General features: G+C 44.3%; 3 protein-coding genes and 1 long non-coding RNA gene across 12 annotated transcripts in view; 2 read left to right on the top strand and 2 right to left on the bottom strand.

The window, feature by feature from the left end:
* Positions 1-1174: 1174 nt before the first annotated feature.
* On the bottom strand, positions 1175-4475 carry LOC127907457 (protein shisa-like-2A). Its single transcript, XM_052462683.1, has 2 exons — positions 4294-4475; positions 1175-1319 (listed from the first exon to the last, which is right to left on the bottom strand). The coding sequence occupies exons 1-2, from the start codon at positions 4473-4475 to the stop codon at positions 1175-1177; spliced, it is 327 nt and encodes a 108-aa protein (XP_052318643.1).
* Positions 4476-19794: 15319 nt separating this feature from the next.
* On the top strand, positions 19795-32020 carry LOC118376612 (CMRF35-like molecule 3). Its single transcript, XM_052463382.1, has 9 exons — positions 19795-19959; positions 23273-23496; positions 25550-25673; positions 26545-26626; positions 30379-30533; positions 31073-31144; positions 31369-31480; positions 31563-31654; positions 31871-32020. The coding sequence occupies exons 1-9, from the start codon at positions 19908-19910 to the stop codon at positions 31957-31959; spliced, it is 1002 nt and encodes a 333-aa protein (XP_052319342.1). The 5' UTR covers positions 19795-19907; the 3' UTR covers positions 31960-32020.
* A 1491-nt stretch (positions 32021-33511) lies between these two features.
* Positions 33512-35266, top strand: LOC127907576 (uncharacterized). Of its 8 annotated transcripts, none has more exons than XR_008064977.1 (2): positions 33512-33836; positions 34155-35266. It is a non-coding gene; the product is annotated as an uncharacterized LOC127907576 (long non-coding RNA). The 8 variants fall into 8 exon arrangements; XR_008064976.1 differs by having other exon boundaries at positions 33512-33889; XR_008064975.1 differs by having other exon boundaries at positions 33512-33942.
* Positions 35267-53820: 18554 nt separating this feature from the next.
* Positions 53821-72089, bottom strand: part of LOC118359968 (translocation protein SEC62-like) — a 20024-nt gene continuing 1755 nt past the window's right edge. The window contains exons 2-9 of one of the 2 annotated variants that reach the window (XM_052463381.1): positions 69720-69828; positions 62758-62863; positions 62308-62441; positions 62204-62256; positions 61949-62044; positions 61370-61430; positions 59586-59705; positions 53821-57784 (exon numbers count right to left, since the gene is read on the bottom strand). In XM_052463381.1, the coding sequence (XP_052319341.1) occupies positions 57294-57784; positions 59586-59705; positions 61370-61430; positions 61949-62044; positions 62204-62256; positions 62308-62441; positions 62758-62863; positions 69720-69828 (1170 nt within the window). In that variant the 3' untranslated portion in view covers positions 53821-57293. Of the gene's footprint in view, positions 57785-59585; positions 59706-61369; positions 61431-61948; positions 62045-62203; positions 62442-62757; positions 62864-69719; positions 69829-72089 lie in introns of both variants that reach the window. The other variant, XM_035738925.2, reaches the window with a different exon arrangement.

The raw sequence follows: 72089 nt of genomic DNA, 5'->3' as shown, positions 1-72089 counted from the left end.
ATGGCATGGCTCATTATATTATTGTGTGTTTGTGTACTGAGGAACATGTAACTTGGTTCCAGAAGAAAGACACTTTCAATTTCCTGATGTTGGGGGCTGTCATCAAGGTGCCTGGTGTGATAAGGGTCAACAGACTTGTATCCGCGATAGCACGATAGCGCTAAAATGAGTTTTATTTGGTATTTTCTATACAATATCCCATTTACAGTGCCTTCGGAAAGTATTCAGACCCCTTGACTTTTTCCACATTTTGTTACGTTACAGGTTTATTCTAAAATTGATTAAATCATTTTTCCCTCAGCAATCTACACACAATACCACATAATGACAAAGCAAAACAAGGTTTTTAGAAATGTTTGCTAGTTTACTCAAAATAAAAACTGAAATATCACATTTACATAAATATGGGGCGGCAGGGTAGCCTAGTGGTTAGGGCGTTGGACTAGTAACCGGAAGGTTGCGAGTTCAAACCCCCGAGCTGACAAGGTACAAATCTGTCGTTCTGCCCCTGAACAGGCAGTTAACCCACTGTTCCCAGGCCGTCATTGAAAATAAGAATATGTTCTTAACTGACTTGCCTGGTTAAATAAAGGTAAAATTAAAAAATTAAATTCAGACCCTTTACTCAGCATCTTTGGCAGCGATTACAGTATTGAGTCTTCTTGGGTATGACGCTACAAGTTTCTCGCATTCTTCTCTGCAGATCCTCTCAAGCTCTGTCAGGTTGGATGGGGAGCGTTGCTGCACAGCTATTTTCAGGTCTCTCCAGAGATGTTAGATCGGGTTCAAGTCCGGGCTCTGGCTGGGCCACTCAAGGACAGTAAGAGACTTGTCCTAAAGCCACTCCTGCATTGTCTTTGCTGGGTCGTTGTCCTGTTGGAAGGTGAACCTTCGCCCCAGTCTGAGGTCCTGAGCAGGTTTTTCATCAAGGATTTCTCTGTACTTTGTTTTTTATACATTTGCAAAAATGTGTCAAAACCTATTTTTGCTTTGTCATTACGGGGTATTGTGTGTAGACTGCTGAGAAAACATATTTAATCCATTTTAGAATAAGGCTGTAACATAACAAAATGTAGAAAAAGTCAAGGGGTCTAAATACTTTCCGAATGCACTGTATGTATCCTACCCAACATCTTTAGATGATGTGTCAAGACCTTAGCCCACCCCAGAAGTGTTACCCACCTGGTGTTCTGAGTGGCAGGCCGTTGTCAAGGCGACTGGGCTTGGTGGCGATGAAGAGGTAGCAGAGGACACAGACTGTGATGAGGAAGGCCAGCAGGACCACTGCTGCTATGGACAGACCTATCAGGGCCCCGACGCTAAGAGATGAAGGAATAAGGAGAAGAGAAAGAGGATGGCGAGTAGGGGGAAAGGGACGGGGAGGGACGGGGAGGGACAGGGAGGGACGGGGAGGGACGGGGATGGACAGGGAGGGACGGGGAGGGACGGGGAGGGACGGGGAGGGACGGGGAAGGACGGGGAGGGACGGGAGGGACGGGAGGGACGGGGAGGGACGGGGAGGGATGGGTAGGAACAGGGAGGGACGGGGAGGGACAGGGAGGGATGGGGAGAGACGGGGAGGGAAAGAGATGAAGAAAGAGACAGAGACAGATGGGGACAGGAGAGAAAGAGATGAAGAAAGAGAAAGAGACAGAGACAGATGGGGAAAGGAGAGGGAAAGAGATGAAGAAAGAGACAGAGATAGATGGGGAAAGGAGAGAAAGAGATGAAGAAAGAGACAGAGACAGATGGGGAAAGGAGAGAAAGAGATTAGGGGGAGGCCGGGAGAAAGCAATGGACAGAGAAGGTGAGAGAAAGGGGGAGCGAGGAAGAGAAGACGAGAGAATGTGATAAATGTGTGACAGAGTGGGAAAGGCAGGGGAGTGCAGAGAGAGAAGTGATGGGGAAGACAGGGAGGGAAAGGCAGGGGAGAGCAGAAAGAGAAGTGATGGGAGGGAAAGGCAGGGGAGAGCAGAGAGAGAAGTGATGGGGAAGACAGGGAGGGAAAGGCAGGGGAGAGCAGAGAGGTGATGGGGAAGACAGGGAGGGAACAGCAGGGGAGAGCAGAGAGAGAAGTGATGGGGAAGACAGGGAGGGAAAGGCAGGGGAGAGCAGAGAGAGGTGATGGGGAAGACAGGGAGGGAACAGCAGGGGAGAGCAGAGAGAGAAGTGATGGGGAAGACAGGGAGGGAAAGGCAAGGGAGAGCAGAGAGGTGATGGGGAAGACAGGGAGGGAAAGGCAAGGGAGAGCAGAGAAAGAAGTGATGGGGAAGACAGGGAGGGAAAGGCAAGGGAGAGCAGAGAGGTGATGGGGAAGACAGGGAGGGAAAGGCAGGGGAGAGCAGAGAGTTGATGAGGAAGACAGGGAGGGAAAGGCAGGGGAGAGCAGAGAGTTGATGGGGAAGACAGGGAGGGAACGGCAGGGGAGAGCAGAGAGAGGTGATGGGGAAGACAGGGAGGGAAAGGCAGGGGAGAGCAGAGAGAGAGAGGTGATGGAGAAGACAGGGAGGGAAAGGCAGGGGAGAGCAGAGAGAGAGGTGATGGGGAAGACAGGGAGGGAAAGGCAGGGGAGAGCAGAGAGAGGTGATGGGGAAGACAGGGAGGGAAAGGCAGGGGAGAGTAGAGAGTTGATGAGGAAGACAGGGAGGGAAAGGCAAGGGAGAGCAGAGAGAGGTGATGGGGAAGACAGGGAGGGAAAGGCAGGGGAGAGCAGAGAGAGGTGATGGGGAAGACAGGGAGGGAAAGGCAGGGGAGAGCAGAGAGAGGTGATGGGGAAGACAGGGAGGGAAAGGCAGGGGAGAGCAGAGAGAGGTGATGGGGAAGACAGGGAGGGAAAGGCAGGGGAGAGCAGAGAGAGGTGATGGGGAAGACAGGGAGGGAAAGGCAGGGGAGAGCAGAGAGAGGTGATGGGGAAGACAGGGAGGGAAAGGCAGGGGAGAGCAGAGAGTGATGAGGAAGACAGGGAGGGAAAGGCAGGGGAGAGCAGAGAGAGGTGATGGGGAAGACAGGGAGGGAAAGGCAGGGGAGAGCAGAGAGAGGTGATGGGGAAGACAGGGAGGGAAAGGCAGGGGAGAGCAGAGAGAGGTGATGGGGAAGACAGGGAGGGAAAGGCAAGGGAGAGCAGAGAGAGGTGATGGGGAAGACAGGGAGGGAAAGGCAAGGGAGAGCAGAGAGAGGTGATGGGGAAGACAGGGAGGGAACAGCAGGGGAGAGCAGAGAGAGGTGATGGGGAAGACAGGGAGGGAAAGGCAGGGGAGAGCAGAGAGAGGTGATGAGGAAGACAGGGAGGGAAAGGCAGGGGAGAGCAGAGAGAGGTGATGGGGAAGACAGGGAGGGAAAGGCAGGGGAGAGCAGAGAGGTGATGGGGAAGACAGATAATAGATTGCACTCTTTCTGAGAGTGATACATTTAGGGGCGGACTGGCCATCCAGCATTTCGGGCTAATGTCAGATGGGCTGGTCCATCTGAGTGGTGCAGTGTTCTAAGGCACTGCATCTCAGTGCAAGAGGCATCACTACAGTCCCTGGTTTGAATCCAGGCTGTATCACATCTGGCAGTGATTGGGAGTCCCATAGGGCGGCGCACAATTGGCCCAGCGTTGCCTGGGTTTGGCTGGGGTAGGCTGTCATTGTAAATAAGAATTTGTTGTTAACTGACTTGCCAAGTTAAAGAAAAGTTAAATAAAATATATATCATTTGGCTAATAATGGGGTTATCGAGGAAAAACATGGGCCAGTGTGTTAGAAATACCAGGGACAAATTCTGGTCCCCGTCTGCCCCTGGATACAGTATTGTACACTTTTTCAGTTTTTATTTTCAGTTTTAATTTAGGTTATTTTCTCCTTGCATCAGCTTCCCTCGTTATACAGTAGCCTACTGTAACCTATAATAGGTGTACATCATCACAATATCAAATATTATGCAAACTTAAAAGTCCAGCAGTGAACACTGTATAACACTGTATATATATATATATATATATATATATATATATATATATATATATATATATATATATGACATTTGTAATGTCTTTATTGTTTTGAAACTTCTCTATGTGTAATGTTTACTGTTAATTTTTATTGTTTATTTCACTTTATATATTCACTTTATATATTATCTACCTCACTTGCTTTGGCAATGTTAAGACATGTTTCCCATGCCAATAAAGCCCTTGAATTGAATTGAATTGAATTGAATGAGATTTCCCCAAGATAGGGTAAGGCTATATAGGAAAAACAAAACGGATGAATTGGTATAACATCAAATCAAAGATGTGTAAAAAGTCCTTACCTAAGCCACCACATGTATGCATACTCGTAGGGGAAAAAACTGTTGGGATCATCACAGCAATACTTGATATCGTTAAATCCGCAGCAGAATCCCGCTTGGGCACCGCTTCCCGCTTTCGGGCACAAAAAGCCATTCACAAAAGCATTTTCTGCGCTGTAGTAGCTTGTGCAATTCGCAGTCATGCTGGTAAGAAAAAAAGAAAGCTCTGTCGAGGATAATGAGGCAATTTCCTTAGCTGTGTAAGGGTTTTATTGCAATGTCGCGCACAATGTGTCCTTGCTGACCATAGTAGGCTTCACATTTCCGAGCATGACAGAGAAATGTGGAAAAACTGCATCCCGATGTACCATATTGAATTCTGGAGTCCCCCCACCACACCTCCTTCCATCCACATCTCTCTCTGTCTCTCTCTCTTTCTCTGAAACAACACCCTACAATGGGTATAAATGAATAAAACACTTTAATTAGACAGGGACATAAGAGACACTAATTGCTCTGCTTGATAGCCAGGTTGGATTGCTGGTCCTCTTGTGTAGGTTAGTCTATTGTAATAGACAGTAGCCATTTGTCTGAATCTATATTGAACAAAAATATGAACACAACATGCAACAATTTCACAGATTTTGCCAAGTTACTATTCATATAAGGAAATCAAACAATTTAAATACATTCATTAGGCCCTAATCTATGTTTTTCACAGGGCTGGGAAGAGGTCCAGCCATGGGTGGTCCAGACAATCAAAATGAGTTTTTCCCCACAAAAGGGCTTTATTACAGACAGAAATACTCCTCAGCACCTCCCCCGTCTGACGATCCCATAGGTGAAGAAGCCGGAGGTGGAGGTTCTGGATTGACGTCATGTACCGATGTGCACGACTCTTGGCTGCAGTAAGAAACCATCGCCATCTGCGCCCATTCAACATAGCCTAGATTTGCATTTTTATTACTTCTAAACAAAATAACTTTTTGGGGGGTTCTCATACACTTACAATGACGTTTTGATTTTTGCTTGAAAAATTCCCAAGGTTATATTTGGTAGTCTTTGCAATCTTTGCAATATAACTATTTTGGATGCAGCAATTGTTAGCTAGAATGCTAACGCTCATTAATATAGTCTGTAGCGAAAGCTAGCCAAAGAGCCATTTACTGGTTAAAGTTTAAATCTTTTCTATGTATAATGCAGTTGATTTACGATGATGACACAAACATTATAATAAGCAGGACATTCATATGAGTCTTTACAATCCAATGAAAATCCAAAGTAGTGTGAAATGCACTCATAAGCAACATTTAAATAGAGACACCCCATTGTTCTGTGACCAACTTGCTGGCATCGCCCTCATGCGGAAATGTTTGCAAACGCAGGAAGGCGTCTGTACAGATTTGTTAAAAGGTTTGTCAACACATGCTAAACATGATTGATGAAAAGATACTAAAATGGGTTCAAAGCAGCCTGCATTGAGGACCAGATAGAATATACTCCATGTTAGAAGACAATATATACTGTATTTTTATTTATCTATTTTATTTAACCTTTATTTAACGAGCCAAGTCAGTTAAGAACTCTTTCTTATTTACACTGACGGCCTACCAAAAGGCTAAAGGTCTCCTGCGGGGATGAGGGCCTGGGATTAAAAATATAAATACAATACAATGTAAATATTGGACAAAACACACATCACGACAAGAAAGACGACACAACACTACATAAAGAGAGACCTAAGACAACAACATAGCATGGCAGCAACACATGACAACACAGCATGGTAGCAACACAACATGACAACAACATGGTAGCAGCACACAACAGGGTACACACATTATTGGGCACAGTCAACAGCACAACGGTCAAGAAGGTAGAGACAACAATACATCACACAAAGCAGCCACAAATGTCAGTAGGACTGTCCATGAGTGAGTCTTTGAATGAAGAGATTGAGATAAAACTGTCCAGTTTGAGTGTTTGTTGCAGCTCGTTCCAGTCGCTAGCTGCAGCGACCTGAAAAGAGTAGCGACCCAGGGATGTGTGTGCCTTGGGGACCTTTAACAGAATGTGACTGGCAGAACGGGTGTTGTATGTGGAGGATGAGGGCTGCAGTAGATATCTCAGATAGGGGGGAGTGAGGCCTAAGAGGGTTTTATAAATAAGCATCAACCAGTGGGTCTTGCGAAGGGTATACAGAGATGACCAGTTTACAGAGGAGTATAGTGTGCAGTGATGTGTCCTATAAGGAGCATTGGTGGCAAATCTGATGGCCGAATGGTAAAGAACATCTAGCCACTTGAGAGCACCCTTACCTTTCTGATCTATAAATGATGTCTCCGTAATCTAGCATGGGTAGGATGGTCATCTGAATCAGGGTTAGTTTGGCAGCTGGGGTGAAAGAGGAGCGATTACGATAGAGGAAACCAAGTCTAGATTTAACTTTAGCCTGCAGCTTTGATATGTACTGAGAGAATGACAGTGTAACGTCGAGCTGGATGATTACATTCTTAATTAAACTATCATGAACAATAAAACCGACATTCCCATTTTTTCTTAATATTGGACATGATTTTTGTCCCTGCAGCTTCTGTGAAAGGTGTGGACTCATTAGGCCTATGTGCAAAGCCCATTGAATGAAAGGTGTCAGTGGCTGTAGGAAGTGAGAGAGTGTGTGGGCATGACCGTATTTACATTTCCATCCTACACTAAATACAACCAATGATAAATCAGTGTTAAGCATTAAAAACTGTATGTACTGTATGCAGGCGGATCAATTTGCTTGAATGGTTCAGATTGTCTCGTCAAAGCTCTATCCTGTAGATCAGAGGTGGGAGGTACAAAGTAACATTAAGTAACTTGGAACATTAGATTTCCTCCCTGTCGATCCATTAGGAGGTGTGTTCCAATGGATCTCTTCTCTTCTACTGCATAATGATGGCCTCACGTCATTTACTCTGGCAGTATGTATGCAAGTATACGTATATTCATCATGCATTCAACATATTCTGCCTCATTCAATGAATGGGTGGCTTTCCCAGTAATGCTTGCAAATGTCCTTAACTCTTACGTCAGGTTGAGAGTTAACCATGGATGAGTAGCAAAGAAATGCTGAAGAGATTGAAGACAAACGGATTTCAGATGTAAGATATCCATGGTGATTGCTATCTGACATCTACTATTCAGTGTCGACCTGTGAACATCAATAAAGACCATGGCATGAAGTTGGATAATTACACTATTAGAAACAAGGTGCTATCTAGAACCTAAAAGGGGTCTTCGGGTGTCCCCATAGGAGAGCCCTTTGAAGAACCCTTTTTGGTTCCAGGTAGAAACCTTTTGGTTCTAGGTAGAACGCTTTTGGTTCTAGGTAAAACTCTTTTGGTTCCAGGTAGAACTCTTTTGGTTCTAGATAGAACTCTTTTGAGTTCCAAGTACACAGAGAGTTCCTTTACACAGAGGGTTCTACCTGGAACCCTGGGGCCAGGGTTGGAAAATAGCAGAGTGCTGGCTTTTACAAATTGAAATAGCCAAAAAGCACTAGCACCTCAATGCCAGCCTTTGCATTTTGTTACACCAGAAGTAAATTCATTTCCAATGGAACGCTGCATTTGTCTTGCAGCATAGCATTGCGTTGCAGAGGCAGACAACGTGCTTTCTGTGTGGTGCATACATTTGATTTAACGGGGCGGCAGGGTAGCCTAGGGGTTAGCGTGTTAGGCTAGTAACCGGAAGGTTGCAAGTTCAAATCCCCGAGCTGACAAGGTACAAATCTGTCGTTCTGCCCCTGAACAGGCAGTTAACCCACTGTTCCTAGGCCATCATTGAAAATAAGAATTTGTTCTTAACTGACTTGCCTGGTTAAATAAAGGTTAAAACAAACAAATGTATGTGTTAAACTGTATGCAGATACGGCTTGACAGAAATTGAAGCAGAAGTTGAATGTTGTTGCACACATATGCAGATGATGTCCCAGCAGGATCATCAGGCTTTCACAACTCATCAGGATCTCACGTCCCAGCAGGATCATCAGGCTTGCACAACTCAACTGGATCGTCAGGTTCCCACGTCCTAGCGGGATCATCAGGCTTTCACAACTCAACCGAATCGTCAGGTTCCCACGTCCCAGCGGGATCATCAGGCTTTCACAACTCAACCGAATCGTCAGGTTCCCACGTCCCAGCGGGATCATCAGGCTTTCACAACTCAAACGGATCGTCAGGTTCCCACGTCACAGCGGGATCATCAGGCTTTCACAACTCAACCGGATCGTCAGGTTCCCACGTCCCAGCGGGATCATCAGGCTTTCACAACTCAACCGGATTGTCAGGTTCCCACGTCCCAGAGGGATCATCAGGCTTTCACAACTCAACCGAATCGTCAGGTTCCCACGTCCCAGCAGGATCATCAGGCTTTCACAACTCATCAGGATCCCACGTCCCAGCAGGATCATCAGGCTTTCACAACTCAACCGGATCGTCAGGTTCCCACGTCCCAGCGGGATCATCAGGCTTTCACAACTCAACCGGATCGTCAGGTTCCCACGTCACAGCGGGATCATCAGGCTTTCACAACTCAACCGGATCGTCAGGTTCCCACGTCCCAGCGGGATCATCAGGCTTTCACAACTCAACCGAATCGTCAGGTTCCCACGTCCCAGCGGGATCATCAGGCTTTCACAACTCAACCGAATCGTCAGGTTCCCACGTCCCAGCGGGATCATCAGGCTTTCACAACTCAACCGGATCGTCAGGTTCCCACGTCACAGCGGGATCATCAGGCTTTCACAACTCAACCGGATCGTCAGGTTCCCACGTCCCAGCGGGATCATCAGGCTTTCACAACTCAACCGGATTGTCAGGTTCCCACGTCCCAGAGGGATCATCAGGCTTTCACAACTCAACCGAATCGTCAGGTTCCCACGTCCCAGCAGGATCATCAGGCTTTCACAACTCATCAGGATCCCACGTCCCAGCAGGATCATCAGGCTTTCACAACTCAACCAGATAGTCAGGTTCCCACGTCCCAGCGGGATCATCAGGCTTTCAAAACTCAACCGAATCGTCAGGTTCCCACGTCCCAGCGGGATCATCAGGCTTTCACAACTCAACCGAATCGTCAGGTTCCCACGTCCCAGCGGGATCATCAGGCTTTCACAACTCAACCGAATCGTCAGGTTCCCACGTCCCAGCGGGATCATCAGGCTTTCACAACTCAACCGGATCGTCAGGTTCCCACGTCCTAGCGGGATCATCAGGCTTTCACAACTCAACCGGATCGTCAGGTTCCCACGCCCCAGCGGGATCATCAGGCTTTCACAACTCAACCGGATTGTCAGGTTCCCACGTCCCAGAGGGATCATCAGGCTTTCACAACTCAACCGAATCGTCAGGTTCCCACGTCCCAGCAGGATCATCAGGCTTTCACAACTCATCAGGATCCCACGTCCCAGCAGGATCATCAGGCTTTCACAACTCAACCGGATCGTCAGATTCCCACGCCCCAGCGGGATCATCAGGCTTTCACAACTCAACCGATCGTCAGGTTCCCACGCCACAGCGGGATCATCAGGCTTTCACAACTCAACCGAATCGTCAGGTTCCCACGTCCCAGCAGGATCATCAGGCTTTCACAACTCATCAGGATCCCACGTCCCAGCAGGATCATCAGGCTTTCACAACTCAACCGGATAGTCAGGTTCCCACGTCCCAGCGGGATCATCAGGCTTTCACAACTCAACCGGATCGTCAGGTTCCCACGCCCCAGCGGGATCATCAGGCTTTCACAACTCAACCGAATTGTCAGGTTCCCACGTCCCAGCGGGATCATCAGGCTTTCACAACTCAACCGAATCGTCAGGTTCCCACGTCCCAGCGGGATCATCAGGCTTTCACAACTCAACCGGATCGTCAGGTTCCCACGTCCCAGCGGGATCATCAGGCTTTCACAACTCAACCGGATCGTCAGGTTCCCACGTCCCAGCGGGATCATCAGGCTTTCACAACTCAACCGGATTGTCAGGTTCCCACGTCCCAGAGGGATCATCAGGCTTTCACAACTCAACCGAATCGTCAGGTTCCCACGTCCCAGCAGGATCATCAGGCTTTCACAACTCATCAGGATCCCACGTCCCAGCAGGATCATCAGGCTTTCACAACTCAACCGGATAGTCAGGTTCCCACGTCCCAGCGGGATCATCAGGCTTTCACAACTCAACCGAATCGTCAGGTTCCCACGTCCCAGCGGGATCATCAGGCTTTCACAACTCAACCGAATCGTCAGGTTCCCACGTCCCAGCGGGATCATCAGGCTTTCACAACTCAACCGAATCGTCAGGTTCCCACGTCCCAGCGGGATCATCAGGCTTTCACAACTCAACCGGATCGTCAGGTTCCCACGTCACAGCGGGATCATCAGGCTTTCACAACTCAACCGGATCGTCAGGTTCCCACGTCCCAGCGGGATCATCAGGCTTTCACAACTCAACCGGATTGTCAGGTTCCCACGTCCCAGAGGGATCATCAGGCTTTCACAACTCAACCGAATCGTCAGGTTCCCACGTCCCAGCAGGATCATCAGGCTTTCACAACTCATCAGGATCCCACGTCCCAGCAGGATCATCAGGCTTTCACAACTCAACCGGATCGTCAGATTCCCACGTCCCAGCGGGATCATCAGGCTTTCACAACTCAACCGGATCGTCAGGTTCCCACGTCCCAGCGGGATCATCAGGCTTTCACAACTCAACCGGATCGTCAGGTTCCCACGTCCCAGCGGGATCATCAGGCTTTCACAACTCAACCGAATCGTCAGGTTCCCACGTCCCAGCAGGATCATCAGGCTTTCACAACTCAACCGAATCGTCAGGTTCCCACGTCCCAGCGGGATCATCAGGCTTTCACAACTCAACCGGATCGTCAGGTTCCCACGTCACAGCGGGATCATCAGGCTTTCACAACTCAACCGGATCGTCAGGTTCCCACGTCCCAGCGGGATCATCAGGCTTTCACAACTCAACCGGATTGTCAGGTTCCCACGTCCCAGAGGGATCATCAGGCTTTCACAACTCAACCGAATCGTCAGGTTCCCACGTCCCAGCAGGATCATCAGGCTTTCACAACTCATCAGGATCCCACGTCCCAGCAGGATCATCAGGCTTTCACAACTCAACCGGATAGTCAGGTTCCCACGTCCCAGCGGGATCATCAGGCTTTCACAACTCAACCGAATCGTCAGGTTCCCACGTCCCAGCAGGATCATCAGGCTTTCACAACTCATCAGGATCCCACGTCCCAGCAGGATCATCAGGCTTTCACAACTCAACCGGATAGTCAGGTTCCCACGTCCCAGCGGGATCATCAGGCTTTCACAACTCAACCGAATCGTCAGGTTCCCACGTCCCAGCAGGATCATCAGGCTTTCACAACTCAACCGGCAGGATCATCAGGCTCAGGTTCCCACGTCCCAGCGGGATCATCAGGCTTTCACAACTCAACCGGATTGTCAGGTTCCCACGTCCTAGCGGGATCATCAGGCTTTCACAACTCAACCGAATCGTCAGGTTCCCACGTCCCAGCGGGATCATCAGGCTTTCACAACTCAACCGGATCGTCAGGTTCCCACGTCTCAGGGGGATCATCAGGCTTTCACAACTCAACCGGAACGTCAGATTCCCACGTCCCAGCAGGATCATCATGCTTTCACAATTCAACCGGATCGTCAGGTTCCCACATCTCAGCCGGTTCACCAGAATCCCACGCCTCTGCTGGTTCGTCAGGCTTCTATGCCCCAGCCGGCTGGTCCAGTACCCATGCCTCGGCCGGCCCGTCAGGCTCTCCCAGGTGGGACACCGGGTGGAGCCCCTAGAAGGGGGGGTACTGTCAAGCCTGCTCCTGCTCTCCCTCCCTTGTACTCTGACCTCCTTGGGTAGGTGGAGGGAGTCTGGAAGAGCATCTAGGACTCTTTTGTTGTCTGAGAATTTATAGCACGGCTTTTGATGATCCTTGGTTGGGGTCTGAGCAGTTTATTTGTTGCAAACGTAATAAAATGGTGGTCCGGTAGTCCAGGATTATGAGGAAAAACATTGAGATCCACAATATTTATTTACAGAACAAAACTTGGTCCAGAGTATGACTGTGACAGTGAGTCCAGAGACATGTTTGACAAAACCCACTGAGTCGATGATGGCCCCGAAAGCCTTTTGGAGTGGGTCTGTGGACTTTTCATTGTGAATATTAAAGTCACCAAAAATTATAATACTATCTGCCATGACTACGAGGTTCGACAGGAATTCAGGAAACTCAGTGAGGAGTTCCCCAGCTCTGTTCCCCAATTCAGCATTAATTGTCGTTTGTCGTTTTGTTACCCGGTTCTGACGCTGTTTCTGTCCTGTTCCATGTCTGTGCTATATTAAATGTTCACTCATCGTACCTGCTTCTCTAATCCAGCGTCGGTTCTTACAGAACGCTGGCTTTTCAGTTGGTGGCGATGTCGGGTCTGGGGGCCTTAGCTGGCTCGTCGATCTCACGTCAGGCCTCAGATGGATCGTCAGGCGTCTACGCCTGAGCCAGCTTATCAGGCTCCCACTTCCCAGCGGGATCACCAGGCTTTCAAGCCTCAACCGGTTCGTCGGGCTTCTAGTGGCGTCACGCCGGGTGACGCCACTAGGGGGGTACTGTCACACCTGCTCCCGCTCTCCCTCCCTGGTTCTCGAGGGCGCCAAGGCTGCCAGCACTACACACTCTGCCACCATCATTACGCACACCTGCTTCCCTCGTCACAGGCATCAGTGATTCATTGCACTCACCTGGACTCAATCACCTGTGTTATTTCTTCCCCTATATCTGTCTGTTCCCCCGCTTCAGCATTAATTGTCGTTTGTCATTTTGTTACCCGGTTCTGGTGCTGTTCCTGTCCTGTTTTATGTCTGTGCTATATTAAATATTCACTCTCCGTACTGCTTCTCATCTTCAGCTTCGGTTCTCTGTTCAGGATTTGTTTATAAAGGTGATGTTTGGTGCACAGGAGGATGGTGGTACCTTAATTGGGAAGAACGGCTGGCCGGAGCGGAATCAGGGGAATGGTATCAAATACATCAAACACATGGTTTCCATTGTTTCCATGTGTTTGATGCCATTCCATTTGCTCTGTTCCGGCCTCCCCTCAGCAGCCTCCTGTGGTTTGGAGACATACTGTAACACACATATAATCTTTGTATATGATCCAAGAAGTTTGCACCAACATGTCTACAGTACATTGCACCTGTGAAAATATATATTTGAAAAGTAACTTGAACATATAAAATGACACCAATTATAGAATATATTCTGCATGTTGGGTTCTTTTACAGGAATCTTATAGCATCCTATAAGATTGAACCATATACAGTAGGATAGAAGCCCATTGGAGTCCAATAGGACTGGTTCCCGAAATCTGATAGGATTTTTCTATTGGATTCTAATTGGATCCTTGTGTTGGAATCCTATTGGGTTATCAACTTGGTTATAAACTATAGTTACCTTGGTTATGCACTATAGTTACCTTGGTTATGCACTATAGTTACCTTGGTTATGCACTATAGTTACCTTGGTTATGCACTATAGTTACCTTGGTTATACACTATAGTTAACCTGGTTATACACTATAGTTACCTTGGTTATGCACTATAGTTAACTTGGTTATACACTATAGTTACCTTGGTTATACACTATAGTTAACCTGGTTATACACTATAGTTACCTTGGTTATGCACTATAGTTAACTTGGTTGTACACTATAGTTAACTTGGTTTTACACTATAGTTAACTTGGTTATACACTATAGTTAACTTGGTTATACACTATAGTTACCTTGGTTATACACTATAGTTAACTTGGTTTTACACTATAGTTAACTTGGTTATACACTATAGTTAACTTGGTTATACACTATAGTTACCTTGGGTATACACTATAGTTAACTTGGTTATACACTATAGTTAACTTGTCTGATTAGCATATGGAGCACCCACCCTCCAAACATCTTAGACAATTACCTATAAAGGTGTCCTAACATTGAGTGGCTGCTGCCAACACACTGACTCAACTCCAGCCACTTTAATAATGGGAATTGATGGGAAATTATGTAAAATATATCACTAGCCACTTTAACTATGCCACTTTGTTTACATACTCATCTCATATGTATATACTGCACTCAATACCATCTACTGTATCTTGCCTATGCCGCTCTGTACCATCAATCACTCATATATCTTTATGTACATATTCTTTATCCCCTTACACTTGTGTCTATAAGGTAGTAGTTTTGGAATTGTTAGCTAGATTACTTGTTGGTTATCACTGCATTGTCGGAACTGGAAGCACAAGTATTTCGCTATACTCGCGTTAACATCTGTTAACCATGTGTATGTGACAAATAAAATTTGATTTGATTTGATTTATACAGTCCATTCAGGAAGTATTCACACCACTTGACTGGTTCCACAATTTGTTGTTACATCCTGATTTTAAAATGAATTAAGTTGAGATGTTGTGTCACTGATCTACACACAATACCTCATAATGGTAAAGTGTAATTTTGTTAGAAGATTTTGTCTTTAATTTAATAAAGGTAATTTATAGGTAATTGTCTACTACTTCCGGGTTGGAGCGAGCGGTCGCATCGGCACTTCGCTCCGCAGGTAGTATAACTTTTTCATTACATTACGTAGAATGTATGCACACATGACTGTAAGTCGCTTTGGATAAAAGCGTCTGCTAAATGGCATATATTATATTATTACATTTCATTACATTTCATTATAGTACAACGGTTTGATTTGTCTAATCTTAGCAATTTCTTCTTAGCTAGCTACATAGCCGTCTTTGTATCAAAGATAATTGCATAATTATCGTATTTCGTCGTCCTAACGTAGTCCTCACTGCTATTAGCCAGCTAGCAAACGCCTACCGATTAGCACTGTAGTAACTATTACACTCAACTGAACGACTTGATTAGTGTAGTGTTAGCTAGCTACATAGTTGTCTTTGCTGTCTTCATATCCAAGATAATTGTGTAGTTTAGAGTGTGTAGTCTTAGAGTGATTATCTTAATTTACCGAGGTTAGCTAGCCAGCTATTTGTCGTCCTTAACGTAGGAGACTCTGCTAGCTAGCCAACAGCTAACAGCTAACAGCTAGCCAACGTCTACTGAATAGAACTCAACAACCCGGTCGCATTCACAGGTAGTATCACATTTTCACATTCTCATTTCATTACAGTACAACGGTTTGATTTGTTTGATCGTAGCTAGCTACATAGCCGTCTTTGTATCAAAGATAATTGTGTAGTCTAGAGCGAGCCGATCTGCGGCCAACAAGGCAGAGTTCATCTCAGAAAAGAAAATGGCTTTAGCAGCAGAGACAGAGGAGGAAAATGTAGAGAGGAGGGAGTGAAAGGATGCCAGGTCCGCAGGGAGGCGAGTTTTCCTCCATTTCCGCTCGGCTGCCCGGAGCCCTGTTCTGTGAGCTCGCAATGAGTCGTCGAAACCACGGGGCGGGAGGGGAGGACCGAGCCGGCCTGGAGGATAGGGGACATAGAGAGTCAAAGGATGCAGAAAGGGAGGAGAGGAGGGTTGAGGAGGCAGAATCAGGAGATAGGTTGGAGAAGGTTTGAGCAGAGGGAAGAGATGATAGGATGGAAGAGGAGAGAGTAGCGGGGGACAAGGCAGAGTTCATCTCAGCCTATGCCTCCCTCCAGTCCCTCGACTTCTTGGCACTGACGGAAACATGGATCACCACAGACAACACTGCTACTCCTACTGCTCTCTCTTCGTCCGCCCACGTGTTCTCGCACACCCCGAGAGCTTCTGGTCAGCGGGGTGGTGGCACCGGGATCCTCATCTCTCCCAAGTGGTCATTCTCTCTTTCTCCCCTTACCCATCTGTCTATCGCCTCCTTTGAATTCCATGCTGTCACAGTTACCAGCCCTTTCAAGCTTAACATCCTTATCATTTACCGCCCTCCAGGTTCCTCGGAGAGTACATCAATGAGCTTGATACCTTGATAAGCTCCTTTCCTGAGGACGGCTCACCTCTCACAGTGCTGGGCGACTTTAACCTCCCCACGTCTACCTTTGACTCATTCCTCTCTGCCTCCTTCTTTCCACTCCTCTCCTCTTTGACCTCACCCTCTCACCTTCCCCCTACTCACAAGGCAGGCAATACGCTCGACCTCATCTTTACTAGATGCTGTTCTTCCACTAACCTCATTGCAACTCCCCTCCAAGTCTCCGACCACTACCTTGTATCCTTTTCCCTCTCGCTCTCATCTAACACCTCCCACACTGCCCCTACTGGATGGTATCGCGCCGTCCCAACCTTCGCTCTCTCTCCCCCGCTACTCTCTCCTCTTCCATCCTATCATCTCTTCCCTCTGCTCAAACCTTCTCCAACCTATCTCCTGATTCTGCCTGCTCAACCCTCCTCTCCTCCCTTTCTGCATCCTTTGACTCTCTATGTCCCCTATCCTCCAGGCCCGGCTCGGTCCTCCCCTCCCGCCCCGTGGTTTCGACGACTCATTGCGAGCTCACAGAACAGGGCTCCGGGCAGCCGAGCGGAAATGGAGGAAAACTCCGCCTCCTGCGGACCTGGCATCCTTTCACTCCCTCCTCTCTACATTTTCCTCCTCTGTCTCTGCTGCTAAAGCCATTTTCTACCACTCTAAATTCCAAGCATCTGCCTCTAACCCTAGGAAGCTCTTTGCCACCTTCTCCTCCCTCCTGAATCCTCCTCCTCCCCCCCCCTCCTCCCTCTCTGCAGATGACTTCGTCAACCATTTTGAAAAGAAGGTCGACGACATCCGATCCTCGTTTGCTAAGTCAAACGGCACCGCTGGTTCTGCTCACACTGCCCTACCCTGTGCTCTGACCTCTTTCTCCCCTCTATCTCCAGATGAAATCTCGCGTCTTGTGACGGCCGGCCGCCCAACAACCTGCCCGCTTGACCCTATCCCCTCCTCTCTTCTCCAGACCATTTCCGGAGACCTTCTCCCTTACCTCACCTCGCTCATCAACTCATCCCTGACCGCTGGCTACGTCCCTTCCGTCTTCAAGAGAGCGAGAGTTGCACCCCTTCTGAAAAAACCTACACTCGATCCCTCCGATGTCAACAACTACAGACCAGTATCCCTTCTTTCTTTTCTCTCCAAAACTCTTGAACGTGCCGTCCTTGGCCAGCTCTCCCGCTATCTCTCTCTGAATGACCTTCTTGATCCAAACCAGTCAGGTTTCAAGACTAGTCATTCAACTGAGACTGCTCTTCTCTGTATCACGGAGGCGCTCCGCACCGCTAAAGCTAACTCTCTCTCCTCTGCTCTCATCCTTCTAGACCTATCGGCTGCCTTCGATACTGTGAACCATCAGATCCTCCTCTCCACCCATCTCCGGCGCGGCCCACGCTTGGATTGCGTCCTACCTGACAGGTCGCTCCTACCAGGTGGCGTGGCGGGAATCTGTCTCTTCACCACGCGCTCTCACCACTGGTGTCCCCCAGGGCTCTGTTCTAGGCCCTCTCCTATTCTCGCTATACACCAAGTCACTTGGCTCTGTCATAACCTCACATGGTCTCTCCTATCATTGCTATGCAGACGACACACAATTAATCTTCTCCTTTCCCCCTTCTGATGACCAGGTGGCGAATCGCATCTCTGCATGTCTGGCAGACATATCAGTGTGGATGACGGATCACCACCTCAAGCTGAACCTCGGCAAGACGGAGCTGCTCTTCCTCCCGGGAAGGACTGCCCGTTCCATGATCTCGCCATCACGGTTGACAACTCCATTGTGTCCTCCTCCCAGAGCGCTAAGAACCTTGGCGTGATCCTGGACAACACCCTGTCGTTCTCAACTAACATCAAGGCGGTGGCCCGTTCCTGTAGGTTCATGCTCTACAACATCCGCAGAGTACGACCCTGCCTCACACAGGAAGCGGCGCAGGTCCTAATCCAGGCACTTGTCATCTCCCGTCTGGATTACTGCAACTCGCTGTTGGCTGGGCTCCCTGCCTGTGCCATTAAACCCCTACAACTCATCCAGAACGCCGCAGCCCGTCTGGTGTTCAACCTTCCTAAGTTCTCTCACGTCACCCCGCTCCTCCGCTCTCTCCACTGGCTTCCAGTTGAAGCTCGCATCCACTACAAGACCATGGTGCTTGCCTACGGAGCTGTGAGGGGAACGGCACCTCAGTACCTCCAGGCTCTGATCAGGCCCTACACCCAAACAAGGGCACTGCGTTCATCCACCTCTGGCCTGCTCGCCCCCATACCACTGAGGAAGTACAGTTCCCGCTCAGCCCAGTCAAAACTGTTCGCTGCTCTGGCCCCCCAATGGTGGAACAAACTCCCTCACGACGCCAGGACAGCGGAGTCAATCACCACCTTCCGGAGACACCTGAAACCCCACCTCTTTAAGGAATACCTAGGATAGGATAAGTAATCCTTCTCACCCCCCCCCCTTTAAGATTTAGATGCACTATTGTAAAGTGACTGTTCCACTGGATGTCATAAGGTGAATGCACCAATTTGTAAGTCGCTCTGGATAAGAGCGTCTGCTAAATGACTTAAATGTAAATGTAAATGTAAATAAAAACATGTAAAGCAGGATATGTTCATTATAGGCCATTAAATACGAGTTAGACTAGACATTATACCGAAATGATCCTACAACTATAAAAGTTGTAGAGAGCGGTCATGTATCCTGGTGGGCTATACATCACGGACGGCAAGGCCCATCATTACTTGCAGGTTACATTACGGGAAATAAAGAGAGTTTAATAATTTATTTCCTTCTCATAAAAACGTAATAATGTTTTTAATCAAAGTTAGTAGGCTACATAATTTATTTAAAATATCTTGAGAGGTTATTGATAAGAGGGGCCATCTCCGTTGCAGAGGCAGTTGCAGTGTGTTCTGTGTGGTTCATACAGTACGTTGGATTTATCGGATGTATGCGATCATACTGTATGCGTAGACGGTTTGACAGTAATGGTAGCAGAAGGTGAATGTGAACTTTATTTGCACATATATCCAGATGATAATGCGTACAGTTTTGCACAATGACACTGTAGGTGTGAGCTGACAGACAGACAGACAGACAGACAGACAGACAGACAGACAGACAGACAGACAGACAGACAGACAGACAGACAGACAGACAGACAGACATGTAAAAACAGGGTTGACATATAGAGCCTCACTACAACTCTAACACACACCAATTCTTTATGTGCAGCAAAACCACGCAGTAAAAAAAAATGTTTGATGCATTTTAAATGCTAATTATGAGACTTCAACAAGAGATTAAATTATACAAATGTACAATTTTGGGCTTCATGTTGCAAAACAAAAAAGGAAACCAACATTTTTCATGTTATGATAAAGAAACACCACATAAAATAGGTTATTAGTAATCATCATTGGAGGTGATAGGAACTAAAACAACAGAGAACTGAAACGGTTAAACAAAACATCTGTAACATCTGTAGGTCATGTGACCAGCAGGAAGTGAAAGCTAGGGAACGGGTTGTTTTAGGAAACGGGTTTTGTTGATGAACCACTTGTCACAGCGCCATAGACTCACATAGTCACAGTCTGGAACATGATGACTCCTCTACTCTTCTTCGCCTTCCTCCTCCTCTCTCGTCTGCCAGGTAAGAACTGAACTCGGGTCTGGTTTCTCCTGAGACTCAGATTAACTCGTGCTCCACCTCCTCCTGGATTAACAACATTCCAGATGGAGAATCTCTAATGACAGTGTTATGGAGTCCCGGAGAAGGCTTAATCTGGGCCTGGGGAAACATGCTCTAACTTTTTAAACTCTGTAAAAGACACATTTGCTCCTCAGGATATAATGTATATAGTATATAGTGAAGTAAAGGGTAGCTAGTTATTGATTAAACTAATTTAAATGGCTGAGAAGCTCATGTTTTGTATTGTTGAATATGAAAATCATCCAAAAACCATTCTTTCATTTCTACTTGTATAAAAACACATTGTTAGAGCATTTTGATGTTATGATAAGTAAAGTGCTGAAGGGAAGCCATATTGTTTAGATTTTCTGTGTTTTCTTGCACAATATATATATATATATTTTCAGCTTTCAAACATTTCACTGGCACAAGTGTCCAAATTCATGGCATTCTCTGACAGCCAGTGGAAGTTGAAAGCAACATTCTCCTGTCTCCGTCCTAAGTCTGTATTACGCCCTCAAGCAAGCGTGTCCTTCTGGGTTTGAACCTGGCTTGTCTGCACACCGCAAGACTGTGTGAGCTAAACTCTAGGAAATAATCTCAGGGAACTAACGGAATATTCAGGTCTCAGGCAAGGGAGAGGGAGAGTGAGAAGAGGAAGGAGAAGAGAGAAGGCAGAGGGGGAGGGAGAGGGGATAAGGGGCAGGAGAAGAGAGAAGGCAGAGGGGGAGGGAGAGGGGATAAGGGGCAGGAGAAGAGAGAAGGCAGAGGGGGAGGGAGAGGGGATAAGGGGCAGGAGAAGAGAGAAGGCAGAGGGGGAGGGAGAGGGATAAGGGGCAGGAGAAGAGAGAAGGCAGAGGGGAGGGAGAGTGAGAAGGGGCAGCAGAAGAGAGAAGGCAGAGGGGGAGGGAGAGGGGATAAGGGGCAGGAGAAGAGAGAAGGCAGAGGGGGAGGGAGAGGGGATAAGGGGCAGGAGAAGAGAGAAGGCAGAGGGGGAGGGAGAGTGAGAAGGGGCAGGAGAAGAGAGAAGGCAGAGGGGGAGGGAGAGGGGATAAGGGGCAGGAGAAGAGAGAAGGCAGAGGGGGAGGGAGAGTGAGAAGGGGCAGGAGAAGAGAGAAGGCAGAGGGGGAGGGAGAGTGAGAAGGGGCAGGAGAAGAGAGAAGGCAGAGGGGGAGGGAGAGGGGATAAGGGGCAGGAGAAGAGAGAAGGCAGAGGGGGAGGGAGAGTGAGAAGGGGCAGCAGAAGAGAGAAGGCAGAGGGGGAGGGAGAGTGAGAAGGGGCAGCAGAAGAGAGAAGGCAGAGGGGGAGGGAGAGGGGATAAGGGGCAGGAGAAGAGAGGAGGCAGAGGGGGAGGGAGAGTGAGAAGGGGCAGCAGAAGAGAGAAGGCAGAGGGGGAGGGAGAGGGGATAAGGGGCAGGAGAAGAGAGAAGGCAGAGGGGGAGGGAGACTGAGAAGGGGCAGGAGAAGAGAGAAGGCAGAGGGGGAGGGAGAGTGAGAAGGGGCAGGAGAAGAGAGAAGGCAGAGGGGGAGGGAGAGTGAGAAGGGGCAGGAGAAGAGAGAAGGCAGAGGGGGAGGGAGAGGGGATAAGGGGCAGGAGAAGAGAGAAGGCAGAGGGGGAGGGAGAAGGGGCAGGAGAAGAGAGAAGGCAGAGGGGGAGGGAGAGGGGATAAGGGGCAGGAGAAGAGAGAAGGCAGAGGGGGAGGGAGAGTGAGAAGGGGCAGGAGAAGAGAGAAGGCAGAGGGGGAGGGAGAGGGGATAAGGGGCAGGAGAAGAGAGAAGGCAGAGGGGGAGGGAGAGGGAGAGGGAGAGGGGATAAGGGTGGAGGAAAGTGGGGAGGGGGAAAAGAGCAGAGCTGCCAAATCTCACTCATTGACCATGAGACACACATTTGACCCTCTTTTCACGCTCTTAGAAGAGGGAGTAGGGAGGAGAAAAGGGAATAGGAAGATGAGAAGGAGAGAGGGGGGACTGAGGGATGTGAAAGTGACGGTAACTATTTTCAAGAAAAACGAAACCCGAAGTGTCTTATGAAGGCGTGCTATTCAGGATCACATTCTGCATCCTGCTTCAGATTGGACAGTTTAGGGCTGCTGGTTAAATATCAACAGTACCAGAGAGGAAACATGACTTTTAATAACAATCACATTGACAGACATGTGTTAAGGCTTAATGTCAGGGTTAATGTCTTCTCTGCTGTAGCCTGTAGTGTTTTTATGTAGGGTGACCTGGCAGTTGCAGAGGGGTTAGGGGTCAGGGGTTAATGAACTTCTCTTCCTGCCTGTAGGCTCTCTCTGTAGGGTGACCACCGTGGGTGATCTAAGTGCTCTGGAGGGGGTCAGGGGTTAATATTAGGGTGAATGACATCTCTGCTCGCTGCCTGTAGGCTCTCTCTGTAGGGTGACCACAGTGGGTGATCTAAGGGTTCTGGAGGGGGTCAGGGGTTAATATTAGGGTGAATGACATCTCTGCTCGCTGCCTGTAGGCTCTCTCTGTAGGGTGACCACAGTGGGTGATCTAAGGGTTCTGGAGGGGGTCAGGGGTTAATATTAGGGTGAATGACATCTCTGCTCGCTGCCTGTAGGATCTCTCTGTAGGGTGACCACAGTGGGTGATCTAAGGGTTCTGGAGGGGGTCAGGGGTTAATATTAGGGTGAATGACATCTCTGCTCGCTGCCTGTAGGCTCTCTCTGTAGGGTGACCACCGTGGGTGATCTAAGGGTTCTGGAGGGGGTCAGGGGTTAATATTAGGGTGAATGACATCTCTGCTCGCTGCCTGTAGGCTCTCTCTGTAGGGTGACCACAGTGGGTGATCTAAGGGTTCTGGAGGGGGTCAGGGGTTAATATTAGGGTGAATGACATCTCTGCTCGCTGCCTGTAGGCTCTCTCTGTAGGGTGACCACAGTGGGTGATCTAAGGGTTCTGGAGGGGGTCAGGGGTTAATATTAGGGTGAATGACATCTCTGCTCGCTGCCTGTAGGATCTCTCTGTAGGGTGACCACAGTGGGTGATCTAAGGGTTCTGGAGGGGGTCAGGGGTTAATATTAGGGTGAATGACATCTCTGCTCGCTGCCTGTAGGCTCTCTCTGTAGGGTGACCACCGTGGGTGATCTAAGGGTTCTGGAGGGGGTCAGGGGTTAATATTAGGGTGAATGACATCTCTGCTCGCTGCCTGTAGGCTCTCTCTGTAGGGTGACCACCGTGGGTGATCTAAGGGTTCTGGAGGGGGTCAGGGGTTAATATTAGGGTGAATGACATCTCTGCTCGCTGCCTGTAGGCTCTCTCTGTAGGGTGACCACTGTCGGTGATCTAAGGGTTCTGGAAGGTCGATCGGTGATGATCCCATGCCATTACGGGCCGCAATACGCCAGTTATGTGAAGTACTGGTGCCATGGCAGTGTAAAGGACCTCTGTACCAGTCTGGTTCGCAGCGATGCCCCACGGGGACCAGCTGCAGCTGGAGAAGACAAGGTGGCCATATTTGATGACCCGGTACAGCAGGTGGGAGGATCAGATAGTCTCTATTAATATCTATTAGGATAGATACGTTATTGTACATTTAATAGAATCGGATGGTCAGTACGATGTCTAGTAGAATTAGCTGGTCAGTATGATGTCTAGTAGAATTAGCTGGTCAGTATGATGTTTAGTAGAATTGGCTGGTCAGTATGATGCTGAGTAGAATTGGCTGGTCAGTACGATGTCTAGTAGAATTGGCTGGTCAGTATGATGCTGAGTAGAATTGGCTGGTCAGTACGATGTTTAGTAGAATTGGCTGGTCAGTACGATGTTTAGTAGAATTGGCTGGTCAGTATGATGTCTAGTAGAATTGGCTGGTCAGTATGATGTCTAGTAGAATTGGCTGGTCAGTATGATGTCTAGTAGAATTGGCTGGTCAGTATGATGTTTAGTAGAATTGGCTGGTCAGTATGATGCTGAGTAGAATTGGCTGGTCAGTACGATGTTTAGTAGAATTGGCTGGTCAGTACGATGTTTAGTAGAATTGGCTGGTCAGTATGATGTCTAGTAGAATTAGCTGGTCAGTATGATGTTTAGTAGAATTGGCTGGTCAGTATGATGCTGAGTAGAATTGGCTGGTCAGTACGATGTCTAGTAGAATTGGCTGGTCAGTATGATGCTGAGTAGAATTGGCTGGTCAGTACGATGTTTAGTAGAATTGGCTGGTCAGTACGATGTTTAGTAGAATTGGCTGGTCAGTATGATGTCTAGTAGAATTGGCTGGTCAGTATGATGTCTAGTAGAATTGGCTGGTCAGTATGATGTCTAGTAGAATTGGCTGGTCAGTATGATGTTTAGTAGAATTGGCTGGTCAGTATGATGTTTAGTAGAATTGGCTGGTCAGTATGATGCTTAGTAGAATTGGCTGGTCAGTATGATGTTTAGTAGAATTGGCTGGTCAGTATGATGTTTAGTAGAATTGGCTGGTCAGTATGATGTTTAGTAGAATTGGCTGGTCAGTATGATGTTTAGTAGAATTGGCTGGTCAGTATGATGTTTAGTAGAATTAGCTGGTCAGTATGATGTTTAGTGGAATTAGCTGGTTAGTATGATGTTTAGTAGAATTAGCTGGTTAGTACGATGTTTAGTAGAATCGGCTGGTCAGTATGATGTCTAGTAGAATTGGCTGGTCAGTATGATGTTTAGTAGAATTGGCTGGTCAGTACGATGTTTAGTAGAATTGGCTGGTCATGATAGTAGAATTGGCTGATGTTTAGTAGAATTGGCTGGTCAGTACGATGTTTATGATGTCTAGTAGAATTGGCTGGTCAGTATGATGTTTAGTAGAATTGGCTGGTCAGTATGATGTTTAGTAGAATTGGCTGGTCAGTATGATGTTTAGTAGAATTGGCTGGTCAGTATGATGTTTAGTAGAATTGGCTGGTCAGTATGATGTTTAGTAGAATTGGCTGGTCAGTATGATGTTTAGTAGAATTGGCTGGTCAGTATGATGTCTAGTAGAATTGGCTGGTCAGTATGATGTTTAGTAGAATTGGCTGGTCAGTATGATGTTAGTAGAATTGGCTGGTCAGTATGATGTTTAGTAGAATTGGCTGGTCAGTATGATGTTTAGTAGAATTGGCTGGTCAGTATGATGTTTAGTAGTAGTATGATGGTAGAATGGCTGGTCAGTACGATGCTTAGTAGAATTGGATGGTCAGTACGATGCTTAGTAGAATTGGCTGGTCAGTATGATGTTTAGTAGAATTGGCTGGTCAGTGTGATGTTTAGTAGAATTGGCTGGTCAGTACGATGTTTAGTAGAATTGGCTGGTCAGTATGATGTTTAGTAGAATTGGCTGGTCAGTATGATGTTTAGTAGAATTGGCTGGTCAGTACGATGCTTAGTAGAATTAGCTGGTCAGTATGATGCTTAGTAGAATTGGCTGGTCAGTATGTTATTATATCTTGACACATATGTTGAATTCTCCAGTCAGCGGCATAATAAAAGGGTTAATAGATGTGTATTTTTCATGTTGTCACAGTGAGCATGATGGTGGTGATGATGATGATAATGTGTTATATTTTATACCCAGGTGTTCACAGTAACAATGACAGAGCTGCAGAAGGAGGACTCTGGATGGTACTGGTGTGGTGTGGAGGTGGGAGGAGTCTGGAGTGCTGATGTCACAGCCTCCCTTTACATCAATGTTATCCAAGGTGAGAGGACACAAGTGCCCCCTTCTCCCTGAAGTTTGTACTCATTTGTGCACTCGTTCACGCACCGAGACACAGTCCCACTCCCCATTCTAACCCCTTCTCCCTGAAGTGTGTACTCATTTGTGCACTCGTTCACGCACCGAGACACAGTCCCACTCCCCATTCTAACCCCTTCTCCCTGAAGTGTGTACTCATTTGTGCACTCGTTCACGCACCGAGACACAGTCCCATTCCCCATTCTAACCCCTTCTCCCTGAAGTGTGTACTCATTTGTGCACTCGTTCACGCACCGAGTCACAGTCCCACTCCCCATTCTAACCCCTTCTCCCTTAAGTGTGCACTCATTGGCTGTGTTCTGATTGGCTCTGTTCTGATCTTATTCACTCCCCCTTTATGCATTTAAAAGCATTAGATTGGTGCAGACACGGCTGGCGGGAGTGTCCACCATATTCCACCATCACACTACACCATTCCTTATAGATCTACGAGGGGGAGTGAACGAATGCACACTTCGTCAGAAGGGTAGAGAATTGGAAGGGAGCCATTCACATAATGTGTGCACTCGTTTGCTGTATTCTGATTGGCTGTGTTCTGATCTTATTCACTCCCCCTTTATGCATTTAAAAGCATTAGATTGGTGCAGGCACGGCTGGAGGGAGTGTCCACTGAACGAATGCACACTTCGTCAGAAGGGTAGAGAATTGGAAGGTGGCCATTCACATAATGTGTGCACTCGTTTGCTCCTCCTCGGGTATCTGAAGCATTGGAGTGGTGTGCTGGTCTGGTGGTTCTTATAGTATGCTGTGGTAGATAGTTGGTATGGCTAAACTACATGTTAACCGTAGAGTGTTGTTCTGGTGGTGCTGTACAGGTATGTCTGTGGTGAACAGCATGGTGAGTGGACAGGAAGGGACCAGCGTCACTGTCCAGTGTCTCTACAGCCAGGGATACAGGTACGACTTGACATCACCTCTGTAGCAGGGCTGGAGAACTGCTGTCCCTGGAGAGCTACTGTCCTGTAGGTTTCACTCCAACCCTCATCTAACGCACTTGATTCAAATATTTATAAGCTGAATCAGGTTAGTTACAACTGGGGGTGGAGTGAAAACCTACAGGATGGTAGCTCTCCAGGAACAGAGTTGGAGTGAAAACCTACAGGATGGTAGCTCTCCAGGAACAAGGTTGGAGTGAAAACCTACAGGAAGGTAGCTCTCCAGGAACAAGGTTAGAGTGAAAACCTACAGGAGGGTAGCTCTCCAGGAACAAGGTTGGAGTGAAAACCTACAGGAAGGTAGCTCTCCAGGAACAAGGTTGGAGTGAAAACCTACAGGAGGGTAGCTCTCCAGGAACAAGGTTAGAGTGAAAACCTACAGGATGGTAGCTCTCCAGGAACAGGGTTGGAGTGAAAACCTACAGGAAGGTAGCTCTCTAGGAACAAGGTTGGAGTGAAAACCTACAGGAGGGTAGCTCTCCAGGAACAAGGTTGGAGTGAAAACCTACAGGAGGGTAGCTCTCCAGGAACAAGGTTGGAGTGAAAACCTACAGGATGGTAGCTCTCCAGGAACAGGGCTTGGAGTGAAAACCTACAGGAGGGTAGCTCTCCAGGAACAAGGTTAGAGTGAAAACCTACAGGAGGGTAGCTCTCCAGGAACAAGGTTAGAGTGAAAACGAACAGGAAGGTAGCTCTCCAGGAACAAGGTTAGAGTGAAAACCTACAGGAAGGTAGCTCTCTAGGAACAAGGTTGGAGTGAAAACCTACAGGAGGGTAGCTCTCCAGGAACAAGGTTGGAGTGAAAACCTACAGGAGGGTAGCTCTCCAGGAACAAGGTTGGAGTGAAAACCTACAGGATGGTAGCTCTCCAGGAACAGGGCTTGGAGTGAAAACCTACAGGAGGGTAGCTCTCCAGGAACAAGGTTAGAGTGAAAACCTACAGGAGGGTAGCTCTCCAGGAACAAGGTTAGAGTGAAAACGAACAGGAAGGTAGCTCTCCAGGAACAAGGTTAGAGTGAAAACCTACAGGAGGGTAGCTCTCCAGGAACAAGGTTAGAGTGAAAACCTACAGGAGGGTAGCTCTCCAGGAACAAGGTTAGAGTGAAAACCTACAGGAGGGTAGCTCTCCAGGAACAAGGTTGGAGAGTTCTGCTCTATAGAGTACATAACCAAATCAAATCAAAGTTAATTCATTGTGCACACAGTTTAGCAGATGTTATAGTGCAATGAAACGCTTATGTTACTAGCTTCTGACAACGCCGTAAAAAGTAAAACAAGTACACAAATAATACAGGAAAGCATTTAAATCCTGAAATGTCAGAACAAATCCAATTAACCCAAATAGCCCTGTAACAGTAATCAAGATGCAGATGAATTTACACAAGATATACTAAGAATGATATATACAGCAGTAGATATACTAAGAATGATATGAACAGCAGTAGATATACTAAGAATGATATGAACAGCAGTAGATATACTAAGAATGATATGAACAGCAGTAGATATACTAAGAATGATATATACAGCAGTAGATATACTAAGAATGATATGAACAGCAGTAGATATACTAGGAATGATATGAACAGCAGTAGATATACTAAGAATGATATATACAGCAGTAGATATACTAAGAATGATATGAACAGCAGTAGATATACTAAGAATGATATAAACAGCAGTAGATATACTAGAATGATATGAACAGCAGTAGATATACTAGAATGATATGAACAGCAGTAGATATACTAGAATGATATAAACAGCAGTAGATATACTAGAATGATATGAACAGCAGTAGATATACTAAGAATGATATATACAGCAGTAGATATACTAGAATGATATGAACAGCAGTAGTAGATATACTAGAATGATATAAACAGCAGTAGATATACTAGAATGATATAAACAGCAGTAGATATACTAGAATGATATGAACAGCAGTAGTAGATATACTAAGAATGATATATACAGCAGTAGATATACTAAGAATGATATGAACAGCAGTAGATATACTAAGAATGATATGAACAGCAGTAGATATACTAGAATGATATGAACAGCAGTAGATATACTAGAATGATATGAACAGCAGTAGATATACTAAGAATGATATAAACAGCAGTAGATATACTAGAATGATATGAACAGCAGTAGATATACTAGAATGATATGAACAGCAGTAGATATACTAAGAATGATATAAACAGCAGTAGATATACTAGAATGATATGAACAGCAGTAGATATACTAAGAATGATATGTACAGCAGTAGATATACTAAGAATGATATATACAGCAGTAGATATACTAGAATGATATGAACAGCAGTAGATATACTAGGAATGATATGAACAGCAGTAGATATACTAAGAATGATATGAACAGCAGTAGATATACTAAGAATGATATGAACAGCAGTAGATATACTAAGAATGATATGAACAGCAGTAGATATACTAAGAATGATATAAACAGCAGTAGATATACTAGAATGATATGAACAGCAGTAGATATACTAGAATGATATGAACAGCAGTAGATATACTAAGAATGATATAAACAGCAGTAGATATACTAGAATGATATGTACAGCAGTAGATATACTAAGAATGATATGAACAGCAGTAGATATACTAGAATGATATGTACAGCAGTAGATATACTAAGAATGATATGAACAGCAGTATGAACAGCAGTAGATATACTAGAATGATATGAACAGCAGTAGATATACTAGAATGATATGTACAGCAGTAGATATACTAAGAATGATATGTACAGCAGTAGATATACTAGGAATGATATGAACAGCAGTAGATATACTAAGAATGATATGAACAGCAGTAGATATACTAGAATGATATGAACAGCAGTAGATATACTAGAATGATATGTACAGCAGTAGATATACTAAGAATGATATGAACAGCAGTAGATATACTAGAATGATATGAACAGCAGTAGATATACTAGAATGATATGTACAGCAGTAGATATACTAAGAATGATATGTACAGCAGTAGATATACTAAGAATGATATGAACAGCAGTAGATATACTAGAATGATATGTACAGCAGTAGATATACTAAGAATGATATGAACAGCAGTAGATATACTAATAATGATATGAACAGCAGTAGATATACTAAGAATGATATGAACAGCAGTAGATATACTAGAATGATATGTACAGCAGTAGATATACTAAGAATGATATGAACAGCAGTAGATATACTAAGAATGATATGAACAGCAGTAGATATACTAAGAATGATATGAACAGCAGTAGATATACTAAGAATGATATGTACAGCAGTAGATATACTAAGAATGATATGAACAGCAGTAGATATACTAAGAATGATATGAACAGCAGTAGATATACTAAGAATGATATGAACAGCAGTAGATATACTAAGAATGATATGAACAGCAGTAGATATACTAAGAATGATATATGCAGCAGTAGATATACTAGGAATGATATGAACAGCAGTAGATATACAGTATATAGAATACCCTAGTATTAGAACTACTGCTCCCAATGTGCCTTGTGACAGAGAGAGTACATCTACAGTAGGCCTGGGATTTTGGTGCAGTTACCAGTAGGATTGTGGGTCTGTGTCTGTCTGTCTGTGTGTGTGTTGTCAGGCAGAGTGAGAACTGCTGGTGTCATAGTGACTTGTGTGTGTGTGTGTGTTGTCAGGCAGCATGAGAAGCGCTGGTGTCGTAGTGGTGACTGGAGCTCCTGTCTGGTGACAGATGGTGAAGGGCGGTATGAAGACCAGGCAGTAGAGATCAGAGATGACCTGACCAAGGCTTTCACTGTCACCCTGAAGGGACTGGCCCGGAGAGATACAGGTCTGGAGAATATAACTCATAATAAATAATATACCATGGTGCAGTTATGTGGATTTTGATGATGAAGACAATTATCTATATATTATACTGCAGGCTGGTAATGGTGGTGGTTATTATTACCATGGTAATATTCTAATGTATCTGCAGGCTGGTAATGGTTATAGTTACCATGGTGATATTCTAATGTATCTGCAGGCTGGTAATGGTTATTATTACCATGGTAATATTCTAATGTATCTGCAGGTTGGTACAGGTTATTAATATTCTCATGTGTGTGCAGGCTGGTACCGGTTATTAATATTCTCATGTGTGTGCAGGCTGGTACTGGTTATTAATATTCTCATGTGTGTGCAGGCTGGTACTGGTTATTAATATTCTCATGTGTGTGCAGGCTGGTACTGGTTATTAATATTCTCATGTGTGTGCAGGCTGGTACTGGTTATTAATATTCTCATGTGTGTGCAGGCTGGTACTGGTTATTAATATTCTCATGTGTGTGCAGGCTGGTACTGGTTATTAATATTCTCATGTGTGTGCAGGCTGGTACTGGTGTGCTGCAGGACAGCAACAGGTGGCTGTCTACATCCTGGTCACTCCTCCATCCACAACAGGTATATGATTAGATATGATTGGCTGAATCAGGAGTTAGAACAAGCAGGATTAAGAAACCTGTTTTGTGTGTGTGTGTGTGTGTGTGTGTGTGTGTGTGTGTGTGTGTGTGTGTGTGTGTGTGTGTGTGTGTGTGTGTGTGTGTGTGTGTGTGTGTGTGTGTGTGTGTGTGTGTGTGTGTGTGTGTGTGTGTGTGTGTGCGTGTGCGCGTGTGTGTGTCCCGCAGCGCCTGCTCCTACAGTTACATCCCCACCAGAAGAAAGCCCTCAGGCTGTTCCTGTGTCTCCGTCTGTGTCTCCTCTTCCCAGACACGTAGCTAAAGGAGCAGACCACCACAGGTAACACTGCAGACCAGGGAGGGATAGGTAACCATGGGTAGAAGTTACCACAGCTATAGGTATCCCTGTGTGTGTGTTGCAGGCCACTATGGGAGTTTCCTCTGATGGTGTGTGGAGTTTTGTTCATCTTGATGGTTCTGGTGCTGCTGCCATGGAAGATACTGGACCAATACAGTGAGTCCTCTCCTGGGTATAGTAGGTTTATAAACACACAGAAGGCATGACATGGATATCACATTGGAGGTTTCTAGTGAACAAAATGCAGGCCTTATTCATAACTAGTTCATGTAAATGTGTCCTGTTACAAGTTACAATGACGCCGTCTGCTGGTATACACTGGAATGAGCATATTATATTGCTCCTAAGTTAAACCTCACCATATCTTTCCAGACAAAACCCACAGGACAAGACAGGCAGAGCTGGAAGCCAGAGTCAGTGTAAGTCCACGACAACTATCAGCTGATCCAGACTCAGTGTAAGTCCACTACAACTATCAGCTGATCCAGAGCCAGTGTAAGTCCACTACAACTGTCAGCTGATCCAACACACAACTATCAGCTGATCCAGACTCAGTGTAAGTCATTGACAACTATCAGCTGATCCAGACTTGTAAGTCAAAATCAGCTTTCAGTCTAAGTCCACGACAACTATCAGCTGATCCAGACGTTTAAGTCCACGACAACTATCAGCTGATCCAGAGTCTGTGTAAGTCCAAAACTATCAAATGATCCAGAATGAGTTTCTATTGACAAGGTCCCTCCTCATTTCAGCTGATTGCTCAGTGTAAGTCCACGTTTCAGCTGAAGACAGTAAACAGTTTCAGTGTAAGTCCATACAACTACAGCTGATCCTTGGTCCACCTTGTTTTAAACATCTGTCAGTTGATCCAGACTCAGTGTAAGTCCCCAACTATCAGCTGATCCAGAGTCAGTGTAAGTCCCCAGCTGATCCAGAGTCAGTGTAAGTCCACAACAACTATCAGCTGATCCAGAGTCAGTTCCTCACAACTATCAGCTGATCCAGAGTCAGAAGGTGTCAGCTGATCCAGAGTCAGTGTAAGTCCACGACAACTGACAGCTGATCCAGAGTCAGTGTAAGTCCACTACAACTATCAGCTGATCCAGACTCAGTGTAAGTCCACTACAACTATCAGCTTCCAGACTCAGTGTAAGTCTCTGGGCACAACTATCAGCTGATCCAGAGTCATGTTGCTGCCTCTAAACTATCAGCTGATCCAGAGTCAGTGTTCAGTCCACCAACTATCAGCTGATCCAGAGTCAGTGTAAGTCCACGACAACTATCAGCTGATCCAGAGTCAGTGTAAGTCCATGTACAACTATCAGCTGATCCAGACTCAGTGTAAGTCCACTTACAACTATCAGCTGATCCAGAGTCAGTGTAAGTCCACGACAACTATCAGCTGATCCAGACTCAGTGTAAGTACACTACAACTGTCAGCTGATCCAGAGTCAGTGTAAGTCCACGACAACTATCAGCTGATTCCAGAGTCAGTGTAAGTCCACTACAACTATCAGCTGATCCAGACTCATGTAAGTCCACTACAACTATCAGCTGATCCAGACTCAGTGTAAGTCCACTACAACTATCAGCTGATCCAGAGCCAGTGTAAGTCCACTACAACTGTCAGCTGATCCAACACACAAGGGGTGTATTCATTGCACCAATTCTGTTGCAAAATGTTTAGTCTGTTGCGAAACGTTTTGCAACATAAACCATTTACTCCAAACAGAAAATGCAAATGAGTTTCTATTGTACAAGGTCCCTCCTCATTTAGTTTGCTTCCGTTTGTTTCCTAAACAGTAAACAGTTTCCATAATGAATACACCCTTGGTCCCCTTGTTTTAAACATCTGTCAGTTGACTGACTGAACCCCCTCCCCAGGATCCCCCAGGTGACTGGTTGGACTGGCAGAAAGGAACTAGTTATTCCTCATGGTTCTCAGTATACTGGTTGGACGGTTTCTACCCCGAAAGGAACTCCAGTCACCTATGACCTTCTCACCTATCAATCTCTGGGCACCTTTCTTCAGAGCTGGATGTCATGTTGCTGCCTCTAAATATTCCATCCATCCAACAATATGTTCAGTACCATGCTGTATGATCCTGCCCTTTGGTACAGACCTGCTAAGTACCACAAATGGTAATAATGTTAGTTATTGTGATCATTACCTAACATGTTAAATAATGTTACAATGTTTTACTGAAATCAGTATGTATATAATCTACTGCAACTATTTGTTTTGTATTACATGTTTACATTTTCTATAAAAACATTTTAAGAAAGAATTACAGGAAAGGAACTAGTTATTATGGTTCTCAGTATACTGGTTGGACAGGTTGGTATAGAAAGGAACTAGTTATTATGGTTCTCAGTATACTGGTTGGACAGGTTGGTATAGAAAGGAACTAGTTATTATGGTTCTCAGTATACTGGTTGGACAGGTTGGTACAGAAAGGAACTAGTTATTATGGTTCTCAGTATACTGGTTGGACAGGTTGGTACAGAAAGGAACTAGTTATTATGGTTCTCAGTATACTGGTTGGACAGGTTGGTATAGAAAGGAACTAGTTATTATGGTTCTCAGTATACTGGTTGGACAGGTTGGTACAGAAAGGAACTAGTTATTATGGTTCTCAGTATACTGATTGGACAGGTTGGTACAGAAAGGAACTAGTTATTATGGTTCTCAGTATACTGATTGGACAGGTTGGTACAGAAAGGAACTAGTTATTATGGTTCTCAGTATACTGATTGGACAGGTTGGTACAGAAAGGAACTAGTTATTATGGTTCTCAGTATACTGATTGGACAGGTTGGTACAGAAAGGAACTAGTTATTATGGTTCTCAGTATACTGATTGGACAGGTTGGTACAGAAAGGAACTAGTTATTATGGTTCTCAGTATACTGGTTGGACAGGTTGGTACAGAAAGGAACTAGTTATTATGGTTCTCAGTATACTGATTGGACAGGTTGGTACAGAAAGGAACTAGTTATTATGGTTCTCAGTATACTGGTTGGACAGGTTGGTACAGAAAGGAACTAGTTATTATGGTTCTCAGTATACTGGTTGGACAGGTTGGTACAGAAAGGAACTAGTTATTATGGTTCTCAGTATACTGGTTGGACAGGTTGGTACAGAAAGGAACTAGTTATTATGGTTCTCAGTATACTGGTTGGACAGGTTGGTACAGAAAGGAACTAGTTATTATGGTTCTCAGTATACTGGTTGGACAGGTTGGTACAGAAAGGAACTAGTTATTATGGTTCTCAGTATACTGATTGGACAGGTTGGTACAGAAAGGAACTAGTTATTATGGTTCTCAGTATACTGGTTGGACAGGTTGGTACAGAAAGGAACTAGTTATTATGGTTCTCAGTATACTGGTTGGACAGGTTGGTATAGAAAGGAACTAGTTATTATGGTTCTCAGTATACTGATTGGACAGGTTGGTACAGAAAGGAACTAGTTATTATGGTTCTCAGTATACTGGTTGGACAGGTTGGTACAGAAAGGAACTAGTTATTATGGTTCTCAGTATACTGATTGGACAGGTTGGTACAGAAAGGAACTAGTTATTATGGTTCTCAGTATACTGGTTGGACAGGTTGGTACAGAAAGGGACTTGTAAGACCCTGCTTATTTTCCCACGAAGGTTGAATAGGCAGAGAGCTCTGTAAATATTGAACAACATTTTGTTATTCTTTTGTCTCTTTTTTTTGGTGCATTTAAATATAAAAGTGGTTTGACTGCTCTGGGGGATAATCAGTTACATCTCGTGGTCTTGACTCCGAGTTGCAGAATTGGCAAGCTAGCTGGCCGGCTGTTTGGATTCCAATAATACAGCCCCTGATTTATGGTTTCATCTATCGGGAAGAATTACAGCAAGTACTGCATACTGTGTCTAGAGATGACAGAAGAGGCTCAGGTACTGTTCATAAAGTTACTGGGTCAACTCCCCTGTGTCAAACACTTGGGCTTTTTTAAAATCCATTCTCACCTCTCTTCCATTTATAATTTTTTCAAAAGGTCAAAGTTCATAGAGGAGAATAGAGAGAGTAGAGTGACCGTGGATGGAAACGCGTTTGCTTGAAACGTGACGGCCCTCCTCCACTAGCGTGTCATTAGGCAAATGGCGTTTACACGGGTGGATCCCAAAATAAGTGTAAAGGACACAAAACAAATTAAGTTATTTTTGCAAGAGATTTCATAGATACAAAAATAAGTAGCATATTGTTGAGAAAACATGTGCTGGTTTTTCTTCTGAGAAAACAAAAGCTGATTCACAGGGGGTGTGGCAGATGTCAAAACTCTTCTGTGGTAGGATACACTTGTTTCCTTACCAAAAAGAGGATATTAAGGAGGGGAGGATGACCAACTCTTCAACCACTTATGTGGTTAGCAACATGGAGTAGCAGAACAACTGGATGGGGGAAACCGCATGGGTCGCATATAATGGAATATAACCTTGCAGATAAAGTTTGGAAGTTGCGGATAAAGGGAGATTTCAAAAAAAGTGTCTGGTGATTTCTAAAACATGCCATTTGATATAAAGTGAACTTCCTGTTTAACGGATCGACAGGAAGAAAGCCTAATGTTCCAAGTTACTTCATGTTTCTTAGCGCACCCAAATGTCAATGATCAGCCATACATATACACCCTGCCTTTCAATGGGGCAAAACTTAGAGCGACATCAGCTTTAGATTAAAGAGAGATCAGTAGTCTTCAACCCTCAACAGGCTCAAGAACACTAATGGAAGATGTACTTATTCCCCACCTGCAATATGGGCACAGCTGCTAAAATGTCACAATTAAAAAGTTAGTCCGTTATTAATTACAGCCATGTCCTTTTTGTATATTTTCCCAGAAACTGAATGTCCTGGTTTGAGCAGAAAGGAAAACAGGTCGTCTGGGTAGAAAAAAAATCAATACATACATACTGAGTACACAAAACATTGACACCTTCCTAATATTGAGTTGCTACCCCCCCCACACCCACCCATACAAAAAAATGTATCCCAGAAATGTTCCATAAAACACAAACTTCTCTCAAATGTTTTGTATACATTTGTTTACTTCTCCTTTTCCAAGATAATCCATCCAGCTGACAGGTGTGGCATATCAGCGAGCTGATTAAACAGCATGCTCATTACACAGGTGCACCTTGTGCTGGGGACAATAAAGGGCCACCCTAAAATGTGCAGTTTTGTCAGACAACAAAATGCCACAGATGGACGCATACGACAGCGTGATCCAGTGACTTCTCACAGCCATTGAAGAGCAGTGGGACAAGATTCCAAAGGCCACAATAAACAGCCTGATCAACTCCATGCAAAGGAGATGTGTCGCGCTACATGAGGCAAATGGTGGACACACCAGATACTGACTGGTTCCAATCCACGACCCTACTTTATTTTTAAGATATCTGTGACCAACAGATGCATTTTTGTATTCCCAGTCATGTGAAATCCATAGATTAGGGACTAATTGATTTATTTAAATTGGCAAATTTCCTTATAGGTGCTGCAAAATATTTTAAATTGTTGCATGTTGCATTATATTTTTGTTCAGTGTGTGTTCCAAAATGTGACAAAAATCCAATATTGAATATCAAGAAATAAGGTTGGTGAAGACAGATTTGAGGTTATACACACAAACATGTCTAAAACATGGGTTATGAGGACTCATCATACATGAATGGCATGTCTAAAACATGGGTTATGATGACTCATCACATCATACATGAATGGCATGTTTAAAACATGGGTTATGAGGACTCATCACATCATACAAGAATGGCATGTCTAAAACATGGGTTATGAGGACTCATCATCATACATGAATGGCATGTCTAAAACATGGGTTATGAGGACTCATCATACATCATGTCTAAAACATGAATGGCATGTCTAAAACATAAAACATGGGTTATGAGGACTCATCACATCATACATGAATGGCATGTCTAAAACATGGGTTATGAGGACTCATCACATCATACATGAATGGCATGTCTAAAACATGGGTTATGAGGACTCATCACATCATACATGAATGGCATGTTTAAACTCATCATGAATGGCATGTAAAACATGGGTTAGGGACTCATCACATCATACATGAATGGCATGTTTAAAACATGGGTTATGAGGACTCATCACATCATACATGAATGGCATGTTTAAAACATGGGTTATGAGGACTCATCACATCATACATGAATGGCATGTCTAAAACATGGGTTATGAGGACTCATCACATCATACATGAATGGCATGTCTAAAACATGGGTTATGAGGACTCATCATCATACATGAATGGCATGTTTAAAACATGGGTTATGAGGACTCATCACATCATACATGAATGGCATGTTTAAAACATGGGTTATGAGGACTCATCACATCATACATGAATGGCATGTCTAAAACATGGGTTATGAGGACTCATCACATCATACATGAATGGCATGTTTAAAACATGGGTTATGAGGACTCATCATCACATGAATGGCATGTCTAAAACATGGGTTATGAGGACTCATCATATCATGAAAATGGCATGTCTAAAACATGGGTTATGAGGACTCATCACATCATACATGAATGGGTTATGAGGACTCATCATGTTTAAAAACATGGGTTATGAGGACTCATCATACATGAATGGCATGTCTAAAACATGGGTTATGAGGACTCATCATACATGAATGGCATGTTTAAAACATGGGTTATGAGGACTCATCATGAATGCCATGTTTAAAACATGAATGGCTCATGTCTAAAACATGGGTTATGAGGACTCATCACATCATACATGAATGGCATGTCTAAAACATGGGTTATGAGGACTCATCACATCATACATGAATGGCATGTCTAAAACATGGGTTATGAGGACTCATCACATCATACATGAATGGCATGTTTAAAACATGGGTTATGAGGACTCATCATACATGAATGGCATGTCTAAAACATGGGTTATGAGGACTCATCACATCATACATGAATGGCATGTCTAAAACATGGGTTATGAGGACTCATCACATCATACATGAATGGCATGTCTAAAACATGGGTTATGAGGACTCATCACATCATACATGAATGGCATGTCTAAAACATGGGTTATGAGGACTCATCATACATGAATGGCATGTCTAAAACATGGGTTATGAGGACTCATCACATCATACATGAATGGCATGTTTAAAACATGGGTTATGAGGACTCATCACATCATACATGAATGGCATGTTTAAAACATGGGTTATGAGGACTCATCATACATGAATGGCATGTCTAAAACATGGGTTATGAGGACTCATCACATCATACATGAATGGCATGTTTAAAACATGGGTTATGAGGACTCATCATACATGAATGGCATGTCTAAAACATGGGTTATGAGGACTCATCATACATGAATGGCATGTCTAAAACATGGGTTATGAGGACTCATCACATCATACATGAATGCCATGTTTAAAACATGGGTTATGAGGACTCATCATACATGAATGGCATGTCTAAAACATGGGTTATGAGGACTCATCACATCATACATGAATGGCATGTCTAAAACATGGGTTATGAGGACTCATCACATCATACATAATAATCTCCACCCGGCACAGCCAGAAGAGGACTGGCCACCCCACATAGCCTGGTTCCTCTCTAGGTTTCTTCCTAGGTTTTGGCCTTTCTAGGGAGTTTTTCCTAGCAACCGTGCTTCTACACCTGCATTGCTTGCTGTTTGGGGTTTTAGGCTGGGTTTCTGTACAGCACTTTGAGATATCAGCTGATGTACGAAGGGCGAAATAAATACATTTGATTTGATTTGATGAATGGCATGTTTAAAACATGCTCATCACATCATACATGAATTTAAAACATGGGTTATGAGGACTCATCACATCATACATGAATGGCATGTCTAAAACATGGGTTATGAGGACTGATTACATCATACATGAATGGCATGTTTAAAACATGGGTTTATGAGGACTCATCACATCATACATGAATGGCATGTCTAAAACATGGGTTTATGAGGACTCATCACATCATACATGAATGGCATGTCTAAAACATGGGTTTATGAGGACTCATCATACATGAATGGCATGTTTAAAACATGGGTTATGAGGACTGATTACATCATACATGAATGGCATGTTTAAAACATGGGTTATGAGGACTCATCACATCATACATGAATGGCATGTCTAAAACATGGGTTTATGAGGACTCATCATACATGAATGGCATGTTTAAAACATGGGTTTATGAGGACTGATTACATCATACATGAATGGCATGTTTAAAACATGGGTTTATGAGGACTCATCACATCATACATGAATGGCATGTTTAAAACATGGGTTATGAGGACTCATCACATCATACATGAATGGCATGTCTAAAACATGGGTTATGAGGACTCATCACATCATACATGAATGGCATGTCTAAAACATGGGTTATGAGGACTCATCACATCATACATGAATGGCATGTCTAAAACATGGGTTATGAGGACTCATCACATCATACATGAATGGCATGTCTAAAACATGGGTTATGAGGACTCATCACATCATACATGAATGGCATGTCTAAAACATGGGTTATGAGGACTCATCACATCATACATGAATGGCATGTCTAAAACATGGGTTATGAGGACTCATCACATCATACATGAATGGCATGTCTAAAACATGGGTTATGAGGACTCATCACATCATACATGAATGGCATGTCTAAAACATGGGTTATGAGGACTCATCACATCATGTCTAAAACATGGGTTATGAGGACATGTCATGTCTAAAACATGGGTTATGAGGACTCATCACATCATACATGAATGGCATGTTTAAAACATGGGTTATGAGGACTCATCATACATGAATGGCATGTCTAAAACATGGGTTATGAGGACTCACATCATACATGAATGGCATGTCTAAAACATGGGTTATGAGGACTCATCACATCATACATGAATGGCATGTCTAAAATGAATGGCATGTTTAAAACATGGTTATCATACATGAGGACTCATCACATCAAACATGGGTTATGAGGACTCATCACATGAATGGCATGTTTAAAACATGGGTTATGAGGACTCATCACATCATACATGAATGGCATGTCTAAAACATGGGTTATGAGGACTCATCACATCATACATGAATGGCATGTCTAAAACATGGGTTATGAGGACTCATCATCATACACATAGACTCATCATACATGAATGGCATGTTTAAAACATGGGTTATGAGGACTCATCATACATGAATGGCATGTATAAAACATGGGTTATGAGGACTCATCACATCATACATGAATGGCATGTCTAAAACATGGGTTATGAGGACTCATCACATCATACATGAATGGCATGTTTAAAACATGGGTTATGAGGACTCATCATACATGAATGGCATGTCTAAAACATGGGTTATGAGGACTCATCAAAACATACATGAAAATGGCATGTTTAAAACATGGGTTTATGAGGACTCATCATGAATGGCATCAAAACATACATGAATGGCATGTTTAAAACATGGGTTATGAGGACTCATCACATCATGTCTAAAACATGAATGGCATGTCTAAAACATGGGTTATGAGGACTCATCATCATACATGAATGGCATGTTTAAAACATGGGTTATGAGGACTCATCACATCATACATGAATGGCATGTCTAAAACATGGGTTATGAGGACTCATCATCATACATGAATGGCATGTCTAAAACATGGGTTATGAGGACTCATCACATCATACATGAATGGCATGTCTAAAACATGGGTTATGAGGACTCATCACATCATACATGAATGGCATGTCTAAAACATGGGTTATGAGGACTCATCACATCATACATGAATGGCATGTCTAAAACATGGGTTATGAGGCTGTTTGGGGTTTTACTCATCAGCTGATCATACATGAATGGAATGGCATGTCTAAAACATGGGTTATGAGGACTCATCACATCATACATGAATGGCATGTCTAAAACATGGGTTATGAGGACTCATCACATCATACATGAATGGCATGTCTAAAACATGGGTTATGAGGACTCATCACATCATACATGAATGGCATGTCTGTTTAAAACATGGGTTTATGAGGACTCATCACATCATACATGAATGGCATGTTTAAAACATGGGTTTATGAGGACTCATCACATCATACATGAATGGCATGTCTAAAACATGGGTTTATGAGGACTCATCACATCATACATGAATGGCATGTCTAAAACATGGGTTATGAGGACTCATCATACATGACTCATCATTACATCATACATGAATGGCATGTTTAAAACATGGGTTATGAGGACATCACATCATCATGAATGGCATGTTTAAAACATGGGTTTATGAGGACTCATCATCATACATGAATGGCATGTAAAACATGGGTTATGAGGACTCATCACATCATACATGAATGGCATGTCTAAAACATGGGTTATGAGGACTCATCACATCATACATGAATGGCATGTTTAAAACATGGGTTATGAGGACTCATCATATACATGAATGGCATGTCTAAAACATGGGTTATGAGGACTCATCACATCATACATGAATGGCATGTTTAAAACATGGGTTATGAGGACTCATCACATCATACATGAATGGCATGTTTAAAACATGGGTTATGAGGACTCATCACATCATACATGAATGGCATGTCTAAAACATGGGTTTATGAGGACTCATCATCATACATGAATGGCATGTTTAAAACATGGGTTATGAGGACATGTTTAAAACATGGGTTATGAGGACTCATCACATCATACATGAATGGCATGTCTAAAACATGGGTTATGAGGACTCATCACATCATGCATGAATGGCATGAATGGCATGTCTAAAACATGTCTAAAACATGGTTATGAGGACTCATCACATCATACATGAATGGCATGTCTAAAACATGGGTTATGAGGACTCATCACATCATACATGAATGGCATGTCTAAAACATGGGTTATGAGGACTCATCACATCATACATGAATGGCATGTCTAAAACATGGGTTATGAGGACTCATCACATCATACATGAATGGCATGTCTAAAACATGGGTTATGAGGACTCATCACATCATACATGAATGGCATGTTTAAAACATGGGTTATGAGGACTCATCACATCATACATGAATGGCATGTCTAAAACATGGGTTATGAGGACTCATCACATCATACATGAATGGCATGTCTAAAACATGGGTTGTGAGGACTCATCACATCATACATGAATGGCATGTCTAAAACATGGGTTATGAGGACTCATCACATCATAAAACATGAATGGCATGTCTAAAACATGGGTTATGAGGACATACATGGAAATCTGTTGACAGCAACAAGCAGAGTGCGGGTGCAGCAGTTCGTGGGAGAAGGATGCAGTGTGTCGCAGGGATGAGCAGTGTGGCTCTCTCTTATTGCAGGACTTTTGAGAAGAATCACCTTCCCAGGCAGTTTATTGAGTGTATTTGGACATTCATATTGCAATGTACAGCCTTACCTATAAAGTGTGCACCCATGATATGGGGGTATCCAACTACTCAGTGACACCAACAGATTACAATTCTGATGAGTTGATAAATATTAGCAGCGTAGCTCTTATTGCGGATTATTTAACTGTGGGAAATCACTTCACTATTCATCCCATTGTGCGCATTGAGCATTCGTTTTGGACTGTGAAGTCAGGCCATAATAGCGATGGACGCTAATATTTGTGTAAACTTTTGGAATTGACATATGTGGGCGTCACCGTGTAGGGTTGTAGGCTGACATCCCATTTCATGGGAGCATACTCGATGGGTGTCGTCAAACTTGTTCCATGGAAGTCTGAGTGTTTGCAGGGTTCACACTCCTCCTTTGTACTTGAATGAAGGACACTAAATTAGTAAGAAAGTCCACTAACCTGGTTGTCTAGGTCTTAAATTGGAAGGAAAACCCAGCAGACACTAGGCCCTCTATGGAATGAGTTTGACACCCCTGCTCTATAGGCAAGGCTGTACCGTTCAATAAGAACAATGACCAAATGACCCCTGACCTCCTGCTGGACCTTCTGATATGGTGACACATCTTTTCACATGCCACCATAGCATTTTAAAGTGGCCTTTTGTCCCCAGCACAAGGTATACAACCCTTCTGTGGCTCAGTTGGTAGAGCATGGCGCTTGTAACGCCAGGGTAGTGGGTTCGATTCCCGGGACCACCCATACATAGAATGTATGCACACATGACTGTAAGTCGCTTTGGATAAAAGCGTCAGCTAAATGGCATATATTATTATATTATATTACATTAAAAATATACACACACAACAGTGTGTAGAGCAGTATTCAACTCTTAGCCTACGACATCCAGAGCCAGCTGGATTTCTGTTCAACCTGATAATTAAATTGCACTGGTCACGTCTAAAGCAGTCCCTGATTGAAGGGAAACAATTAAAAAACGGAGTGGAACTGGCGTTGAGGTCAAGAGTTGAGTTTGAGGGGTGTACCCCCCCTCCCCTTTTATTGTGAGATCCCTCGCTGCACAACCTCTATAATTAGAAGTTATACTGAACACAGTTCATATTAGATGAGAACCATGGTGGATTGGTAAATGAACAGATGGAAATAAATGCTGGATAGGTTGAGGGATGGATCAGTTTTAATATTTTGACAGGTATTTTATCTTTAGTTTTAAAATAACTTTTAGTCTTAGTCTCATTGGTCATTTCATCCTTAGTTAGTTTTAGTTATCAGTCAGGAAACCGTGGACAATGTGTAATTTTTTTGTTGTTATTATCAGTCGACTAAAACTCTGGACAACTTGTCTAATTTTAGTCACAAGTCAAAGCATTTTTTCCCCCTATTAAATAATGAATATTTTAGTGCTAAATATCCTCTGAGTTCTATCATGTGAACATGTGGCACGAGAGCAGCAACACAGATGAATGAATAACGGTGTACAAAGCAAAAACAGCCTGCATAAAAGTAAGAGAGGGAGTAAACATTGTTTCTCGTTGAGATTAGTTACAAGTCATGTGTCCTGGTGCCTTGCTTCGCAGTCAGTTGAAAAGAGTTAGGAGTGAAGTGGGAGCTGTGTGGGAGGATAGCCAGGCAGATCAGCTCAATCAGACCGTGCAACTGAAAGATATCAATTCTGCAAACAAATGTCCCACTTTTCTCCAATCCTAAGCATGCAGAATATTTCATACAATCCTCTTATTGGAGAATTTACATCTTATCTTGGCAAAGGACAAATGCTCACTAACGAGGATGCAAACAAATGTGGACTAAACGAGAGAAATACGCTTTTTTGTGAGTATGGAACATTTCTGGGGTCTATTATTTCAGCACATGAAACATGAAACCAACACTTTACATGTTGAGTTTATGTTTTTTCCCAGTGTAGAAACAATACTGTTTATTCCCTCTCTTACTTTCAAGTAGGCTGTTTTTGCTTTGATCACATCAGAAGCACCCATCTTCCCAAGTGTGCCATTATTCATTCTTCCGTGTTGCCGAGCGCGAGCCGCATGTCATTTGCCTCAAGGTGGAATTCTCTAGTCATTTTATTAGACTAAAATGAAAAGTACATTTGTAATAGTTATCACCCCCCCCCCCTCTCGTAATCATCATTATTTTAGTCAGGAAAATAGGTAGTTTACGAAATGAACACATGAAGGATGGGTTAAGGTTGAGTGTTTAGGTATATTGCAACTTTAGCAAATTATGCCGATTTTGTGTTGATAGCCACCTATTGTAATCATTACTGAAGCAAAGGTATTGATACTCACGTTTGCACTTCAGTCCCTGCCACCTTAAGAGGTGAGAATGGTCCTCGGCAAAGACACACTTCTCTATTCCAATTTTGGTTTCAACGGTGTCATGCTTTGGGCACTGTGGAGAAAATAAAATTGGGAAATTGATTATTCAGAAAATATCAAATCTTGAAGAACTATCCCCACTTAAAAATAGTGAATGCATCACTTTAACCCACCCCCCTTTAATCCATACCTTCAACTGAAGGATGAGCATCATGACATTTGATAAACCTCTTATTTGATCATCTTATCCACAGTTCCCACTGCTCAGTGTTGGTGGTTACACTTTCCCAACCTCATCAAATTAGACCACCCTGCCTCCACATCATTACAGTGTCATAATGATGATTTGAAATGTTACCTAAAACCTATGTTCAATTTGTTACCTTGTGCAGGGCCCTATACAATCTGCATTGTGGAGATTAAAATGGATCAAATAAAATAAAAAAAAAGCTGTAGGAAAGCAACTAAATGTATTGAATTAATCAGCTTGTTAATCATTAGGAACAAAATGAGTCAGTGACTTATTTTCCTGCAGCTTTCTTAAACGGCACAGGAATACCTGTGTGCGCACGCACGCACGCACGCACGCACGCACGCACGCACGCACACACACACACACACACACACACACACACACACACACACACACACACACACACACACACACACACACACACACACACACACACACACACACACACACACACACACGATTTACAAGGGCTAATATGGTGTTGAATTACATGAGTACATGTTTAGAAAAATGTTATGACATACATTTCAATCACACTATAACTCCTGCTTTCACTAGCCTCTCACCTTTGACCCAGACTCCCCGTCTAGCTCATCCTCTATGTTGCTGTGCAGTAAGGGGTCCCTTTGAAACAGATGTTGAGGGGGGTCCTCTGAAACAGATATTGAGGGGGGTCCTCTGAAACAGACGTTGAGGGGGGTTCTCTGAAACAGATGTTGAGGGGGGTCCTCTGAAACAGATGTTGAGGGGGTTCCTCTGAAACAGACGTTGAGGGGGGTCCTCTGAAACAGACGTTGAGGGGGGTTCTCTGAAACAGATTGAGGGGGTTCTGAAACAGGGTTGGGGGGGTTCTCTGAAACAGACGTTGAGGGGAAACAGACGTTGAGGGGGTCCTCTGAAACAGACGTTGAGGGGGTCTCTGAAACAGATATTGAGGGGGTTGAGGGTTGAGGGGGTCTCTGAAACAGACGTTGAGGGGGGTTCTCTGAAACAGACGTTGAGGGGGGTTCTCTGAAACAGACGTTGAGGGGGGTTCTCTGAAACAGACGTTGAGGGGGGTTCTCTGAAACAGACGTTGAGGGGGGTCCTCTGAAACAGATGTTGAGGGGGGTCCTCTGAAACAGACGTTGAGGGGGGTTCTCTGAAACAGACGTTGAGGGGGTTCTCTGAAACAGATATTGTCCTCTGAGGTTGAGGGGGTCCTCTGAAACAGACGTTGAGGGGGGTTCTCTGAAACAGACGTTGAGGGGGTCCTCTGAAACAGATATTGAGGGGGGTCGTATATTGAGGGGGAAACAGACGTTGAGGGGGGTCCTCTGAAACAGACGTTGAGGGGGGTTCTCTGAAACAGACGTTGAGGGGGGTTCTCTGAAACAGACGTTGAGGGGGGTCCTCTGAAACAGACGTTGAGGGGGGTCCTCTGAAACAGACGTTGAGGGGGGTCCTCTGAAACAGATATTGAGGGGGTTCTCTGAAACAGACGTTGAGGGGGGTTCTCTGAAACAGACGTTCAAGACGTCACCTGATGGTCCCCCCCCCCCAAAATGCATTGCATATCACCCCTTTTTACTGTTTACTGATTGTTGAAACACTGATCCATTCACATACCTTTTTGTCTGGCCAGGTTAGGACACACACAGGTTAACATACATTTGAAGTCGGAAATGTACAAACACTTAGGTTGGAGACATTAAATCTTGTTTCTCAACCACTCCACAAATTAGTTGTTAACAAACTATAGTTTTGGCAAGTCGGTTAGGACATCTACTTTGTGCATGACACAAATCATTTCCCCAACAATTGTTTATAGACAGATTATTTCACTTATAATTCACTGTATCACAATTCAAGTGGGTCAGAAGTTCACATACACTAAGTTGACTGTGCAGCTTGGAAAATTCCAGAAAATGATGTCATAGCTTTAGAATGTTTTTTTTCTGATAGGCTAACTGACACCATTTGAGTCAATTAGAGGTGTACCTGTGGATGTATTTCAATGCCTACCTTCAAACTCAGTGCCTATTTGCTTGACATCATGGGAAAATCAAAAGAAATCAGCCAAGACCTCCACAAGTCTGGTTCGTCCTTGGGAGCAACTTCCAAACGCCTGAAAGTACCACATTCATCTGTACAAACAATAGTACGCAAGTATAAACACCATGGGACCACGGAGCCGTCATACCGCTCAGGAGGGAGACGAGTTCTGTCTCCTAGAGAGGAACGTACTTTGGTGCCAAAAGTGCAAATCAATCCCAGAACAACACAAGGACCTTGTGAAGATGCTGGAGGAAACAGGTACCAAAGTATCTATATCCACAGTAAAACAAGTCCTATATCGACATAATCTGAAAGGCCGCTCAGCAAGGAAGAAGCCACTGCTCCAAAACCGCCATAAAAAAAGCCAGACTACGGTTTGCAACTGCACATGGGGACAAAGATCGTACTTTTTGGAGAAATGTCCTCTGGTCTGATGAAACAAAAATAGAACTGTTTGGCCATAATGAACATTGTTATGTTTGGAGGAAAAAGGGGGAGGCTTGCAAGCTGCAGAACACCATCCCAACCGTGAAGCATGGGAGTGTGGGTGCTTTGCTTCATGAGACAGGAAAAGTATGTGGATATATTGAAGCAACATCTCAAGACATCAGTCAGGAAGTTAAAGCTTGGTCGCAAATTGGTCTTCCAATTGGACAATGACCCCAAGCATACTTCCAAAGTAGCTAATTTGTGGGCAGAACAGAAAAAGTGTGTGCGAGCAAGGAGGCCTACAAAACCTGACTCAGTAACACCAGCTCTGTCAGGAGGAATGGGCCAAAATTCACCCAACTTAAAGTGGGAAGCTTATGGAATGCTACCCGAAACGTTTGACCCAAGTTCAACAATTTAAAGGCAATGCTGCTGAGGTGTATGTAAACATCCAACTTCAACTGTCCATGATTACATTGTACATGTTCATTTATATTACAGTTTTCTTCACCTGGGATTTGAACTCACAACCTCTTGGTTCACAGCATTCAGATCTTCCTGCTAGGCCACCATGTATGTGTCAGTAAATCAGTAAATTTGACTATTTACTTTTTTATTAAATATATATTTTTAACTTTTATTTAACTTGGCAAGTCAGTTAAGAACAAACTCTTATTTACAGTGACGGCCTACCTCGGCCAAGCCCTAACCCGGACGACGCTGGGGCATTTGTGCGCCGCCCTATGGGGCTCCCAATCACGGCCGGTTGTGATACAGCCTGGAATCGAACCAGGTCTGTAGTAACGCCTCTAGCACTGAGATGCAGTGCTTAGACTGCTGCGCCACTCGTCATTGATTTGATTTACTTATTTGAACAATGTAAGGGCTTCTCAGTCGTTGTCTAATGTTGGTGGGGCATATTAACCTGTTTTAATAATACTCAAATCAAATGTTATTAGTCACATGCGCCGACTACAACAGTAAGTGTGCATAGCGCATTCCGAAAGTATTCAGACCCCTTCCCCTTATCTATATTTTGTTACGTTACAGCCTTAATCTAAAATGGATAAAATAAATATAAATATTCTGCAATCTACACACAATACCCCATAATGACAAAGCAAAAACAGCTTAGACATTTTTGCTAATTCATTAAAAATAAATAACAGAAATACCATATTTACATAAGTATTCAGACCCTTTGCTATGAGACTCGAAATTGAGTTCAGGTGCAACCTGTTTCCATTGATCATCCTTGATGTTTCTCCAACTTGATTGGAGTCCACGTGTGGTAAATTCAATTGACTGGACATGATTTGGAAAGGCTGAGGGGGGAGGTTGAGGGAAAGATGAACGGAGCAAAGTTCCCGAGAGATCCTTAATGAAAACCTGCTCCAGAGAGCTCAGGACCTCATACTGGGGCGAAGGTTCACCTTCCAACAGCACAACAACCCTAAGCACACAGCCAAGACAACACAGGAGTGGTTTCAGGACAAGTCTCTGAATGTCCTTGAGTGGCCCAGCCAGAGCACGTACTTGAACCCGATCTAACATCTCTGGAGAGAGCTGAAAATAGCTGTGAAGCATTGCTCCCCATCCAACCTGACAGAGCTTCAGAGGATATGCAGAGAAGAATGGGAGAATCTCCCCAAATACAGGTGTGCCAAGCTTGTAGCGTCATACCCAAGAAGACTCAAGGCTGTAATCGCTGCCAAAGGTGCTTCAACAAAGGTTAAAGGGTCTGAAAACTTATATAAATGTGATTTCTGTTTTTTTATTTTTTATAAATTAGCAAAAATGTCTAAACCTGATTTTGCTTTGTCATTATGGGGTATTGTGTGTAGATTGATGAGAGAAAAAAACAATTTAATTCATTTTAGAATAAGGCTGTAACGTAACAAAATGTGGAAAAAGTCAAGGGGTCTGAATACTTTCCAAATGCACTGTATATACAGCCTGAGACTTGTGCAAAAATAAATGTTCCTTCCAAGGCAGAATTCTGATTAAAATTGCATTTAAACTTGCTCTACTGGTGGTCTGTGTGGTTTGTCCTTCTGCTGCTCAAAAATGTAGACAAAATATCAACAGAGTAGAATTATTAACCAGAATGTCAGTATGCTGGTCTGCATATCAGTTTATACTTCCGTTTTCAATTTCAATACTGATGCAATTTGCACATGACAAACACTTGCACAATATGGCAGAGCCTGACCAAACAGCAAACACTCCCAGCTGATTGCAGGAAACGTGCCTCGGTCACTTACTACAATCGGTTACATTTGGCTATTGTTTACATATTGTGCAACACCTGCAACGAGTCAAGAGATTGAAAATAGAAGCGGCAGAATATACCGGCGGTGGAAGTCAGGTAAACAACACTTTCCTGTGGATTTATCTCCACCACCTACAGTCAAGTCACAAGGACCAAAAACATGTACAACATTTTAGCTTGTAGACATTTTTGCGTCTTTAATTATTTTTTTTTACAGCGACTTCTTTCAGACTGGTAACCATGGTAACATTGTTTAGGAAAACATGTATCCTTTGATCCAATAAGTGTACAGCAACACGTCTAGAGCCCGTGATCATATATTAAACACTGAGAGAATGCCTAATCATTTTCACTTTCGCGGTGTCATTTCTCTTATTAAAAAAAACAACATTTAAATGGCATCAATTATAAAATATATTCTGCTTGTTTATGATAGAATGACGATGTCATTGTCCTTAATATGAACCATATATATTTACAATCAGTGATGTGGGTGGGGGAGTTATGCTTATTGTGTAGCTGCGGAGAAAAAAAAAGATGTTGTCCTGAAGGTCAGTAAACATCTTCATCAGTAGCCTAAGAGTAGTTATATAGTGCAGCCTTCTGTTTCCCGAACAAATACCAGTACTGGTACAGTAAAAACCAATACTGGTACAGTAAATACCAGTATCGGTACAGTAAATACCAGTACTGGTACAGTAAATACCAGTATCGGTACAGTAAGTACCAGTACCTGTACCGTAAATACCAGTACTGGTACAGTAACAGTACAGTAAATACCAGTATCGGTATAGTAGATACCAGTATCGGTACAGTAACAGTAAATACCAGTACTGGTACAGTACATACCAGTACAGTAACAGTAAAAACCAGTACTGGTACAGTACATACCAGTACCGGTACAGTAACAGTAAATACCAGTACTGGTACAATAAATACCAGTATCAGTACAGTAAATACCAGTACCGGTATAGTAACAGTAAATACCAATACTGGTACAATAAATACCAGTATCAGTACAGTAAATACCAGTACCGGTACAGTAACAGTAAATACCAATACTGGTACAATAAATACCAGTATCAGTACAGTAAATACCAGTACCGGTACAGTAACAGTAAATACCAGTACTGGTACAGTAAATACCAGTACCGGTACAGTAAATACCAGTACTGATACAGTAAATACCAGTATTGGTAGGGTAGATACCAGTATCGGTACAGTAACAGCAAATACCAGTACCAGTTCATACAATCTTGGCTGAAGCAAAGGCAAAACCCATACAATTTTCCCTCCTCTGTGATTTTTCACTGTTGACAAGCAATTGAGGCTACGGATTGTCCCTGTAATATATCCCCTGAGCTTCTCCCTCCATCCAATGTGTACAATATGAACAAGCTGATCTCTGTGTGCATGTCACAGACAGGGCTCCACAACCCACCTGGCAGCAGTGGAGAGAGACATTACTGAACAAAGCAGCACTATTTCTCTCAATATGCTGGTATTCATAATTCCATAATAGAACAGACAAGTATGTACACACCACAAACACTCACACCAAAGGCTGTGGCAAGGGGACTGGTGCTAGAAGGCCTATATGTGACGTTGGCTTCATCTAGTGGCCAAATAGGGAAACAGCAGCCTGGCTTCGCAAAACACCTTTAGTGTCTTCACCTAATTGCCTCCACACACCTGGTTCAGCTTTGTTATTGACTGAGTGTACAAAATATTAGGAACACCTTCCTAATATGGTGTTGCACCACCCTTTTTGCCCTGAGAACAGCCTCATTTCGTTGGGGAATCCACAAGATGTCGAAAGCGTTCAACAGAGATGCTGGCCCATGTTGACTCCAATGCTTCCCACAGTTGTGTCAAGTGGGATGGATGTCATTTGGGTGGTGGACCATTCTTGATACATATAGGGAAATGTTAAGCTTAAAAAACCCAGAAGCATTGCAGTTCTTGACACAAATCAGTGTGTCTGGATAAGAGCGTCTGCTAAATGACTTAAATGTAAATGTAAATGTAAATGTAACTACTACCATAACCCATTCAAAGGCACTTACATTTTTTGTCTTGCCCATTCACCCTCTGAATGGCAAACATACAGTCGAGGCCAAAAGTTTTGAGAATTACATAAATATTAATTTTCACAAAGTCTGCTGCCTCAGTTTGTATGATGGCAATTTACAAATACTCCAGAATGTTATGAAGAGTGATCAGATGAATTGCAATGAATTGCAAAGTCCCTCTTTGCCATGCAAATGAACTGAATCCCCCAAAAACATTTCCACGGCATTTCAGCCCTGCCACAAAAGGATCAGCTGACATCATGTCAGTGATTCTCTCATTAACACAGGTGTGAGTGTTGACGAGGACAAGGTTGGAGATCACTCTGTCATGCTGATTGACTTCGAATAACAGACTGGAAGCTTCAAAAGGAGGGTATTGCTTGGAATCATTGTTCTTCCTCTGTCAACCATAGTTACCTGCAAGGAAACACATGCCATCATTTATTTTCACAAAAAGGGCTTCACATCGAAAACATCGATGTTTTGAGTCCATGGCCAGGAAAATCCCCAGACCTTAATCCCATTGAGAATTTGTGGTCAATCCTCAAGGGGCGGGTTGACAAACAAAAACCCACAAATTCTGACAAACTCCAAGCATTGATTATGCAAGAATTGGCTGCCATCAGTCAGGATGTGGCCCAGAAGTTAATTGACAGCATGCCAGGGCAGATTGCAGAGGTCTTGAAAAAGAAGGGTCAACACTGCAAATATTGACTATTTGCATCAACTTCATGTAATTATCAATAAAAACCTTTGACACTTATGAAATGTTTGTAATTATACTTCAGTATTCCATAGTAACATCTGACAAAAATATCTAAAGACACTGAAGCAGCAAACTTTTGGCCATGAATGTACACAATCCATGTCTCAATTGTCTCAAGGCTTACAAATCCCTCTTTAACCTCATCCACACTGATTGAAGTGGATTTAACAAGTGACCTGGTCAGTCTGTCAGGGGTATCAAACTCTGCCTAGTGTCTGCAGGTTTTAGTTTTATCCTTTAAATACGTAAACAACCAGGTGAGGGGCGTTCCTTACTAACTAGTGGCCTAGTACAAGGGAGGAGAGAAAAACACGCAGATTCTGGGACCTCAGTGGACAGTTTGACATGTGGTCTTTGTCATGGAAAAAACATGTCCTGTCCACTCAGTGTATAAAAGGCTAAGTAGAGCCAGGTGGCAAGAGTCAATTGTGTGTTGCTGTCAGTAACCAGCCCCTGGATTATCCATTAGCTTTTTTTGGAAGAGGACCTATTCATGTAATTGACACACTAAGCTTGGGGTAGATGAAAAACAGGTCATTTGAAATGCAACATTTCATTCAAGCACCAACAATTCATGCAAATAAGACCGGAAACTCAACTGCTTTCTATATTTTTATTGCAATAAGATACAGATATACTTCCAGACATTCAATTAATGACATTATATTGAAATATTGCAAGAGACAGTCCTCAATGATATTGATTCAAATATGAACAACTAAGTGACTAATGACATTTAACAGATAAAACGACGTTTTTTTCTTCCAGAAATGTAATGGAATAAAGCAGTATAGATTAATACTACAATATACAACCGACTGGTAACTGTGCAAGAAGAAGACTCAAGAACAATGAGATTTTCATGAAATAGTTCATAATACAGCTACTGGCAACTTGGGGCACGTTCGTAAATTCACTCTGGCGATCTACTCCTATTTCAGAGCACTCTCGTTTGACTGTGCCAGAGCGCAGAATAACTGATGAATTTACGAACGCTCAACACCTGTTGAATATGCCCGGTGTCAGTAAACGTCGGCAAAAAAAAGAAGAAAAGCGTAATAAAATTGTTTCCAGCAGCAGTTAGTCACCAACGCTCTGGATAACATGAAAACAGGCTAAATCAGTTCTGCTAGGACGAGAAATTTTCAGTGGGGTTTGTGTCTGGAAGTTGCTAGCAAGCTTGGGTGCTTGACTACTGTTGTGAGGTCAGAACGCTCGGATCAACCCTCCTCGGTCAGAGTGTCTAGTGTGCATCCTGAATACTCCGAGATGAATGAAAAACGCTCTGAATTTACCAACGCCCAGAGGCCACTCTGGAACTCCTGACTGAATTTACGAATGCACTCTTTGCTCTCCAGAAGACATCATCAGGAAACAGAAAAGCATTGAAAATGAACACACACAAAAAAAAATACTGAAAAGAGACCAACTACACAGTGTGCAGTTGTATGTAGTACACTTGTAATTGTACATGAGCCACGCACAGTTGAATAAAGTTCAGGGAAACACAACAATTAAGAAACAAAATGGAGATCTACAGAGGTCAACAAGCTCTGAGAACGGGGAAAGCAAGAGGTGCTTGTACCCTTTTTCACACTACTGACCAGTTCACCGAGCTGCACTGCGCTCGCCTGGTTACGCATCCAAGCATAGTTCCAGGAACCGACCATCACTACCGTTTGATTTGACAAGATTGTGTGAAAAGGGTATGAGTCTGGAAGATACTCCTCAGTCTAGACATTAAGTCCATCTGTGTAGAGTGTGGGATATCCAAATCATCAAGTGACTCCTTTCCCTTGCTCTCACAAGCTCCGCTCTACCATTCCACAGCGGGGTGAACTTTCTTCCCAGAACATTGTGTGTGGAACAGCAATATAAAATATTACGCAATCCACTGCTAACGGGTTTCTCAACCACAAGTTAATCATTCACTTATGGCAAGAAGCAAACATGTGTGGGACTTGCTGTAAGTAGCCACATAGCTAGGTTTTCTATATACATTCCTCTACCACAAAATAAATGACAAAAATCGATCAATATCAACCAGATCAAAAATAGGTAGTCCATCTGATCATATATCCACACATTAAATATTAAACATTTCTGGTGAGAGTCCCCAATAATGAGAGTACAATACACTCTTGACAATATGCCTATTGGTGGTCAAAATGATAGTAAAAAAAAAGAAAAAAGAGCAAAATAAACATTACTGAAAATAAGTTGATACCCCCCAAAAAAAGGATTCTGTTCAAGTTGAACCAAGCGGGCTCATAATTTATCAATTCAAAATATATTTGATATAGAATTCCTTATATAAATGACATCTTTATGTTTTTAAATATCGTCCTCACTAGCTTCTAAAACAACTCCAGCCAAAAAGAATGCAACCTTACGAACAGACAGTATTGGACCACAGCCCCCATAATGCAACACTACAGAGAATTGGACCTCGACCACATTGGTTTCCAATGAAGTCCCCATGCATTCACATGGATCTCCATCGTTGTCAGCTAGCATGACTAGAATACCAATGAAGGCAACACAACAAAAGCTATCATGAAAGTATGGGCATCCGAGTTGAACTGACAATACTATTACAAGCGATCGTAGAATGAGTATAGTAAGCTTCAGGACATATTGCCTGCTTTGCATGGCTTAGATAGAACTGAAGGGAGAAGGGGATTGATGTCTACACACTAATGTCTTGGCTCCTATACTGCGCTGCGTTTCTAAGGTGCAAAAGGTTTGGAATTTGACACAATCGTTTACAAAAATGAATAAATGTACCAAAAACCCTTGCTGACACTTTTGACATGTCTTCCCGTATGAAAACAACATGCATTGTAACAACAATTAACGTGTTTGGCACTTTAATTTTGATGTCCGATTCTAAATGATGAATAGAAAACTTTAAGAACAAGTTTCCCATTCCATCTTTGCTGTCTGTATGTGCGTGGCCTCAGAATACATTTCTTCTAGAAAGTGGCATCTCAAACGACCTGTTTTATTTTTGTTGTCCGACTGCTTGTAATGGACATGACTCTTATAAGCTCTGGTTTTACGTGTGTCTTTGTGTACAGAACCGATCATTATCAACCGAACATTTCTCATTGAAAATAAGTACCGCAAAGAACCACAAGGATGTTTATTGTTAATGATGTTCATCTGCCGCCGCCATTTTTTTTTCTTCATTCTTTTGTTCTCTCGCCCGACATATTTCAGCAAAACCCCCAATAAGTGAGGTCTTTGTGGTGGGTAAACTATGGATTTTGGTCCATCCACATTAGTTATAGTGGCGTAGCCAACGGTTGGTCAATCGTAACGTCCGATGGCTGCCGAGGGGAGATCAGACTCATAAAAAACAAGAGTTGAACTGTGTACAGAGGGCCAGATGCCACTGCTAGTACAGGACCTTGGCCCAGTTGGGTGACAATAGACCAAAGGGAAATGGTGAAAATGTGTATATTTTGGTTCCCATTTCAATTTAGTTACTGTGTTTTGCAGCTACTGGACACAACACTGGGCTTAGCCTAACCATGATTGTACAAATCGCACGTTGTTCATAAAACAACAGTCTGGATTTGAGGGGTAGGTAGACAAGATGGCAGTACTTCCCCAAGTAAAAACAATTCCATAGCTCCAATTCCCTCGCCTGTGGAAATTGACAAGAGACATACAAGGGAAGCATTGTAGCAATGGTAAACACAGAGTGGATGAGTTAACTAGAATGATATGGGATAACAGGCATAACGTGAGTACCGAAAAATAGGGGAAAAGTCAGGAGTACTAACATGACAACTTCCTCAGACAAACATCTGTTAAGTTAGTTTGCATTTCTCAGTTTAAATAAGCTGGGGATTTTAGAACCACAATAAGGCTTCTCTTTTCCACTGTTATAGCCATTTGACACCAGTGTCGATACTCAGACGTGGCATCTGTATAGTTGGTGGAAGATCGGAGCAGGCAAGATGGAGTTGTCTCGAGGCGAGGTTGACAAGACCCGGAGGAGGTGGGAGGTTGTCCTTGGAGGAGCACGAGGGTGGAGGAGGAGGAGGCGGCAGTGATAGAATGTTTATGTTTGAACAGGTACGGGCTCTCTCTCACCGTCTCCTTCCTGCTCTTCTTCATCCCCCCCTCCTTCTTCCTCCTCCTCCTCCGTGTGCTGCTCCAGCTCCTCGCGGGTGATCATCTCAAAGTCATTTCCATTGCTGTGCTGCGAGCCCTCGTCCTCACGCCGGTCGCTGTCTGTGTCAGAGCGCTCAGCGGTACTCGCTGACGTCCCCGTCCCCTTCGCCACCTCGCCTTCTTCCATCCCCTGTGGCAAGGGGCCCTCGTCTCCTTCCTCCTCTTCCTCCTCACCGTCACCCTCCTTCTCATCACTAGTCTTGCCCTCAGTCTTGTCCTGGCTCTTCTTGCTGGAGTCCCGCGGGCCCTTGTACTCGTGCGTGTAGAGCGGGCGGAAAGAGTCGATGAAGCCCACGTCAGCCGTGAGGTTGGGCAGGAACCAGAAGTGGTGGCGTCCGCCCGTCACCAGCCAGATGATCACAAACAGGATGCAGCGAGCTGAGGGGAGATAAACATTTGTCAAATGGCATTGTAATGTGCTGAGGGGAAGGAACGCAACCCTGTGACATCAGCTTTGGTGCCGTGTCACCCAGTTCGACTCAAGTCTCTAGGTAAACACAAGATAAATTATAAAAAGGTAAAAGAACTAAACGGAATTTTAACTTTATTGGAATTTCCTGTTAAATGGTTACTGCAAGATTCCGGCATTTAATTGGCTCGCAAAACTAACACTTAAGTTCTTGCATACTGCACACAGAGACATAGAAATGGTATCCACGAGTTCATCCGACTCTGTAAGTAGAACAAGGGCTTAATGTCAGAATCTGGCAGTATCCCTTTAAGGGTATTGGCAATATGGTGATGTGGGCGGGACTATTCAGCTGTGTGGAGAACAGGCCGTAGCTCAGGTGGCGGAGTTCCCTGATGGTCTTCTTGTCCTTCCTGCGACACCTGGTGTTATAGGTGTCCTGGAAGGCAGGAGGCATTGCTGTCAGCGGCAGTGGAGTTGCCGGACCAGGCTGTGATGCAGCCCGACAGTATGCTTTCGATGGTGCTCCTGTAGAACACAGTCCTCAGAGACGGGATACATTTCCTCAGCCTCCTGAGGTTGAAGAGTTGCTGTCGTGCCTTCACCACGGCGCCTGTGTGGTTTGACCATTTCAGCTCATCGGAGACGTGTACCCCGAGGAACTTGACGTTTTTGACTGTCTCCACAGCGGCCCTGTTGACGGAGAAGGGGCGGTGCCCAGCCTCGTTCCTCCTGAAGTCCACAATCAGCTCCTTTCTTATGCTGACGTTGAGGGAGAGATTGTTTACCTGGCACCACGCCAGCAGGGTCCTACCTCCTCTCTGTAGGCCGTCTCGTTGTTGGTAAACAGGCCTACTTCTGTCGTGTTGTCAGCGAACTTGATGAAGGAGTTGTAACTGTGTGCAGCCACGCAGTCATGGATATACAGGGAATACAGGAAGGGACTGAGGACACACCATTGTGAGGCCCCCCATGTTGAAGATCAGTGTGGAGGTGGTAATGTAGGCTGCGTTTGTCAAGAAGTTGAGGTGATGTGGTGTTTGACTAGCCTCTTGAAGCACTTCATGATGACAGAAGTGAGTGGTACATACATCCCCCGTGGAGACCATCAGCACGTAGCCCTCGCTGTCCTCGGTGGCTCACCCTTATGCTCCAAGCGTGAGAAAAAGGGGTTTAGCACTTCCGGTGTCTGTGACGCGATTGGCTTTCTTTTTGTAATCCGTGATCGTTAGAAGCCCCTGCCACATATGCCTCGTATCTGACCCGCTGAATTACACCTCCATTTTGTCCCTACACTTGTGTCTCGCATTTTTGTCGATCTGCGTGGGTCGTATTTGTGCTGTTTAACCATACAGTTATCCCAGGCCACTTTGCCCTGTTTATAAGCAGCATGTCTTTCCTTCAGTTTCACAACAAGGCTGCCATCAATCTACGTTTTTGGATTCCGGTAAGTTTTGAAAGATACCATCGGTATCACATCATCTCTTTATTTTTGTCGGTGTATTCAATGATGTTATCCCCAGATGCGACCTGGAATATATTCCAGTCCGCGTGATCAAAGCAACCTTGGAGCATGGATTCTGATTGGTCAGAACAGCGTTGTACAGACCTGACCACCGGAACATCCCTTTTGAGTGTTTGTTTGTAGGCAGGGAGGAGCAAAATGGAGTCGCAGTCTGATTTGCCGAAAGGAGGACGAGAGAAGGCTATTCGTTACACTATTTTTTAGTTGTACACAAGTGTCAAGAGGATGGGTGTTTTCTTTCTTACCAACAGCCAACAGCAGTATACTGGCCACGAAACAGCCTGCTGCCACGCTCAGGTAGTACACACCCACACGCATCTCAGCAGGCCACAGCGGGAAGAGAGTGGCCGCGATCACTGCAATTACTGGAAACAGAGACGCAGGCCTTAGTACAGTGGAAAATAAGCATTGTTATTCCCTTGACCAATTCATAGAGATGGGCATCTGAAATGTTGACCGTTCGAGTAATACCATTTTTTTCCCCGTAGTCAAATAAAAAAAAGTGACTTTTAGAACACAAGGACTGCACTGGAATTTTTTTTAGCATTTATCTGTATGCTAACAGTGTGCAACAATGCCCGATTTATCATAACCACGACAGATAACAGATCCTAATTGCCCCATATATACGCACACACGTCAATAAAAAAAACAAGTGCCATTTTAAGATTAATTTATTGAAACCGTAAAATCAACTAATTATATTATATATAATCTCCAAAGAAAATAAATCACAAAAAACGGCACTAACATCAACATGACGCTTGCTTGTAAAGGTTTATGGCTGTGCAACGGCCTAGCCTTGTTTAGTTAATTTCCCAAGCCCATACCACAGTCAAGAGGCTCCTATTTTATAGTATAAATCATGATGTAACATAACAGAATAAAATAGAACAGAATATTTTTCCAAATTGGAAAAAAAAAGTTGCCAGTGCTAATTGATGCGCGCCTGGAATAGTTATTCTCCGAGTGCTCGCTTGAAACTGGGCTCAATATGTCGAGGCGAAAACTTTTCTGGGTTACAAAACAGAATTTTCGATTGAGACGTTCGATTTAGTTTATTCTGCTATTCTTTGGAATGTAAAAAAATGTATTAACACTTCCACATTGAACGATGCTGATGAACTGCAGCCACTACATCTGTTAGGTGAGTAGACATAGGCTTAATGATTGAAAATACACGCCGTCTTTCTCAAACTCACGTTTTGGAATTTTTTTCACGGTCTATGTTTACAAGTGTTATAGCCTAGGCGCATTTATTCTAAATGGCACAAGCAGTTCGCAAAGTAGCCTAAGCAGGAAAAATTACGTGACGCAATTATTCCAAAACAGCTCATTGCCGGAACCACCTATCCCCCCTACTTCGGTCAACAAGTCCATTTTGAACGCGATAAAACTGTAGTCATTTGGCAAGGAATGTAGCTTGTGTATCCCATCAGTTAGATATGTTTTTATAGGCATTTATTTCTGTAGGCCTAACGGGAGCTTGTGTGCTCATTTAGCCTGCATGTGTAGAAGGAGTGATCAGAACGCAATTGCGTTAGTGAGACACAGAGGGGAAAGGGAATTTAGGGACTGAGTGATGCTTGGCTTGGTTTATTTTTTTTATTGTGCCTCGTAAATGCACATGTTTTTTATTTATTTTACCTTTACTAGGCAAGTAAGTTAAGAACAAATTCTTATTTTCAATGACGGCCTAGGAACAGTGGGTTAACTGCCTGTTCAGGGGCAGAACGACAGATTTGTACCTTGTCAGCTCGGGGATTCGAACTTGCAACCTTTCGGTTACTAGTCTAACGCTCTAACCACTAGGCTACCCTGCCGCCCCAAATGGAACACTAGAATCAAACACTAGAATCTTTAAGACAACGTTTCGACCTCTGGTTAGAGATGGAGTTTTGCCGTCCATTCCGACTACTCATGACCATCCCTACCAATTCAGCCGCAATTAGCAGTTATTTGTGAAAGAAAGTTTAATTAGTTATCAAAATGGAATATTCCAGGTAATTAATACTACAATTCCACTCACCCAGAATCAGTCCCATGGCAAAGGTTTTAAAATGGACTGGGTCGTAGATCCAAACAAATACCTGGAAAGTGGAGTAAATATGATAATTTTAAATTTCATTTTAGAAATAGTTTTTAATTTATCAATCACAGCGATTCACCGTTTTTTTACACATCACATGGTGAACTCTGTGCAACTCACATTGAACCTTTTGCCATCATATCATCATGTCATGCTTGCATGGCAAACTGACGCCACAAAGAATGTCTCTCATGGAGAATGTGCCTCATTACGTGCACCCCCTCAAACAGTTATCTTGTGAAAGTAAACTTGTTTTCTCTGGAATTCTCTCAAAATGCCACAGGGAAACACAAACACCAATGTGCTGAATTCATGCCACAAAGATCAGAATCTTCACTGTGTTTCAAAGTGAATATTACAACAATGACCTCTGGCTAAAATTTGAAATAAATTTGATTTGGCTACACGCCAACTGAAACATGCTCACTTTTCCAGAAAGTCCTGCTTTCATATTTTTACCCATCCTAATCTTTGGAGAGGCGGAGCCCTTTTCCCAGGATTCCTTGTGTTCCAACTCACCTCATTGCCATCCAAGAAGAGCTGATCCTCATGAGGCTCCAGTTTGAATTTCTTCTTCACGTCTTTTTTCTTCTTTGGCGTTCCGGGGCTATCGTCCTGAGCACAAATAAACAGTATGGACATATGGCCTTTATAAAAATAAAAATAAATACAATTCATCTCGATTCTATGACCAAACCACTTCAGTGGTCTAACCTGTTACAAACTATACAACATGTTCATAGCCTATATATTCAGTTCATTCAAATTACATACACTCTTCTCCTTCTTTACATCTGAAGCCTCTGCATCCTTCTTCTTCTCTTTCTCCTTCTTTACATCTGAAGCCTCTGCATCCTTCTTCTTCTCTTTCTCCTTCTTTACATCTGAAGCCTCTACATCCTTGGAATCCTTCTTCTTCTCTTTTTCTTTCTCCTTGTCTTTCTTGATGTCCTTCTCTGGCTTCTTCTTCATGACTTTTAGAGCACGGTGGAAGAATTGCTTCTTCAGCAGCCTGGAGGAGGAGAGCAGAAACACCGGAACACATAATTAAGATCAACCATGGTCAAATATTGTTCAGTGCTTCATCATATTGTTTCAGATGTTGTTGGGAGCCCCTGAAACCATTGGGAGCCCGTATAAAGTCCTTGTAGAACCTTTCACACTACACACATTTTGCCCCAATATTCGTATGCCTCGAACTTCCTAATTACATTGGGACAACATACACACATGAAAGTTGTAGTGAACAATGTGTAGTGTGAAAGCAACTTCTGTTCTAGTGTAGGGTGGTAGTTAGACAACTTCCAGCACTCCCACATTAGACTAACTTGTTGCAGTAGTCCACCACAGAGTCTCGGGTGGTGAACACGGCCTCCTCTCCCTTCTTGGCTTTGGCCCACTTGGAGTCCAGCAGACAGTCCACCGCCTTGGAGGCTGACAAAGGGAAACAGACAACCATGTTCAAAATGACATCAAAGGTGGTAGAGTGATACAGTACGTTGAAACTCAATGACTTGCATGCTATGAAAACATTCTGTAATCCTGGTCCCTGGGGATGTGTACAAAAACTCCTCTCCAACAGACAGCACGTCACAGATATTTAAAACAACGACTGTGCAGCATTTACTGACACCAACGACTGTGAAGCATTTACTGACACTGTTGACAGAATAGGTCTGCTATGGGGCTAAAGTCATTGGGCAAATGTAAACATTGGCAGGTCAACAGTACTACTATGAGATATAGTGAGAGATTCTGGGTCAAAGGTTAACTCTATTCCAACCCGCAACTCAGCAGGACCGGAAGAAATAACAAATAAATGCCAATTGTCGTCTCTCACACCAAGACACCGTCGTCATTAGTTCCCTTACTACCAAGACACCGTCGTCATTAGTTCCCTTACTACCAAGACACCGTCGTCATTAGTTCCCTTACTACCAAGACACCGTCGTCATTAGGCCTACTACCAAGACACCATCGTCATTAGTTCCTACTACCAAGACACCGTCGTCATTAGTTCCCTTACTACTAAGACACCGTCGTCATTAGTTCCCTTACTACCAAGACACCATCGTCATTAGGCCTTACTACCAAGACACCGTCGTCATTAGTTCCCTACTACCAAGACACCATCGTCATTAGGCCTACTACCAAGACACCGTCGTCATTAGGCCTACTACCAAGACACCGTCGTCATTAGGCCTACTACCAAGACACCGTCGTCATTAGGCCTACTACCAAGACACCGACGTCATTAGTTCCTTACTACTAAGACACCGACGTCATTAGTTCCTACTACTAAGACACCGTCGTCATTAGTTCCTTACTACCAAGACACCGTCGTCATTAATTCCTTACTACCAAGACACCGTCGTCATTAGTTCCCTCCTGATTCTGCCTCCTCAACCCTCCTCCCTTCCCCTTTCTACCAAGACACCGTCTCTTAGTTCCCTTATCTTCCAAGACACCGGCTCGGTCCTCCCTTCTACCAAGACACCGTGGCTCATTAGTTCATTGCGAGCTCAAGACAGGGCTCCGGGCATTAGTTCCCGGAAATGGAGGAAGACACCGCCTCCCTGCGGACCTGGCATCCTTTCACTACCTCACCGCTCTACATTTTTCCTCTGTCTCTACTAAGACACTTTCTACCACTCTAAATTCCAAGCATCTGCCTCCCTAACCCAAGAAGCTCTTTGCCACCTTCTCCTCCCTCCTGAATTCTTCCCCCTCCTACTCTGACAGATGACTTAGTTCCCTTTTAAAAGAAGGTCGACGACATCCGTTCCTCGTTTGCTAAGTCAAGACACCGCTGGTTCTGCCCTTACACTGACCTACCCTGTGCTCTGACCTCTTTCCCCCTCTCTCTCCAGATGAAATCTCGCGTCTTAGTTCCCGGACTACCAAGACACCGCCCGTCATTAGTTCCTTACTACCAAGACCATTTCATTAGACCTTCTCCTTACCAAGACACCGTCGCTCATCAACTTCCCTGACTACCAAGACACGTCCCTTCCGTCTTCAAAGACACCGTTGCACCCCTTCTGAAAAAACCAAGACACCGATCCCTCCGATGTCAACAACTACAGACCAGACCCTTCTTTCTTTTCTCTCCAAACACTCTTGAACGTGCCGTCCTTGGTTCCTCTCCCAAGACATCTCTCTCAGAATGACCTTCTATCCAAACAGTCAGGTTTCAAGACTAGTCATTCAACTGAGACACTCTTCTCTGTATCACGGAGTTCCCCGCACTACTAAGACACCTCTCTCTCCTCTGTTCTCATCCTTCTAGACCTATCGGCTTAGCCTTCTACTAAGACACCGTGAACCATCAGTTCCTCCTACTACCAAGACACCTCTCAGAGTTCCATACTACCAAGACACCATCGCTTAATTCCCTTACTACCAAGACACCGTCGTCATTAGTTCCCTTACTACCAAGACACCAGGTGGCGTGGCGAGAATCTTAATTCCCACTACCAAGACCACTGGTGTCCCCATTAGGCTCTGTTCTACCAAGACACTCTCCTATTCTCGCTATACACCAAGTCACTTGGCTCTGTCATAACCTCACATGGTTCCCTATCATTACTATGCAAGACACCGTCACACAATTAATCTTCTCCTTTCCCCTTCTGACACCAGGTGGCGATTAGTTCCTGCATGTCTGGCGACACCAGTGTGGATGTTCACCACCTCAAGCTGAACACCGGCAAGACGGAGTTCCTCTTCCTACCAAGACACTGCCCGTCCATGATCTCCAATACCAAGACACAACTCCATTGTGTCCTCCTCCCAAGACACGCTAAGAACCTTAGTTCCTGGACCAAGACACCCTGTCGTTCCCTCAACTACCAAGACACAAGGCGGTGGCCCGTTCCTACCAAGACACCGGTTCATGCTAGTTCCCTTACTACCAAGACACCGCATTAGTTCCCTACTACTAAGACACCGTCTAGTTCCATTAGTTCCCTTACTACCAAGACACCGTGGCGTCATTAGTTCCCTTACTACTAAGACACCGTCGGTTCCCTCCGTCGTCAGGTTCCTAATACCAAGACACTTGTCATCTTCCCGGATTACTGACACCTCGCTGTTCCTGGGCTCCAAGACACTGTGCCATTAAACCCTTACAACTCATCCAAGACACGCCGCAGTTCCCGTCTGGTGTTCCAAGACACTTCCCAAGTTCCCTCACTACAAGACACCGTCTCCTTAGTTCCCTTCCACTGGACACCCAGTTGAAGCTAGTTCCGCTTACAAGACCATGGTGCTTAGTTCCTTACGGACCTGTGAGACACCGCTGTCAGTACCTCCAGGCTCTGATCAGGCCCTACACTACCAAGACAAGGGCACTCGTTCAGTTCCCTCTGGCCTGCTCGCCAAGACACCGCTCAGCTCAGTCAAAACTGTTCGCCTCCCCAATAGTGGAACTCCCCCACGACGCCAGTGGACACACTCCCTCACGACGCCAGGACAAGACACCGTCAATCATTAGTTCCGGAGATACCAAGACACCACCTCTTTAGTTCCTAGGATAGGATAAAGACACCTCCCCCCCTTAAAATATTTAGATGCACTATTGACACCGTGGCTGTTCCACTGGATGTCCAAGAATGCACCATTTGTAGTTCCCTGGACTAAGACACGTCTGCTAAATGACTTAAATGTAATGTAAATGTAATTAGTTCCCTTACTACTAAGACACCGTCGTCATTAGTTCCCTTACTACCAAGACACCGTCGTCATTAGTTCCTTACTACCAAGACACCGTCGTCATTAGTTCCTTTACTACCAAGACACCGTCGTCATTAGTTCCTTACTACCAAGACACCGTCGTCATTAGTTCCCTTACTACCAAGACACCGTCGTCATTAGTTCCTTACTACCAAGACACCGTCGTCATTAGTTCCCTTACTACCAAGACACCGTCGTCATTAGTTCCCTTACTACCAAGACACCGTCGTCATTAGTTCCCTTACTACCAAGACACCGTCGTCATTAGTTCCCTTACTACCAAGACACCGTCGTCATTAGTTCCCTTACTACCAAGACACCGTCGTCATTAGTTCCCTTACTACCAAGACACCGTCGTCATTAGTTCCCTTACTACCAAGACACCGTCGTCATTAGTTCCCTTACTACTAAGACACCGTCGTCATTAGTTCCCTTACTACCAAGACACCGTCGTCATTAGTTCCCTTACTACCAAGACACCGTCGTCATTAGTTCCCTTACTACCAAGACACCGTCGTCATTAGTTCCCTTACTACCAAGACACCGTCGTCATTAGTTCCCTTACTACCAAGACACCGTAGTCATTAGTTCCCTTACTACCAAGACACCGTAGTCATTAGTTCCCTTACTACTAAGACACAGTCGTCATTAGTTCCCTTACTACTAAGACACAGTCGTCATTAGTTCCCTTACTACCAAGACACCGTCGTCATTAGTTCCCTTACTACCAAGACACCGTCGTCATTAGTTCCTTACTACCAAGACACCGTCGTCATTAGTTCCCTTACTACCAAGACACCGTCGTCATTAGTTCCCTTACTACCAAGACACCGTCGTCATTAGTTCCTTACTACCAAGACACCGTCGTCATTAGTTCCCTTACTACCAAGACACCGTCGTCATTAGTTCCCTTACTACCAAGACACAGTCGTCATTAGTTCCCTTACTACTAAGACACCGTCGTCATTAGTTCCCTTACTACCAAGACACCGTCGTCATTAGTTCCCTTACTACCAAGACACCGTCGTCATTAGTTCCCTTACTACCAAGACACCGTCGTCATTAGTTCCCTTACTACCAAGACACCGTCGTCATTAGTTCCCTTACTACTAAGACACCGTCGTCATTAGTTCCCTTACTACTAAGACACCGTCGTCATTAGTTCCCTTACTACCAAGACACCGTCGTCATTAGTTCCCTTACTACTAAGACACCGTCGTCATTAGTTCCCTTACTACTAAGACACCGTCATCATTAGTTCCCTTACTACCAAGACACCGTCGTCATTAGTTCCCTTACTACTAAGACACCGTCGTCATTAATTCCCTTACTACTAAGACACCGTCGTCATTAGTTCCCTTACTACTAAGGCCCAGATTTATCCTGACCAAGAAAAACTTCAGGCCTCAGGTAAAGATGCACTACGCAGAAAACGCTCTGCCATTTCCTGGTTGCTTAAGTTCTAATAGTTCGCCCAAGTTTACGTGACAAAACAAGCAAGTATAGTGCAGAAAATTACAGGAAGCATAGAAATTGCGCACATAGAACAGATCTACAGCTTCTTAGACTTGCATTCAATGAGATCTGTCATTCAATAAACACATTTCTATGTGAATTGGGTTGGGTCGGTCCAAAAATTATATATTGCAGCTTTAAAGTCTAAAATTGGGGTTTTCCTTGTCAAGTGGTCAAAAAAAAAAAAAACCCACTTCTTTAATCCCCAAAAAGTGTTTCTCAAACCAGTCCCCGCAATGATAGCCTATTTGAAGTAGAGATATTCCAACTAGAGGTCGGCCGATTAATCGGAATGGCCGGCCGATTTCAAGTTTTCATAACAATCTGTAATCGGCATGTTTGAACACAGATCATGACCGATTACATTGCACTCCACGAGGAGACTGCGTGGCAGGCTGACTACCTGTCATGCGAGTGCAGCAAGGAGCAAAGGTAAGGTGCTAGCTAGCATTAAACACATCTTATAATTAAAAATCAATCTTATCATATTGGATGTTCTTATAGGCACTTTAGTATTGCCAGGGTAATAGTATAGCTTCCGTCCCTCTCCTCGCCCCTACCTGGGCTCGAACCAGGAACACATCGACAAGAGCCACCCTCGAAGCAACGTTACCCATGCAGAGCAAGGGGAATAACTACTCCAAGTCTCAGAGCGAGTGACGTTTGAAAAGCTATTAGCGCGCACCCCGCTAACTAGCTAGCCATTTCACATCGGTTACACCAGCCTAATCTCGGGAGTTGATGGGCTTGAAGTCATAAACAGCGCAATGCTTGAAGTACAGCAAAAACACACAAAAGTGCTGATTGAATGAATGCTTACGAGCCTGCTGGTGCCTGCCATCGCTAAGTCAGACTGCTCTATCAAATATCCAATCATAGACTTAATTATAACATAACACACAAAAATACGAGCCTTCGGTCATTAATATGGTCGAATCCGGAAACTATCATCTCGAAAACAAGACGTTTATTCTTTCAGTGAAATACGGAACTATTCCTTATTGTATCTAATGGGTGGCATCCATAAGTCTAGATATTCCTGTTACATTGCACAACCTTCAATGTTATGTCATAATTACGTAAAAGTCTGGAAAATTAGGCGCCCAAACTGTTGCATATACCCTAACTCTGCGGGCAATGAACGCAAGAGAAGTAACAATTTCACCTGGTTAATATTGCCTGCTAACCTCGCTTTCTTTTTGCTAAATATGCAGGTTTAAAAACATATACTTCTGTGTATTGATTTTAAGAAAGGCATTGATGTTTAAGGTTCGGTACTCATTGGAGCAAGGACAGTCCTTTTTCGCGAATACGCACCGCATCGATTATCTGCAATGCAGGGCAGGCCAGATAAACTAGTAATATCATCAACCATGTGTAGTTAACTAGTGATAATGATTGATTTTTTAGATAAGTTTAATGCTAGCTAGCAACTTAACTTGGCTTACTGCATTCGCGCAACAGGCAGGCTCCTCGTGGAGTGCAATGGAATCAGGTGGTTCGAGCGTTGGACTAGTTAACTGTAAGGCTGCAAGACTGAATCCCCGAGCTGACAAGGTGAAAACCTGTCATTCTGCCCCTGAACAAGGCAGTTAACCCACCGTTCCTAGAAATACAGATTTCCGATTTGTTATGAAAACTTGAAATCAGCCCTAATTAAAATCGTCCATTCGGATTAATTGGTCGACCTAAAATTTTTTATATATTAGGGTGTCGACCGAATATGATTTTTCGATACTGATTATTGCTGATATATATAAATGTTTTGAAATGGGCCGATTAATTGGTATCAGCCTTTTTTGGTCCTCCAATAATCAATATCGAAAAATCATATTCGGTCGACCTCTAATTCCAACAGTACAAACCTGATTCAACTAGGCCTAGTCACAGCTTGATGGTAGTTTAAGATACTTTAAGAACAGTGTGTGCTAGTACTGAAAGATCAAATGCTGTGGGGACAGGCACCAACTGCCGCTGACTAGTTGGAGAATCGATGTCCTAAATGAGTGAACGAACGAGAGCGTATGAACGGAGCACTGACCGATGAAGTAGTCCACCCGGTGGCCCATCATGTTGGTGGACTTGGTGGGGCAGTTGAAGCGGAGGTACTTGGCCACCGCCTTCTCCTCCTTGGTGGGCTCACTCACCTCCTACACAGTGAGGAAAAGGGGAAATCACAAGTCTGTGTGCTACAATGCCATGTTGAGTTGAATACCGTCAATACTTACTCTTCTGCTGCTCCTGCCCCTTTATGTCATTTAGCAGATGCTTTTATCCAAAGAGACTTGCGTGCATATATTATACGCATGGGTAGTCCCAGGAATCAAACCAAATACCCTGGCGTTTCAAGCACCATGCTCTACCACCAACTGAGCTGCAGGGGCACCATGCTCTACCACCAACTGAGCTGCAGGGGCACCATGCTCTACCACGAACTGAGCTGCAGGGGCACCATGCTCTACCACCAACTGAGCTGCAGGGGCACCATGCTCTACCACCAACTGAGCTGCAGGGGCACCATGCTCTACCACCAACTGAGCTGCAGGGGCACCATGCTCTACCACCAACTGAGCTGCAGGGGCACCATGCTCTACCACCAACTGAGCTGCAGGGGCACCATGCTCTACCACCAACTGAGCTGCAGGGGCACCATGCTCTACCAACTGAGCTACAGGGGCACCATGCTCTACCACCAACTGAGCTGCAGGGGCACCATGCTCTACCACCAACTGAGCTACAGGGGCACCATGCTCTACCAACTGAGCTACAGGGGCACCATGCTCTACCACCAACTGAGCTACAGGGGCACCATGCTCTACCAGGGGGGCACCATGCTCTACCACCAACTGAGCTACAGGGGCACCATGCTCTACCACCACTGAGCTACAGGGGCACCATGCTCTACCACCAACTGAGCTGCAGGGGCACCATGCTCTACCACCAACTGAGCTGCAGGGGCACCATGCTCTACCACCAACTGAGCTACAGGGGCACCATGCTCTACCACCAACTGAGCTGCAGGGGCACCATGCTCTACCACCAACTGAGCTACAGGGGCACCATGCTCTACCAACTGAGCTACAGGGGCACCATGCTCTACCAACTGAGCTACAGGGGCACCATGCTCTACCAACTGAGCTACAGGGGCACCATGCTCTACCAACTGAGCTACAGGGGCACCATGCTCTACCAACTGAGCTACAGGGGCACCATGCTCTACCAACTGAGCTACAGGGGCACCATGCTCTACCAACAACTGAGCTACAGGGGTACCATGCTCTACCACCATCTGAGCTACAGGGGTACCATGCTCTACCACCATCTGAGCTACAGGGGTACCATGCTCTACCACCATCTGAACTACAGGAGCACCATGCTCTACCACCAACTGGGCAACAGGGGCACCATGCTCTACCACCAACTGGGCAACAGGGGCACCATGCACTACCACCAACTGGGCTACAGGGGCACCATGCTCTACCACCAACTGAGCTACAGGGGCACCATGCTCTACCAACTAAGCTACAGGAGCACCATACTCTACAAACTGAGCTACAAATGACAAATGGATTAGGGTGAAGTTGCAACTAGACTCTTATCCTGGGCCAGTTTAGCATTTTCCCTACTAATGGTTAAGGTTAGAATTGGGGGGAGGGGGGCTGACATCCAGCATATGACCACGTGGTGTTGAATGACATTCATGAATTGAAGCATTTCATATGATTTCTAAAGAAGCATTTATAAAATCAACAAAATGGAATGATGTAACAGGCTATTTCACTGGGAAATCCAGAAATAGTCGTATTATGGTGATATATGGGACTGTAGTTCTTGTTTTGGACATTACAGACAACGAACACAAACTATCATTGGTCAATTCCCTCACACCCCCCTCCATTTTGCTCAGTTTCATAATCTCCTGCTCCATGCCTACTGACTGAATATGGCCAAGGTCCGACACTGAAGCCAGTACTGCCTGCTAACATGGAGGGGAATGAGAGAGCATCAGCACAATGAGATTCAGTCCTGCCTGTTGCTGCCTCTGGCCCAGCTTGCTGGCTTCGCGCTATACAGTACATGATGAAGCAAGGAGGGCTTAGAAACAGGGGTTTGGTTAAGGTATGGGCATCATCAGTCACAAAATATAGACACACGAGGCCCCACGAAATGGAAAAAACTCCCGTCTCTACCTGAGCCTATCCTATGAATATGATGAGAGGGACTTAGGCCACCCTCGCTTCCCCTATGAAAGACAGTTCTGTTCAGTATGGCCCACCATAACAAAAGCATTACGCAATAGGCAAACTAAAACCTGTGTTCTTCTTGGAAATATAAGGCAGTAGATTATCTCCTCGTTTCACAACGTTGTCTTGATAGTCCCTACTCTTTCAGGCACAGCTGCCCCCTCTCT

The sequence above is a fragment of the Oncorhynchus keta genome, chromosome 15 (genome assembly GCF_023373465.1).
Source record: "Oncorhynchus keta strain PuntledgeMale-10-30-2019 chromosome 15, Oket_V2, whole genome shotgun sequence".
Taxonomy (NCBI): domain Eukaryota; kingdom Metazoa; phylum Chordata; class Actinopteri; order Salmoniformes; family Salmonidae; genus Oncorhynchus; species Oncorhynchus keta.
Note: the sequence above shows the minus strand (reverse complement) of the source record. Positions and strands in the feature narration are given on the sequence as shown.

Excerpts from the sequence above, each read along its gene's own strand:
- LOC127907457 (XM_052462683.1), bottom strand. The coding sequence starts at position 4,475 with ATGACTGCGAATTGCACAAGCTACTACAGCGCAGAAAATGCTTTTGTG. Across the intron at positions 1,320-4,293 it reads GCATACATGTGGTGGCTTAG|CGTCGGGGCCCTGATAGGTC; the intron begins GTAAGGACTTTT and ends TTCATCTCTTAG.
- LOC118376612 (XM_052463382.1), top strand. The coding sequence starts at position 19,908 with ATGATGACTCCTCTACTCTTCTTCGCCTTCCTCCTCCTCTCTCGTCTG. Across the intron at positions 19,960-23,272 it reads CCTCCTCTCTCGTCTGCCAG|GCTCTCTCTGTAGGGTGACC; the intron begins GTAAGAACTGAA and ends CGCTGCCTGTAG. Across the intron at positions 30,534-31,072 it reads ACTGGCCCGGAGAGATACAG|GCTGGTACTGGTGTGCTGCA; the intron begins GTCTGGAGAATA and ends ATGTGTGTGCAG.